The sequence below is a fragment of the Thermobia domestica genome, chromosome 6 (assembly GCF_964235325.1).
Source record: "Thermobia domestica chromosome 6, izTheDome1.hap1.1, whole genome shotgun sequence".
NCBI classification, from domain to species: domain Eukaryota; kingdom Metazoa; phylum Arthropoda; class Insecta; order Zygentoma; family Lepismatidae; genus Thermobia; species Thermobia domestica.
In genome coordinates this window covers 42,534,543-42,606,631 of record NC_137459.1, presented here as the reverse complement: position 1 = coordinate 42,606,631, position 72,089 = coordinate 42,534,543, and the positions used below count along the sequence as shown (strand labels likewise).

The window sequence follows — 72,089 nt, the reverse complement described above, 5'->3', positions numbered from 1 at the left end:
TCCGTCTCTTATGGCGCTCAGTCACTCTAATTTTGCACATATACATATTTTCACATCCTCTATCAGGCTAACTAAGTCTCATCCCGCAGCTCGATTAATCCATTTAGACCCTTTACTTGTCAGGTATCTCATTTGCTTTCAATATTAATTGTATTTCAATATGCAGGTTTTGTTGCATTTGTATTTTTCTGGTATTTCAATATGCAGTTCTCATTAGTTTCGCATCGTACCACTTTCATTATATTGATTTTTAAACAAATCTGTACCTGTTGAAAATGTTTAGTAGACCTATTTTTTGTTGTTCTAAACAACATCTATAAAGATAAAAAATATGCATTCAAAATTCAAAATAATAATTAAAAATATTTTCCGGTGTTAGATTCTAATTATATTTATCTCTTCCACTTATCTTTGCGGCCTCCATGAAACCGCGGGGTCGCAATCTCCAGGTTGAGAAACCTTGCCTTACACAATGAGTATTTGCCCACAGAATTTCGTTCAGATTCTGCCAGTATTTACCGAGAAATAAAGTGCTATATGCAAGGCGAGTCAAGTTGAGCCTATCCGAGCCTGTCCCTTTCCGAGCCCGTTACCAAATATAGCATTTTTATTTGTTTGGCAATGGTCTACTTGTCCATCAAATTTGGTTCAGACCTGGCGAGTAGTTATCGACAAATAAAATACCACATACACATACAAGTGCACACACAAACATACACACACATATATATAAACACACACTTGAAGTAAAACTATAGGCTCCTGTATGCTTACGACTGGAGTTATTAATGAAAGTTCACAGGTTAATCAAAGTAATAAATTATGAAAGCTAATTAATTGTGATTTCGTTCTTCAGAATTAAGTATATGTTAAACATACCGGTACAATACATGGAAGCCACACTTCTAACAAAGTATGATTCAACTCCTAGTGCTAAGAGAAAACATTCCAAACATTAATTCATTTTGAAAGGAAAAAAAAATCTGACAACAAACATCACACATAGAATTATTCTCTTAATTAAACTAATGAATAATTGCTTAGTGTGGCCCCTCGTAGCGTAGTCGCTAACACTCTCGTCTTCGTTGCAAGTGGCCACGTGTTCGATTTCCGGTGGGGGCACTCAGTCAAAAAAGTGTAAAAAAAAAACTTTTCATTCCAGCTATCATGAATGAGGTTTTCCTGGGTTTTCCTCATTCACACCAGGCAAATGCTAGGGTGGTACCTAACTTATAGGTCCCAGGCCGCTTCCTTCCTTCCTTCCCTTTCCCCGGATAGTGTGCTCGCCAAGGGACGCCATCCCTCATACGTGTAACGGGCTAAATGGTCTTAGATGCCAAAAGCCCAAAAATCTAACTCCTAAATCCTAGTTGCTTAGTACAAGTTACACTTGAGCGGCTCAGGGGAACACAATGGTAATAAAATTCAATTATTAGGTGGAATGGGTTGGGATCAAACCACAGAATAGTATGTAGGTAGTTTTAGTTCGGAATTGTACCTGCAGATGGAAGAAGTTAGTTTGCTGTGTGTCACTGCATTGCATTGCATGAGAATGTTAAACTTTGTTTCCCAGTTTATTAGAAAGCTTTTTTTAAAATGTATGTTACCATTCATTGCCTTACTCTAAGTCCATCATCTATTTTAATTTGATTTCCTGTGTGCCCCAATAGTGTTTTTTTTTTAATATAGAAATACTTTAAGACAATGTAATTTTCATGTATAGGGTCGGACTGGCCACTAGATAGCCCTGTACATATTGACATGGTTACTAGTTGGCCACGCCGGCTGATATATTGTAGTGGCACCAAATTCTTAATCCACCCAGTCACCATTACCCCAACTGCCCACTGTTTTCTTACAATAAAAGCATACTGATATATTAGATAAATACACTATTCTTTAGTAGCCACACCATACATTATACCATAAAGGTTACAATATAAAATCAGGATATATATATGTTATGTAACAATATTTATGAGAATAACACAGACAGAATTATAATTTCAGCATTCTAGACAGGTCGGTGGAACTAGCTGCAATATCATCATCTATTGCCTTGTCATAATAGAAATGAAAATCTCTTAAATCGCCTTGATAGCATAAATCACGAAAGTGATTTCAGAGTGCTTTCTGTTGGGTTTCAAATTGTTATTTTCCTGAGCCAAGAAACTAAACTCTCAAGAATTGTATTGTCAGGCCACTATACTATCGGCTCCCTTTTTTTATTCCGCGATAGGAAGCATGTTGGATTTCACTATTTTTTATTTGCTTGCACCGACATGACTCTGAAGCTGGCATGGCAAATTCTTGCTTTGATTTTTGATTGATTTGATTTTAGTTTAACGTCCCGTTCAGCAGCGAGGCTATATGAGACGTGGAGCTACTGATTAACGTGTAATCCGAACAACATGAGCTCCCGCCGGGAATCGAACCCGGGTCTCCCACGCCAAAGGTGTGTACGCTAACCGCTTAGCCACGAGAGAGCTCGACACACATTCTTGTTTTGTAGGAGACGTGAGACGCAACAAAATTTTAATGAAACGCTCGAACAGCTTTATGTACGCTGATTCCCACCGTGACTGTTCACAATATTAGTTGTCGCACACGTTTTCCATATTTTTCTCTTCCTCTTTTTATTAAAATTTTCATTTAACTCCCTTTTCGATTTTTCCCCTGTCTAGGCGCCGATCGCCGCCTAGCTTGTCAGGGCCTGTTCATATAAATGTTTTATATTGTGAGGAAATCTCAAATACAAAGGAAATTATCGTAGACAATAGTCAATGCTAGAAAAGTTTACTAAGATAATACTTACAGGGTTAAAAATTAAAGAAAACGAGAAAATGAAATCTTTGAGTTTAACGTTTCATGGTTATGCCCTTTAGGCTAAGGGAGACGATGAATGATGATGGAAGAATTGGTGAAATGAGAGAGTGGGAGGAAACGAGAGTACTCCAATAAAACTCACGAACACGATGTTCTCCACCACAAACTTTCTTCGGCGGGAATTCAACGGGAACCCCACACAGCAGATGTAAACGCTCTACCACTGAGCTACCGTGCCTACTCAAAAAATTAGGAAAGTTGTAAAACATTTTGTGAGAAACTACACATGCAGAAGGCTAAGTAACTGTGTATATATACACTTGAATACAGCTTAAATTGTATGTAACAGAGCAAAAAGGAAGATGGTTCTACACAAGGATGTTATAAATAGAGGATCTACCCATCCTATTAAATCGGTGAAGCCACAAAGCCACCGAGCATCGGCATGTCTGATTGTCTACTCTCGTTTCTGCCATAGTCTGATTGGCTACTTTCGTTTCCGCCATGATTGTTGGCTCGAAACATTGCGATTCTATTGGGCGGAGTGGGCAGAGTAGGGGTGGCGAAACTGTGACGTATGGCTTCAAGGTTTTTGTTGTAAGTGCAGATCCTCTATTTTTATAAGATCCTTGGTTCTACACAACTCATCCCTCGCCTCCAAGACACCTCTTCCCTCTACAGATACACGCACAGAGAGATGAAGGGAAAAAAAGGGATCTAGATTTAAAGTTAAAATATAAACCAAAGTAACAAATAAACATACAAGAAAGTTATTAAAAATGCTCTAAAATTAACTTTAGTGAAACTAGCTTACCTCCCATGCTATTTCCGAAATGAAATTTCAAATTCTGCAACCGCTGCTGCGCTGCCGACTAGTGCTGTTACACTCCGACGCGCATGCGCATACACACAATCGGAAAAAGAAAAAAAAATGTACTGGAACGAATAATTATGTGTTAGCACTATACGGGAGCACTTCTGAAAGTAATCATTTCATGTGGAAGCTTCTTGTATAAACTCTATTGATGCCTTCGCGCATGCGCAAACGCAAGTAGCCCTACTTTCGTAGAAAGAAACAAATTTTATATAAAATATTATTTTGATACAAATTTTAGTAGTAAAATAATACAACATTCCAGTATTGAAAAAACAACACTAACTTCGTTGTTTTTTGGACCATATATTTACTTTTAATTTTAAAAGTAAAAAATAAACGTTGTGGAGGGAAAGAAGCGTAACATTTTCTATCACAAAAAAGTCGATATATCGACTTCTATATCGAATGATATGTATTCGACCATTTGTGAATCACTCAAATACACATGACAAAACTTATTCTTTTATTATTATTATTATTATTATTATTATTATTATTATTATTATTATTATTATTATTATTATTATTATTATTATTATTTTGTGCAACTGAATATTTTTTCTGTGGCCCCGCTTAGCGTAGTCAATAAAGCTCTCGCCTTCGATGTGAGCAGTCCCGCGTTCGATTCCCGGTGGGGACTCTCGGTCGAAAAAGTGTGAAAAGCTTTTTCAGTGCAACCACCCTGAACGTGGTTTTCGTGGGTTTCCTCACTCACACCAGGCAAATGCCAGTGTAGTACCTAACTTCTAGGTTCCAGTTCACTTCCTTCCTCCCCAATCCTTTCTTCATTTCCTTTCCCCGAATAATGTGCTCGCCGAGTGACGTCATCCCTCATACGTGACGGGCTAAATGGCCTTAGATGCCGAAAGCCCAGAAATCTAAATCCTAAATCCTAAAATATTACTTATGACGTTAAATATTTGGCGAATAGCTAACATCTTCCTATACTTTGGTAATGAAGATTTGGGAACTTGAAATATTTCCATCACTGCTTAAAGATTCTATCATCACCCATTTTCGATAAACTTTCTATTTTCCCTCTAACACTTTTTGAGTTTGAGTTTAATGTCCCGTTCAGCAGCGAGGCTATATGAGACGTAGACCTACTTATTAACGTGGAATCCGAACCACATGAGCTCTCGCCGGGAGTTGAACCTGGCTCTCCTACGCCAAAGGCGCGTTCTCTGACTGCTTAGCCACGGAGTAGCTCTCTAATCTTTTCTTCATACGTTATTTCATATTTCCTTGGTCCGATTGGTTTACGGTATCTAGAACTGCATCATGAAGTAAAAAACTGTTATTAGACAGATGCTTCATACTCTTCAAGTTGCAATCGAAATTCAATTTATAACCCACCTGATGAGGTGGAGCATAAATTAATTATCAAAAAATAATTTAAAAATATAATAAAACAAAAATCTGTGTATATATAAAATTAAAAATCACTATGTTTGTGACTCTAAATCTCCTGAAGCGCCCGACCGATCTTGATCAAATTTGTAACATGGATGAGGTTCGAAGCTGGGCTAGTTTTAGGCTATTTACTTTGATGGTAGAACTGAGGGATGAGGGGTCAGGGGAGGAGTATTAAAATAAATAAAACTTAATAATTCCTGAACCACTCGACCGATCTTGATCAAATTTTCAACATAGATGAGGTTCAAACCTGGGATCGTTTTTTATAATTTAAATTTGACCTAGCAACGTAGGAGTTGAGAAGGAGGGGGAGATATATAAAAATCAATTTATATAAGATTGAAAGTGACTATTTTTGTAACTTAATAACTCTTGAACTATCTGACCGATCTCAATCAAATTTTCAAGATACATCAGGTTCGGATCTGGAAAAATTTTTGTAATTTGACTTTAACGGTAGATCCTAGGGTTGGGGGAGGGGAGGGGGACGTATAAATAAAAACTAACAAAACCTAATAACTTTTGAATCACCGAACCAATCTCGATCAAATTTTCAACATATATGAGGGTCGAGCCTTTGGTGTTTTTTATTGTTTCACTTTGATGACCCAACCTAGGTGAGGAGAGGGGGAGATAGATATGTAAAAAAATTAAAATTAAAATGACTGTTTTTGTGACTTCATCATTCTTGAACCACCCGACCGATCTCAATCAAATTTTTAACATACGTGAGTTTAGGCTATCCACTTTGCCGATGGAACGTAGCAGAGGGGGAGGAGGAGAGAAATTTAAAACTGATCACAAATGACTGATATTAGTGTTGAATTCATAGTTTTCGGGGAAGATGAGAGACACAGTGACACTTCTAATGTTGTTTCAATCCAAATCCAGGGAGAGGGGGAGGGAACAACGTAGGCGAGTGTGAGAAACATTCAAAAATGGTCGAAAAAGACTAATATTAGTCTCGAATCCATAGTTTTAGGAGTAGCTGAGATTAACAGTGACAATTCTGATGCTGTGTACAGCAGCACGGAGGAGGGGGAGAGGAAAATAAAAAATGACCAATATTAGTTTCTAATCCATAGTTTTCGGGGTCATTCAGATGGACAGTGACATTTTTGACCCGGTTTAAATCCAAAATCTAAATCTAAATCCTAAGTCTAAATCGTATTCTAAGGAGAAAGGGGGTCTAATATTTTTTATACACCTATTCTGCCCGTGCGGAAAACTGGCAACTCACCTTCCGTCATGAAAATTAAAAATATAAATCTTTAATTCCTGCTCCATGTCGTGATAAATCCGAGAGGATGACCCGGCGGTACGCGTAAGGCTCAACGCTTTGTCTATGTAGGATTGCACCCGATTCTTTTTGGCTACCTACAGAGGAGGAATATCTTTCTGACAGGTTGGGTTCCTAATGAATTCCTGGAAGTAGGTAACATTACTTTCATATATCTCTGTGCCGTACTTACATCCATCATCACCTCGTAGCTGTACCCAACCACAATCATGATTTAGTGCAGAAATTTTATTTGCACAAGCGGTAAAACTCTGTACGCCTTGTACCAGTATCATGGTATGCAATTTCCTGAAAGTTACCATTATGTGTGAGATAAATTTTATCCAGTGTGACTACCGTCTTACATTTTAACTCAGCCAAGTGTACTTTGTACAGTTTTCAGCACTTACATGACGTGGGAGAGGTATGAAACTGATTTGTATGTACCCATTGTAGGCCTAGACAATGACGAATAATATGGCTGACAGTGTAATGCGCCAGATTTAATTTCTAGGCTACGCCACCCCGTGATATTGATTCTCCTGGCCTAGCAACCAACGAATTCCACGTAACACCCTAGGTGACATTCTCGCCAGTAACCTCGATCTGGCTCCTTTTGTCGGCGAATGATTCTAAATGGTCCCTATTTGAGTTTTGCAGGCCACTATATCTTCAGCCTTCGAAATGTGGCTGTGGAGAAGAATGGAAAAAATTAGTTGGGTCGAGCGGAAAACGAATGAGAGAGTGTTAGAAATGGTGGGTGAGAAAAGAACACTTTTAGATATAATTAGGAAGAGGAAGAGAAACTGGTTGGGACATTGCCTAAGAAGAGATTGTATCATGAGGGACGTCCTAGAGGGTATGGTGGCGGTAAAGAGAGGGAGGGGGCGAAGGAGACTACAATTAATGGATGATATTAAAACAGAAAGATCATAAGCGAAGACGAAAAGGTTAGCGGAGGACCGTGGAGCATGGAAGCTTCTCAGCTGCGGCAAGTGACCTGCCAATAAAGGCAGAATACCTATGATGATGATGATATATCTTCAGCTGCCTGTCTGTCTCTCTAATGGTTAAAAAATTTTCTCAATACTCTCATATTATTCGGTTTTACAAAAATATATATAAGAGCGATAATGCACCTTCCCAATGACGGTTCACTTCCTGTGGGATTTCATTACTACTGAGTCTTTGCTTCAGTACCTGCAAGCTGAGAAACCACAATGGTAACGACGCAAGATTCGAGGTTCTGGCGAAACTACATAAACGAAAAATCGTTTCTAAATCGGTCAGGCACAAACCGGGAAATCTTATGTATTTTTCAATCTCTTCCTGTGTATGTGTATTTATCTTTTCAAAGTTTATTTAAGTTATATATACTTTCTACTTTCATTTCTAGCTCCCGATGTAAGCATACGAAAGCTTATAGTTTCACACATACACACACTCTCTCTTTCTTTCTTTTTAAACAGAAACATGGTGCAAGTGATACCTCATTTGATAGATTTTTAAAAACTAAAAAGCGTTGTGGCAAAATATGTTGCATATCGGTAACCGTATTCAAAATGGCCGCCAAGACGCGTTACCTATATCAGATAAAACGTCTAGTTCCATTAATATGAAAACGGTTGGAGATAAATGAACAGTGAAACAGGAAATTGGCATGAGGTACGTCGAATGATGTTGTTGCGGTGCTCCCAGGGCCACCTTTCATTGGAGCCCAGGGCCAAACTTAAAAATTTTAAATGTGTGTGTGTATGTGTGTTTATATTGTACTTTATTTCTCGGCAACTACTGGATGGATCAGAGCTAAATGTGGTGAGCAAATAGCCATGGCTAAATGAATAAAAAAAATACTATATTTAGTGGCCAGGCTCGGTGAAGTACAGAATCATCTCGACTAGACTTGCATATGGTACTATATTCCTCAGTTACTGGACAGATCTGAACGAAATTCGGTATACATGTAGCCCATCATCTAAGAATAATCAAAGCTCTATTTGTGGCCGGGCTCATCCAGGGACAGGCTCGGCTTGACAAAGCTGTGTCTCTCAGCTTTGTACGCTGGGATCTTCCGAATTTGGTTCACGTTAGCTTGTAATAATTTAGTGTTTAATTTTGATAACTATTAGTTTTCGTGCTTTACGGCCTTATGCAATATCTAGGTTATATAGGACAATGCCTACTTTTAACGTGAGCTCCGAATCTATAACTAAGTCTCTTGGAGGTGGGATTGAGTGGTGGAGAACGACTATTGGTCTGAGGGTTGATCTTGTATAATGGTATGTGCACCCGCCAACTGTACTGGGTGAAATTTCCGGTTGTAGCTCAGAGTACACGTTAATAGTAGGCCCTGTCTTCTTTGCCCTCTATGCTGCACAAGGAATTAAAACATAAAAAATCAAACTTTGTACGATGAAGCGGATTAACATTTAAGGGTCCAATAAAATGAAATAATACTCAGACTTTAACTTCGTCAAAGGTAACAATATTTCGAATTTGGGAACTTTATTTGAGAAGGGGAGAGTAAATATTTTACTTAATGGTTCTATGGGTGTGAGCAAATATATCAATTTCGAGTCCCAGGACTAGACTAGATCTTGGCGAAAATGTCATACAGAAAGAGTTTACACAACTCTAGTGAATTCGTACTTGAGCTAACGATTATTCTGCAACAATAAATTTGCATACTTTTTAAATACATTCCATTAATTCCATCTTTTCTTGTGCAAAAGTCAAACATCTTTGCTAGTATGTGTGCGAATGTATGTTTTAGTCGTACTTCTAAAGTACTAAAAAAAAGTTCACTGAGGCTATCTAATGAAATGTATATATTCGGAATCTAAACAGTATCATTATACCAATCTTATTAAAGATCAAAACATGAGAAAGAATTGTTCATTGAGAGGCAACATCCTCTCAGTCACGTACAGATAATAAAGGACTAACACCTGAAACTTAATGAGTGGGGCTTCTGCTTAATGTCGGAATAATTATGAAAGGAATCGGCGAAGTATTTTGAAAGTTCAAATATGTACCTTCAAATTTTGCGCATGGTGTGTCGCATAACTACAGGCGAACCAGGATATTTCATAAACTGCAAACTAATCGATAAAATATCCCTTATCTATTTAAATATCCATGCTTAGTAAGCAAATTCACTAATGTGGATTTTAAACTATGATTAAAGTATTCCATCTAATTAATTATTTTTAATATCAAAGCCTCTGAAGCTTCAGCATATTTCAAGTCATAATCGAAAGAACGATATCTCTAGAAAAGGTAATTCGAAGGAAAAATGATGTGCAAACGAAGTACTTAAGAAAATAATTGTTTAAGGAAACTTTCTGGAGAAAAGTCTCGAAAAACTTACTATGGAGTAATAGAAATATAATGTTATGTATATTATTCTTCAGAATACAATCAAATGTTTTAACAAGTATTTTATTACTAATACATTTCATACAACACAAATTTTAAAGAAGAATGTCAGATAGGTATTTGTAGGCAAATTTAATAAATTTCTTATATGACATGTTCATGATTTTAGAATTTGCAATAGTATTCCTAAGCAAAAAAATGCCACTAATACTGTGATGTATGCTGTACAAAAAAAAAGTGTTTTATTTATTTTGAAGGTAACAATAATATATAAATTGTACATTAAAATGTAGCTAAAAGTTTATACTAAAAGTTTATATTTTAAAATATTCGCTATTAACTTAAATAATATTTTAATGCACTCAATAACAATTTCATTCTAACTTTCCTGTAGTAATGTCAAACTGCTTAAATTTCTCGAAGAGATTTAGCCTAGCACTTTCTATATTTTTAAGATTTAACTAGCCGAACCTGCGCTATTTACACAGCACACTGTTCTAATATGAGTTTGAATCTCCTTCCTACTTCTCACTATATCTGTGCGAGTCTCTTTATGAACACAAGTAAAGAACATGAAGACTCTCAAAGGGAGTGAATTACTATAAACAAACATATAAATGTATAAAATGTTGGGGGAGATTGTGACAAACTTAAGTAATAGAATGTAACAAATGCAATTTTTTTTTTCTTATAATTCCATAACCGAGTACATCTCATTGTGGGTCCACAAGCCTTCGAAATTACCAGCTATCGATAGGTTTTGTCATTCAGATTAAAGCAAAGCGCCTGAAATGTCCATCAACCCGCTATACGTAGCTCCTCTGCTGGTTGCCTTTCACAAGGCTTATCAACCTAGTTGCAATATAAAACCAATAGGGCCAAAACGACGCCTAAAATGTGGAATAGAAAAATAAAGACAAACATTTTGAAATTTTGAATGAGAAATGGCAAATATACGCAAAATTTGGAATCGACCAGTGAAAACGGCACGTTTCTAGGACTTGTGATTTTCGAGATCTCATTGTCGAAAAGATTGGCCACAAACATATCGCCGTATGAAAACCAGAGGAACATAACTCCATTTTGGTAGGTTTACAGGAGAGAGGAATAAAAGTTTTTTTTTTAAACAAATGTTGTTTTAATAAGAGAGTAAACACATTATTGCATAGCAGACAAGTCAATGACAAAATCAACTTCAATAGCACTCTAATAACACCAAGTGGGGCCTTCAGAATTATGCTCATAATCAAAGTAAATAAAACGACGATATAAACTTTTCTATCATTTTAAGATAAAGACTAGCTGAACCTCCGCTCTCTACACAGCACATCATTCGCATATGAGCATAAATGTCCTCATTCCTCACAACATTTGTACATGTCCCTTTACAGACACAAGTGAAAGACGTCTTGATTTTAAAAAATCCGCTAGGTGTATCATAAAAGGGTGATTTTATCGATTATTTTTTTCTCAATATCTCGCACCATTTGCAAGATTTGAGCCTACTTCCGGTTTGAGTTTCTAATTCATGTATGACCAATGTTTTCTTTCTTCTTGCATGCAGTATGTAATAAGCAAATAAATTACATACACAATTAATTATAATGGCAGTTATATATGGTGTTCATTGAGCAAAACACTCCAAAAATAAAGATTCATCTTACACTGGAGAAATGTTATCCTTCCTTTTTCATTACTGTTTGGCTATGAAACAAAGCCTGAGACATATGCAAGCCTATATACAACAATGTGGTGTTGGAATGTATAATTCGTAAGATATGACACTATTTTTTTTAATTTCAACGCTTCCAGTGTACCTTAAAAATGTAATAATGAAATAATGACCATGTTTTTTTTTTAATATTCCATTAGAACTGGACAATCTATGCAAAATTTCCAATCGATCAGTCATCTTTCTAGAGCCTGTAGTTTCCGAGATCTCATTGTCGAAAAGATTGGCCACAAACATATCGTTGTATGAAAACCAGAGGAACATAACTCCATTTTGGTAGGTTTACAGGAGAGAGGAATAAAAGTTTTTTTTTTTAAACAAATGTTGTTTTAATAAGAGAGTAAACACATTATTGCATAGCAGACAAGTCAATGACAAAATCAACTTCAATAGCACTCTAATAACACCAAGTGGGGCCTTCAGAATTATGCTCATAATCAAAGTAAATAAAACGACGATATAAACTTTTCTATCATTTTAAGATAAAGACTAGCTGAACCTCCGCTCTCTACACAGCGCATCATTCGCATATGAGCATAAATGTCCTCATTCCTCACAACATTTGTACATGTCCCTTTACAGACACAAGTGAAAGACGTCTTGATTTTAAAAAATCCGCTAGGTGTATCATAAAAGGGTGATTTTATCGATTATTTTTTTCTCAATATCTCGCACCATTTGCAAGATTTGAGCCTACTTCCGGTTTGAGTTTCTAATTCATGTATGACCAATGTTTTCTTTCTTCTTGCATGCAGTATGTAATAAGCAAATAAATTACATACACAATTAATTATAATGGCAGTTATATATGGTGTTCATTGAGCAAAACACTCCAAAAATAAAGATTCATCTTACACTGGAGAAATGTTATCCTTCCTTTTTCATTATTGTTTGGCTATGAAACAAAGCCTGAGACATATGCAAGCCTATATACAACAATGTGGTGTTGGAATGTATAATTCGTAAGATATGACACTATTTTTTTTAATTTCAACGCTTCCAGTGTACCTTAAAAATGTAATAATGAAATAATGACCATGTTTTTTTTTTTTAAATATTCCATTAGAACTGGACAATCTACGCAAAATTTCCAATCGATCAGTCATCTTTCTAAAGCCTGTAGTTTCCGAGATCTCATTGTCGAAAGGATTGACCGCAAACATATAAACGTCCACAACATATAATTTAAAAGAACTCGGAAGATGGAAGCACAATTCGCTTGCATTGATTTTTAGAGAAGTCTTATTCAAATACAAAGGCTTTGAACAATAATTTTAAAACATAAACTTTATGAAAGAGATCTATTTAAATAACTTATTTAAAATACACATACTCAAAATGTTTGTGTCTGTTAAACGTGAAATCACACATAACCGTAAATGATAGAATTGGAAGCCAAAGTTATAGATTGGAGCTCAGTCGCTTTTAATTGCTATTGTAGCATTTTAATAGATAGATATTTTCGATTTCTGAGTGTAGTTTTCGTTTTTCAGTCACCGTCAAAATTCAGTAACTTCTACTCCCGAAAGAAAGGAGAAACACAATTTATCTTTCTTCAATAATACTTTCAGAGTTGCATATATAAAAAAAAAAGTATTGATTATTTCTTTGTGAGTAGTAACATGACAGTATGTAATGACGTAATTGTCTACTCATTATATTGAACTTCATTTCTTAAACGAGACAGCTAAAACATTAAGACGTTGCTTTGATAAGTATGTTTGGAATGTATAAAATGAACTTTCGTTCAATAACGTTGCGAGAAAGTGTAAACTGACACATGAGCCCATTGTTTGGGAATGGTATTGAAGGATCTACATACCAACAAAAGAATACCAAGTGGTCAATAGTAAAAAGAGTAACATAACTAAAGAACATCCTGTTTGTGTCATGTAGAAGCTTCTAGAACATTTCTATAAAACTGCAAGACAATGGCTGAATACTTATACTGGAATATGATAGTATGAGTCTTATCATATATACGGAATAATGTTTATCCAAATTTTAGTCATAATCAATTGTTCAACATTGCGATTCATTGCGTACACACTGTGTGTCACGTATACACTATTAGGGCTAAACATACATACACACACACACACACACACACACACACATATATATATATATATATATATATATATATATATATATATATATATATATATATATGTACAGGGGTGGATCCAGGATTCTGTGAGGGGATGCACCAATAACTACCAAGAGATAACCAATCACACTGAAACTCTTCAAAATAACATGTGACAATACTCTTTACCCTTGACAACAAAGCTAATACATAGAACGGGGAGGGGGAAGTATTTTAAAGGAGGTCGCAAGTGATATGCAGGAAAAAAAAATGTTCTTTTCTCCTCCTGGCTTCTGTTTTCTTCCCTACTTGGCAAATGCTATATTGTTTTGCTTGGTTAAACCTTTTTCCTTCAACCTTCAGAAAATCGACTTAAACTATTGTTTAGCAAAGGTCTGCTTTCTCTTAAGCCCCAAACGGAAAAGTTTCGGAATATATATATATATATATATATATATATATATATATATATAAGCAGAATACCCGTACTGCTAATATAATTAGCATATTAGCATTCACTCATCACCAATTACATATTATTTTCATATGTAATTGGTGATGACCAATCATAATAACTGCATCTCTCATCACCAATTACATAAGACGGAATCCAAATGAAAAATAAAAACACGCTTCCTGTCCATTTGGATACACAGAGACACTAATACTCTTCGTAATACCTAGCTTTCCTCTCTCTCTCTCTCTCTCTCTCTCTCTCTATATATATATATATATATATATATATATATATATATATATATATATATATATATATATATATATATAAGTACCGAAGACACGTACGACTCTGAAGTATGTGTAGTTTGATAGAGCGTGTACTAGTATCTACATAATAGTATTTAATCTGCTTCTGGGTACCGTGGTGCTTCAGTGGTAGATAAATCATTTCTGGTGAGTGGGATCCCTCATACGATCCCAGCTCGTGACAAGTGAATTTTGTAATGAACAAACATCGTGTTTGTTTGTTTTCTCAGGATTCTTGTGTTTCCTCCCACTTTGTTCATTCCATCATTTCATCCATTACCATCATCTTCATTTTCCTTAGCCTTGGAGTAGTCGTAGGATATTAAACAAATAATTACATTTCATTTTATTTTCAATTGAATCTATAAATAAAGAACCTGAAACTATTTTCTATAGTTTTAAGATATTAAATAAGAGATAGTTAAACGTTTTTTGTCTATATTTGAATCATCTAATTATTTAACGCGAAACAACATGATTATTTCCTTGAATTAGTGTATGTTGCACGCGAAATTTCATTAATCACTTGACTTTCGCGAAGTTATAAACAGAAAGACAGTTTTAAAAAATACTGGTTAAGACAAACGATAGAAGCTTGTTCATTATCGCTTCAGTAAATTTTACTGATGAGCATATTTGTACTCTATATCGAGGACATTATATTTGTTCTTTTTCTTAAAAAAAATCGAATACCAATTTTTCTGCTAATACCTCCATATCGTTATTTCTAGCTAGAATTTTAGCCAACATTGTTGTTTTTTTTCTGTGTTTTGCCTATTTTCCTTTCCAAAGAAATCTACAAAAGCAATAAAATGTAATGAATAGAATGTATAGTTTCAAAATAAACGTAGGTTTGTTCTTTTGAATGTGACTATACATGAATGATTACATTACTTCCCATATTACTGAACGGTTTTTACGAGTGCCAAACTTAATTTCTTTTTGGATCAAAAGATGTAATATATTTCAATCAAATGTTTTCTTGTAGGCCTTATATCTGGAGAACTACATATAGTGTAGCCATTTATATATTTTTTCTAAGGTAATGGTTTCTTCGATTGTTCATATTTAGTGTCAGGGAAATACATTTTTTAATTCTTTGAACGGGATCTGATTTTATAGGTTTCCAAATGCATTGCTTGGAGTAATTACTGCAATGTATACAAAAATTATATAAAACAATTTTGTTAGCTTAATCACCAAAGAACAACTTAAAGCTGCAAATCGCCAGCAGACACTACTACTACTACTACTACTACTACTACTACTACTACTACTACTACTACTACTACTACTAATAATAATAATAATAATAATAATAATAATAATAATAATAATAATAATTTCATATGAGAGTTCAGCATAGTTTCGATTCTGTAAAAAAAGAAAGAAAGAAAGAAAAGAAAGAAAGAAAGAAAGAAAGAAAGAAAGAAAGAAAGAAAGAAAGAAAGAAAGAAAGAAAGAAAGAAAGAAAGAAAAGAAAAGAAAAGAAAATAAAAGAAAAAAATGAACTGCAAACGAGTGAATATAAGGCTCATTCATACACACACAAACCTAAATACAGCATGCACAGAAATTTGCATGTAATTATAAATAACCAACAACATCAATAAGAATGGGAAATTCAGTGGAAGAAAATTGAACAGGGCCTCCAGTCATAGGTGCCGTTCCGGTGTTCTTCTGGTAGTTCAGAGGAAAGCCTTGGAAAGTCCTCATCAGAATGGCCGGCGAACCAAGGACCTCATGTCGCGAAGGAACAACGTTAACCACTACACTACACCCTCCACAATTACAATGGAGATACATGTTTTGAAATTTAGTCCACCTGCATGTGTAATGTAATATCGTACATTCGTAACACAAGCAAGTAGTTACAATGAACCGAGTACGTAAGTGTGTCTGGAGGATATGCAACCCAAACGACAGCTTTGCTGGATTGTATAAGAACCAGGATAGGTTCCGTTAAGCTAAAGCCTTTTGTAACATTTTGCTTAGACCAAGTTCTGGTCGGCAGGATCCTGCATAGTACGGTTCAGTTCGGTTATTGAAATTCGTTTCCTTAAAAATTTAAAAAAAAAACACTGAATTGTAATACAATCGTATCAACCCACATAAAATGAGATCCATTATATAAATATCTATCGGTGAAAATGATTGGTTTTGACGACTTGTGAATACTCAACTGGTTAATGTAATACGTCGAAGCCAGGATGAAGAGAGGAGGAAGCAAGCAGGAAAAATTCTTGAGAACTCTTGATAGTCATAGACATTGATCTGTATATATATGAGTGGTGTAATTGCAAATTCATTTTTACTTCCCCTTCGATGTCTTTATTCGCTTGCGAACCCTAACTTGTCTACATAGCGTTGCTATCAACTTCAAAAGGGAGGAGATTCTTAATTCATCCTTTATATACATTTATTGTGTTTATATTCACCCACAAATTCAATATAGATACATTGATATTGATTATTCGTTCTTTTTTTCTTTCTTTTTGGAAGAGCACTATTTCTTTATAATCCCACGTGAACATGATAAGGATTTATAGTACGGAAGATATAACCAGAGATGGAGTGGGTCGGTGGGTCAGTGGGTCAAGTGGGTCAAGTTTTCTGATTGGGTCAGTGGATCGTGGGTAAACAGCATGTGACCCACTGTGACCCAACACCCACCGTGACCCACTGCGACCCACCACCCACCATCACCCACTGTGACCCACCACCCACCATGACCCACTGCGACCCACCACCCACCATGACCCACTGTGACCCACCACCCACCGTGACCCACTGTGACCCACCACCCACCATGATCCACTGCGACCCACCACCCACCGTGACTCACTGCGACCCACTGACTCAGTATGATCTACCGACCCTCTCTGCTCACTGCATTGTAGACAGTATCTTCTGAAGACTGATAAATTTGTCTTCGTTTTACTTTCAAGACCTTTATTTCCCTTCCTTTTCCATTTGTTTCTGTCTACTTACATGAGGTGATTATATCTAACCAAGTGAAAAAAGAACTTCAGGCACTTTTGGATATTGATATTTTTAATAGTAATAATAGCAATAGGACTTACACTACTACTTGGCTTTCGAGACCTGTGAGTTTTTAGAGCTAACTACTGGAAAAAATACATTTTTGAATCACTGTAATATATAAATTATTATATTAAAAAATTGAATGTAACTATGTGTGCCTGATCATCACGGTGAAATTGCAAAGTCAAATGAAATTATTTTTGGTATATAGTTAGGCCTTAATCCAAATTGGGATGTTATATTGCTTTTATTTTAATGCATATTATCCTAAGGAGGTAGTGAGGATCCGAATTTTTGCGGAAAAAAAATAAGTATCTCGCAAGCCGTTAAACTTACGGCGATGAAATTCAGTGTATCAACTCTTTATTGAAAATAAACAGTGTGTGTCCTAGCATTTTTAAAAATTCTCCTTTATGTGGGGGGGGGGACTTTCTATATATGGAAAATTGGTAGTGAGTTGGTTGGTAAAAATGATCGAAAACGATCGATGTTATTTAAGAAAAAAAATTAGAAACAATACAGTGCTTGGTTTCATATACTCATTGCTTTCTGCTATAATAATTGCTGAAGCTTATGTTTATTATTTGGAGCGCTTACAGCACAGGGCAATCAACCCATAAAGTTGTGCGAAAAATAGGCATAAAATTTGTACTGTAAGCTTAATTACACGGAAATTTGAAGTTTGGATTGTACGCGTAATTGTATGGAAAATTTTACACTTTTTCTCCCTTTACGTTGGTCTACTTACTTTGATTTGGAACTTTGAAATTTCATCTTTTTTTTCCACTGAAAAGTATTGATAATTCAACAAGGAAATAATTATACTATGATAATTTAATTGAAATTCATGACAAATTCATGATAATTTGGCACATGACAAAGAGCAGTGTGGTAATTGAACGGGAAGAAGGAGGGAAATTATCATTCAACTCTGAACACTTTCCAGGAAACTCGTTCCCTTTCGCTTTCTAGACGGGGGAGGGAACTTGGTAATGGTATCAAACCTTCATGTGTAATTACAAAAATTAAATTTATAAACAAACTAGCAGCGTTCACCCCGCTTCGCTGCGGTCACCCCGGAACGCAATAAACTTTGTTACTTAGATAATTTTTACTTTTTCGCTTTCAAGTGATATGATAAAAACCATAGAAGATTGCAGTAAATGTTAACATTATATCGCCTGTCATTTATGTTAACCCGCCCCGCTTCGCTGCGGTCACCCCGGAACGCAATAAACTTTGTTACTTAGATAATTTTTACTTTTTCGCTTTCAAGTGATATGATAAAAACCATAGTAGATTGCAGTAAATGTTAACATTATATCGCCTGTCATTTATGTTAACCCGCCGAGTGACACGGTCATGCGGGTTGCATATAAATACGTTTATTTTTACCTATGATGAACTAACAAAGGATTTGTACGTTATGGACACTTGAATGGTCAATTATCTCAAGACACTGGTAATTAAAAATTAAAGTGATATGATAAAAACCATCTAGGGTCCAAATCCTAATAACCCCCCAAAAATGAAAGAAATTGGTTCAGCCGTATTAGCGTGATGAGGGAACAAAGGATTTGTGCGTTCTCTTTTATATATAAGATAAGAAATCATCAGTTTATCAGGCTTTAATTGATAATTTATTCACAAGATTCCCTATCAAAGGTGTGGTAGATGAAGTTTCTGTTCTACATGGGTCGACATTACCAACTGACATGGTCGATATGGAAAAGATGTTGTATGGTGATAGAGAGATGATACTTCTTGCTGAGTATTTCAAACCTAACCAAGAAAAATCGTTATCAGACTTACTTAAGTCTAACAAGTACATTGTCGATGAGAAGTTGCAGAAATCGGGTAGAAATATTATCAATTTCCACGACAGAGTGCGAACGGGAATTTCCCCTTATGAATTTACAGATGACTAATATTAGAAATACACTAAGTGCTCAAACATTGTCTAGCTTGTTGCTCATCAATGTTAATGGCCCACCGCTAGACAAGCTCAAAGTAGACGAGCTAGTTATTTCTTGGCTGAAGGATGTACATCATTTCACTGCGGATGATTTACCGCCAAAAAGTTACCAACAGGAAATAAATCCGATTTCAGATTTGTTTTAAGATGGAAAATTACGTGTTACGGAAAATGTATACTTGTACTAATGGCTTATTTGTGTTATTCAACTTTGTACCTACTTTTTAGTAACTCTCTTCTTTGCTTTAGGTAAACTACTTTGAATAAATATTCATAATAATTGCAATTATGCATATTTGTAACTTAAATTTAACATGGTGTTTTAGTGATTACACAAATTACAATTATGAGCATACTTAATGGAGATGCTCTCACAGAGGGTAACCGAGCACCTTTATACACTATGAAAAACTGATTTTTCAAGTCTTTTGTGAGAAAAATATTGTGAACTGAAAAACCATAACCTTTTCAATATTGTACAGGGGTATTTTCCTGCGAATAGAAGTTTCTTGTAGAATTCGTTCAGAAATTAACACTTGAAAGAATACTCTCTTAGTACAAGTATATTTTAGGCACACACTAATTTCCCCCCACCTCGAACTGTTTCAATTTCCTCACTGACAAACACTTTACCATTTTATACCTTAGGTCAGATCCACTGTTATTGTAACAGAGTCGTGCTTGAGCGATTGACTAGAAATTCAAACTCCAATTAGTGACAATTTCACAATCTTGTTTTATTACAAGTGTAAACTCTTCAGTCAGTTTAGAAGAGGCCGTGAATCGTGTTCAGAGTTGATGACGATGGATTTTGGTGAGTAAGAGTAGGTCAAAGTGGATAAGAGTGGTTCATGGTGGGTGGTAGGTCAGAGTGGGTCACCGTGGGTGGTGGGTCAGAGTGGGTCACCGTAGGTGGTGGGTCATGGTGGGTGGTGGGTCACAGTGGGTCACGGTGGGTGGTGGGTCAGAGTTGGTCGTGGGTCACGGTGGGTGGTGGGTCAGAGTTGGTCGTGGGTCAGAGTGGGTCATGGTGGGTGGTGGGTCAGTGGGTCGTGTGTCACGGTGGGTGGTGGTCAGTGGGTCGTGGGTCAAGTTTTCATTGACCCACGCCAACTCTGGATATAACGTCGTTGGCTTCCCGCGAAAAGTTATAGTGACGTTTATGCGGAGTTGCCAGCTTGGTTACTAGTGGCTCGTTGAGCGCAGTAGACAGTTGAGGTTGAGTGACCTGAGTGCAATGAGTAAGTTAGGCAAACTTGAAGGGTGGTGATTGGCTATCCTCTTAACACTCCCCCAGTGACATCAGGTCTAAGCGCGGGAAGCCCCTGACGTTATACCTTCTGGGCTATAACAATGGTCTTTGGAGCTGAGTGACAGTAACAGTGTTCATAGTATGATTGTATGTATGATCGTATGTATGTATAAAATCGACAAACGTGCATCGATATTGATGAGTCTTTTTTTTAAAAAAAATGTTATTTCCATGTAGTCCTATGTTAACTTCATTAGGTCCTAGCTATAATCTTCAGAGTTAGACTATGATTAATCGCCATCATTGGGTGTATGTTCACACATAACTTCAACATAGACGTACTGATTTTGAGTTTTTTTTTAAACTTTTTTCCTCAGGTTCAAAAACAAATATCAGGATCTGATTACAGTCTTTGGAAATGAAATGAAATCTTTCAATTTAACGTTCCGTAATTATGCCCTTTAGGTGAAAAAAATGATTTTGGAATAATTGGTAGAATGAGAATGTAGAAGGAAACAGGATTACTCTGATAATACCTACGAACACGATGTTGTCCACCACAAACTAACTTAGATGGTAATCCAACCACGGACCCCACTCACCAGAGGTAAATGCTCTACCACTAAGCCCCGTGTCCCCTTACAGCCTTTGGAGCTGGACCATGAAATTTTTCAACAGGTGATAGTGTGAATACCGTGTGTGTGTTCAAGTATGATTTTGCAATGCGTAGAAAGATTAATTTTTGTATATGGATGTATGTTCCAGCATAACTCTGGATCGCCTGGAGCAATTTTAACTGAACTTCGTACACATATTACTTACAATCTGGAGATCATTACTGCGGTAGTAAGATCTCCTAGGCACATCTAGGTGGGAATGTGACATGAAATCTTTCAGTTTTACGTCGCACGGTTACACCAGGTAGGCTAAAGAAGACGGCGATGGTGAGAAGTGAATGAAATGGTGAAATAAGGAAGCAGGAGGAAACGGGAGAACACCGAGAAAACCCACGCACACGATACTTGTCCACCATAAAACCCATTTGGCGTGAGCTGCGATCGAACCAAGAATCCCATGCACCAGAGGTGCACGTTTTACCACTGAGCCACCGCGGCATCTCACACCTGGGTGGAGAATGGAAGGAAGTGATATATAAAAACAATCAAAAACGACCGATATTACTGTCGAATCCGTAGTTTTGAGGGTCGCTGAGATGAATGATGACATTTTCTATGTCATTCAAGTCAAGTTCAGCCCCCATCAGCATTCCGGAAGGGGGAGGAATAGTGACATGTAAAAATAATTTTAAAAAGTAGTCGATATTAGTGTCGAATCCAAAGTTTTCGGAGTTGATTGGTGATAGCTCTGATGCCCTTTAAGTCAAACTTGAGCCTCCAGTAAAGGTGAGATCCCATAGAATACCTAGCGGAGTCGGAGGTGCAATATAATGATCGAAAATGATCGATATTACTTTCGTTCCCATAGGTTTTGTTGTCGCTGAGATGAATAGTGAAGACTCCCGATGTCATTTACGTGTTGAAATACAGGTTATTATCACCCCTGGAGGGAATGGAGACATATTCTAAAATGACCACTATTCTGAAAATATTCTAAAATGACCAATATTAATGCCGAATCCATAGCTTTCCGGATTCCTAAACAGGTTAGTAACAGATTGAACGCCCTTTCAGGCAAAGTTCAGTCCCCAGTTCGAGTATGACACCTAGCATTCCTACGAGGGCACAGGGAGTAAACAGCGTATGAAAACAGTAATATTAAAAATTATATTAGTATTTAATCCATAGTTTTTGTTGTCCCTGAGACAAATAGTGGCACTTCCGATGAATTAGTTGGTGTGTAGCCCCTATTGGCACTCTTAGGAGAAGGAAGAGAGTGAAATGAAAAAATAATAGAAAATGGCCGATATTACTGTCGAATCCATACTTTTCGATGTCAGTGAAACAAATAGTCATACTCCTGATTGCATTAAACTCCTAGTTCAGTCTTCCACCAATGAGATTGAGAAAGAGTAAAAATACAATCTCAAATACTCCAGATTAGTGTGCAGTTCATAACTTTCGGAGTCGCTGAAATGAATAGTGAGACTTCCAATTCAGTTTAAGTCTCTAACTTCAGCCCCATCTTCAGAGAGAGAGGGGAGAAGGTGAGAAAAATATAATGTGAAAAATGGCTGAGGTTAGTGTCTAATTCAGGGTTCGGAAAACGGCTCACCGATTTGAAATGACTTTTGGAACACAATTAGTGCCCAACTCAAGTTGTTTTTTAATCATATCAATTTGATTACAGAGCGCGTTCTGTGGAGGTAGGGTGTTTCAAAATACTTTGAAATCTTCTGTGTTTTTTAATTACACTTTCATTAAAACACGTATCCTAAGGGGGAAGGGGACTCATATAGTTTCCATAAGCCTATTCCTCTGGTACAAAGAACGCGCTTCTCAGCTAGTCTTCATATATAACCAGTTGAGAATGCTCCAAGAACATTGCCAGATCGAAGTTAAAAAGAAATAATCTTTTCGAAATTTATATGAAATTGTTTATTACATTTATTTGATTAGATTCAATAGATAATACTCTTACATATTTGAAACCTGCATATCAGGGGATCTATTGAATTAGCTATATTGAGTTGTCACTTTTTTTATCACCGTATACAGGCCCGACGAGAGGGTGGGGGAGCCCGTACTGTTGAGGGGCCGGCAAATACAGAAAGTGAAATGAAATGAAATGAAATTTTCAAGTTTCACGTCCCACGGTTATGAAATTAAGCTAAAGGAGACGGTGATGATGAGAGATGAGTGAAATGGTGGAATGAAGAAAGTGGGAGGAAACGGGAAAACCCCGAGAAAATCCATGAGCACGGTATTTGTCCACCACAACGTCCACACGGCGCGAGCTGGGATCGAATCAGGGACTCCAAGCACCGGAGGTGAACGCTCTACCACTGAGCCACCGCGCCCCCCAATACAAAAAGTGTTATAACCCTTGTGGTAAAGAGAAAATTGCTACAAATATTTTCCAAGCAAGTAAGAGAAATGTACTTTGGATGTGGAAGTTGACAATATCTCAAATTTGGTAGAAGATCTAATACTACTACGCAGTAAATGGGAAAACATTTTGAAAAACTGTAAGTTTGTGAGCAGAAATCTAGGAACGACTTCAGATTTTCCAGAAAAGCAAATAATTAAGAAACGTTTATCAGACGGAACTGTTGAAGAACAAGAAAGAAAGAACCCCCTCAAAATTTTCAGTCTTTTTTTTTTTATTCTGGATTGCGTTACAGTCAACCTTAAATGCCGCTATAAGGCTATACATGATCTAAACACGAAATCCGATTTCTTTTGGAAGTATCCAACATTAAGCAATGATGAACTCGAGGGAAAAGTAAGAATGTGATTAGAACAATACAGCGATGATGGGGCCGCGGTGGCTCAGTGGGACAACTGGAATGTGATTATTCAAAACATCAAAGTTACGTGCCACAACTGGAAAGATCGTAATTTCTGTTTAGAGGAAAGAGTTTGGATTTCTAATACATATATAGCTGCGAAAATTTGGTTCGTTGGCCAACTCTTCCCTTGCCATTACGTTGTAGTAGGCAAATTCAGACTGCACTTTATTGGTTTGTGTGGAAAGGGTCCATCTTTAAAACTCCTATGTATGTAGTAACACAACCCAAATCTAATGGAGGAATGAATTTAGTTGATGTTCACATTAAGTGTAAAGTTTTGTATTTCCTTAAATGGTTCTACATTCTTCATTCAGACAAATCGTTATTTGTGAAAGTATGGAGTTTATACTGGATCGAGAAAACAGGGACTGTAGCACCTCTTAACCTCACGGTGATTCCCTCCTGTGTCAGATACATTCAGGACAATATTTTTGAAAGTGGTTATAATGTTCTCGATCCAAGTGTACCAGTAAGATTTATTGTCAAAAATATGTATCAATGCTTACAACTCACACAGACAGTGATGTACAGAAGTCTCAAGTTTCATCCACATCACAATTGGAATCAGATTTGGGAAAATATAAATAATACAATTCTTAACGCCAAACAACGATCTCTTTGGTATAAAGTAGTGCATGATTTGGTACCAACAAAAAGCAGACTACACAAGATTAATCTCACTCAATCCCCAAATTGTCTGTCTTGCTCTCAACTTGATAACCTTCAACATAGACTAGGAACTTGCAGTCTAATTAGTCCCATCTGGCTCCTTCTCGGAACTATTTTACGAATTATATGTCGTTGCAGTATTGATACGTTTTCGCCCGACTTTATGTTATTTCCAGATTTTAAATACTTTCCATCACAAAAACACAATGCAGTGATTTGGCTTTGTGGAATTACGATACAATATCTTTTGACAAACCAGGAATATACAGTGGACAGTTACAAATATCATGTTTTCAAAGAAAAATGGAAATTTTCTCCCAGTGTACGGCAAAAGAACTTTGGCAATTTTCTTGTTGTTTTAAATGAACAATTAACACCATGATGTACTGGTCCATAGTTTTTTTGTTGTTTTTTTAATCTTATTCTATGAGGCCTCAAAAAAAAGTGGTAGAGCGCTCACCTTTGGTGCATTGGGTCCCGGGTTCAAATCCTGCTCCCGTCAAGTGAACTTTGTGGTGGACCGTGTGCGTGGGTTTACTCGGGGTTCTCCCGTTTCCTCCCACTTTCTTTATTCCACAATTTCATTCATTTCTCATTATCACCGTCTACTTTAGCCTAACCGGCATAACCGTGGGACGTAAAACTCAAAGATTTCATTTCATTTTTATATACAGCGATGATATGTCAGATGATATCATTAATGAAATGGTTTATCTACAAGCGACTCAATCTGCCAACTTCAGTGCTGATCTGACGCCATTTCAGTTACTCAACACAATTCTTGACCAAAAACTAGTCAACATTTTTCCGAATGTTATTATTACTCTTCGTATTTTTTGTACTCTATCAGTGTCGGTGGCGGAGGCTGAAAGATCGTTTAGTGCACTTGCAAGAGTAAAGAATATCCTTTGGTCATCGATGACTCAACAAAGATTATCCGACTTGGGAACTTTTATAATGGAGTCAACTTTAGCCCGTCAGCTAAGCTAACAGGAAAGCAAGAAAGGCTGTTTTGTAAATTACGAAGTGTAACTATAGTAATGTAATTAGTATATGATTTTGCATTTAATGTAATTAGTATAATGTAACTAGTACATATATGAGATATAGTTTGTCAGTTTTTATACCGAGACCGATTATAACTCAACCCCGGGGCCCGAGTTGGCTCTCAACGGGCCTGACCGTATATATACTAAATATGCAGATATAACCAGTGGCCACTGGTTACTATTTGGTACCAAAATGTTCAGCATCTTCTTAGGTATTGATCAATATCAATTCATTTCTTTATGACTTACCGTTTCCGAGATATGACTCACTAAATCTCCCGAAATCGGAACATTTTAGCCAATATCTCAGGAACGGCAAGAGTGACGCGAAAAATTGCATCGTTTCTTTAGGTAGTTTTTGATGCTCTCTCGAATGGAGGGCCCAAAATTGAAAAACTCGCAAAAAACAGAGACGAGAGAGAGAGAGAAAGAGAGAGAGAGAGAGAATTTAGTAAAGAACTTTTTAAGTTCGTTGAAAATGTATATATACATATATAGGGTGTCCAATATAAAATGCAACCAGGAGTTTCGGATAGTAGAACTTTTGAACCTGAAGCGATACACAAATAACAGTTATACCAAAATGTAGCTTTGTTCATGCATATATTTTTAAACTAGGAAGCAACGATTGAAGTACACTAGGAACTGCACAGTGTTGCCCGATGTAACCGAAGGTGTATTTTTTTTTATTTTTTTGCAAAACGTAAATATACTCATAACTCATAAGTATGGATGTTCTATCGTTAATTTTCAGTTTGTTTAGCTGAAATAGCTTGTAAACTATGGAGCAGAAGAAATAATTTTTAATTTCTACCGATAACTAATCGTATGCAGCCTCTGTAAGGAAAATATAGGGAAATCGTAGTTTTTATAAGTTAACACTCTGAATTGGCAACCCTGCTAATGTTTCAGTGCATCAAATGGTGTGTTAAGGATCTGTGTACATTATGCAATTCCTGAAAACAACGAAAAACAAACTTTGAAATTATCATGATAAAACATTTACTTACATGCACCCGGCAACACTGCTATTATCAGAAATGAGTTACCAGCTCTACAGCGATGCTGCGAGTGCCACCTGTTTTGATTCGAACACTGGTTCACACGTTTCATCATATTGGTAGCAACTTTACGAAGAGTAGAAGTGTTAATGTACTCAATGGCATTGCGAATGTTCATTTCCAGGTCTTGAATAGTTCGAGAATTGTTCTTGTATACCTCTTGCTTTAAGTAGCCCCATAGAAATGAACAGCAGTGAATAGAAATGATAAAATGCACAAGAACAAGACAGGAAGGGGCAAACGTATGGTTAAATGGAGAGAAAATCAAAGACGTTAAGACGTTCCCTTATTTAGGAAGTCTAATATCCTCAGACAGAAGAAGGGAAAAAGATGTTATGTTTCAGAATAGAGCAGGCTCAACAGGCATTCAATAGGAAAAGAGGTCCGCTAACATCAAGAAATGTGTCGTTGGACGTTCGTAAACAATTTATTAAGACCCTAGTATGAAGCGTGGCGCTTTACGGATCAGAGACGTGGATATTGAGAAAATCTGAAATATCCAAGCTGGAACCATTTGAAATGTGGTGTTGGCACAGAATGCTGCGCAAATCATGGACCGAAAGGAAAAGGAATGAAGACATACTAAAGGAAGCTAATGAAGGACGACAGATCATGTAGATAATAGGAAAACGAAGAAACAGAATGCTTGGCCATCTTATTTGGCACTCTGATTGGATCGCCATGTTAATAGAGGGAAAGGCAGAAGGAAAATCAGAACATAAATTCATGAAAAGAGAGACAAAGAAGAGTGTCTTACTCTGCAGACTTATCTAACAGGAAGATCTCAAGGATAGCGTCAGTAAGTCAAGAATCGATGCCATCAAATAAAATGAGTTGATTAGCTCCAAGGATGTTATAAAATAGAGGATCTACCCATACGTATCTTCATCATATGAACTCAATGAAGCCAAAAAACAACCGAGCATCGTCTGAGTCGACATGTCTGATTGGCTACTCTCGTTTCCGCCATGATTGTTGGCTCGAAACATTTCGATCTTATTGGCGCTGAGTGGGCAGAGTAGGTGTGGCGAAGCTGTGACGTGTGGCTTCACGATTTTGTTATAGGGACAGATCCTCTATTTTATAACATCCTTGATTAGCACGAACAAAGAGGAGAATAGCTATAATCGTGTTATCGAAAACCATCGTTCAGTGATGTAATCCAGCAATTTTAGCACTAAATGGGAAAATCTGTTTTTCTATTGTACTCAGTCGTTTTTGGAACTTTTATTGTAACTTGTGAATCAATTTACACTCTAGAAATCAAAACTCACGGACACTTGTGCCAGAAGGACTAAATTTCCGCACTAAAATGAAGAAATTCGCATCCTCAAGAATGGAAACAACAGCTTGACACGAATATCGACTGGAGCTCCTTCGTGGCTGAGCGGTAAACGTACGCGCCTTTGGCGTGGGAGACCCGGAGCTCATGTGGTTCGGATTCCACGTTAATCCGAATTGATTGATGATTGTTTAATGATTGAATAGCGGGGTGTTCATCGCGCCCAATTTCACAATTAAAAAGACCCGAGCTCGATCTCGAAGAAGCTAGTCTAAATAGAACCGAATCTTTCCTCTTCATTCGCCGACTGGATTATCTCGTGATCGTCGCTTGAAACATGGAAAATGTCATAGTGAAGCGTAGTCTTTATTATTATTATTATTATTATTATTATTATTATTATTATTATTATTATTATTATTATTATTATTATTTAATTAATCAATTAATTAATTTTAGGTTTGGGCTCTGGAAATGTTTCTTCTAGTTTCCACAATTTTCAGCTTCCTCTTTTAACTCCCAATATTTTCTTCTACTTTTCAAATCATCGATCAGTTGTGTTCTTCCTGTTCCTCGTTTTCTTTCCATCTTTCCTTCTATGGCGGTATGAAGAAGACAATTTCTTCAGAAGATGTATCCAATCCAATTTTCCTTCCTATGAAGAACGCTGGCTAAAGGTGTCCTCTTTTATCTTCGTTTGTTATTATCTCTGTCCATTTGTTTCCTCCATCTTCTTCGAACATCACATTTCGAAGTTTCTCTAACTATTTCTTGTCGAACTTCCATAATGTCCAATACCAAAATATAACATTGAATTCAGACCATCTGGATGAACACATCTGTGAGTAAATGCATTTTTTTGTACGCAATATCTGAGCCATTTTGTCTTAACTTCCCGGCTGCTTCTTGCGAGTAAATTTTTGCAAGTAAATTTGTTCGACTTGAACTTGAACTAAATTTGACATTCGTATATTTTACTTCTGTTTAGAGATAATTGTACTTTTACGTATTCAAAACGACGCGTTTAGTTTTATTCTAAAATAGATGTGTTTAAACCTCGAGTTTTCCCAAATTTCTCACGTACAACCTTTCACTTTATCTTTAACGTCAAACAAGAAGAAGAATTTTCGTCTAACTTCTTACCGAACAGCAGGAATCCTCTTGAGACTTGTTCAGTGACGTGATTTTAGGAACCATCTTCACTCACTATACACCCCTTAAGAAAGCTAACCATATTATCAAAAACTTTTAAATAAATATTTCAGGAGTGAATAATGTATACCTGTATCATTAATCAAAGAATGGTCTTGTCTTCTAATAAAGGCGTTGTTGCATTTTCGTAATGACACTTTCTCAGTGTGTGTTTCCGTGTAATGAGGACAACAATTTTGAAGTCACTATGTAAGAAAGGGGTAAAGTTGAATTCGAAGATTGTTGTCTATTATTTGTATTCTCCAAATTACTTGAGAAATTCCTGTACAATTGTTTATTTCTGTAAATAAATATAATTCAGTAAGTTCTTATCAGTATAGTTTTAGAAAAGGAAAGTAGAATTTTTATTTTATTTCTTTTATATCGAAAGTCCAAAATCCTGAAGCATGCTATCCCCGTACAAGGGTTACGCCCTTTTCTCGGGAAGAGAAAGAATAGCTGTATGGGAAGAAGGTATCAGAGATGGTCTAAGTGATTTAATAAACCATATAAACCTTATTGATCATAAATTACATAGCATAGAAATACCATAGCAGACATTATGGCCTTTAGCCATAATCATTAGGACGGGTGATGAGATAGAGATGTGGGTGAGGTGCACTGAACGCCACAACACAGTAAAGGGAAGGGTTAGTTAGTCGAATGCATGTTATCTTCCAATCCTGGGGCTGCTCAGGATCATGATGAGAGACACAATGAGCCCTGTTAGGAGAGATGGTTTACTGTGCGTATGATGGAAAGGTGTAATTCGAGTCTGAATGAATTTCAAAGACTGATGCGATGTCTTCATCAGAATGATTTGATGGAAGTGAATAACGGTATAGAGTAAAAAGTAGAGGGAGTACGGGGTGGCGGACAGGATGCTGTGAAGCGTAGTCTATATCACGGTGGAGAATATCAAGGAAAAGGGGATGCTTTTGAGCCAGTCTGTTGATGATGTAGGAAAGTCGAAGTTTTTCGATGTATATTATAAAACAGTGATTGCCAAACCGTCGATCGTGAGCTACTAAATGCTCTCGGGGACATTTTCGGTGGATCGCATTAACGCTTCGGTTGGCTGGCTAACCTTGATTCCTCCACTGAGCTGACGCTAACGACAGGAGGCGCTGACAACAACAACAATTGCTTGTTTCTCCCGCGCAATTGCTATTATCAGCCTCATCTCACAGTTGATTGTATACGCGTGAGGTTGCGCACGTTGTTTTTCGTGTGTATATTAGACATTTGCTAACTTGGATAGTTTGAGTTCATATTTACTAGATATATAAGTAATGAACAAATGTAAGATTAAAAAAAAATGTTGGTAGTTCTTTTGATTGGTAGTTCACAGTAGGATTTTAAAACGGTACGGTTTGACGACTACTGTTATAGAAAATACTTTTTTGAGTTTTTCTTAGTATATTTGGTTTAAAGGAAAATAATGAGAATCACTCATATAGAAAACTTTAGACTTCTATTGACACTACACACAAAGTCTACTGATTTTGCTGGGTTCTTTATATATAGATACTCTTTTTGTAAGTATCAAGTTGCTGTATTCTCGACTTTCTCGGATCACATATGGACGTATATGACACACTCTGTGCTTCTTGACCTTCGGTTGGTTGGAAAATGCATCCTAGCAGTCTTGCGAGTCATAATAAAATTCCAGAGCTAATTTTTAACTCTTATGTTGCCCTATAACTCTACGACGATTGGTATAAGATTTCATCAGTTCTGCCACTGAATTCAGAAACAGACTTCTTTGGTCTTTGGATATTGCACTCCTAAATGGGTTGATGTTAGTGCAAACCATATATGCTGCTACACCAGAATCATAAATAAAGTTCATAAAAAAAAACAAGGGGCCTCTGTATCTATCTCTAGCATTTGTAGTTGTGAATCATCAGATTTAGAATAACAAAATTGTATTCGTCAGTTAAACGACACAAATACCATGAGACATCGTTTGAATTCGATAACATGTGGAGATTGAGAAAAGTGATTTTCAATAAACGAACTTTTAGACATCGTACAAAATAAAATTACTTACATATCACTGCGAAAATTGGAGAGCAAGTAATCCTATATTTATAAAGGACGTGTTTTTTAAAGGTAGCAAATAAATCTTTATCTTGCTTATTCTTTTCCAGTTAAGCAGCTGATTAAGCCATAAGATATCGCGTTCCAATACCCGTATACCAAAATGCCTCATCCTTATTAGCCAATAAGAAATACAATGACTTATCAAGCTATCATTTCAAGAGTTATCAGTGTATTGAGTTCTCTCACACCAGACCAATTGAGCTACTTATCACTCAGGGAACACCGGCTGTGTTCTGCCCGTCTTCCTGTTCCTTAACAATTACTAAAACACTAAAAAAGTCAGAAGAGGTCAACCACACCAAGCGGGTCCTCACTGTGTGATGATGTCTTTAGGAATCAACTCAAGACGCTAGTGCCAAGATTCGGGAGTTTACAGCCATTTGACGGTCTATTGGCTGGTTAGATAAGAATATGTATAAGAAATACCCATTCTAATCTATCTATACGACACCACCTTCTACCATGCATTATTGCTTTAAATATAGTAATCAGCTGAAAGTATTAGTAATTAAATATTGTGTATCTTTCCTAGCTATTTATTGGATGATAAAACAAGAATATACCTGAAAATCATATGCTTTACAAAGTAAGATTTTTTTTTTACAATTATTTCTAGTTAGTAGACTACCCCATGTGTGCACGTTCCGAGGACACCTCGCACGAACATAAAAATACGCAATTCAACCCGTATAAATGTCCAAAACACTCGACGATTTAATCTATATTGTTCAGCGTACACTTATGACGTTCATGTTTATCTTCTGTAACTTTTCTTCCAACCAGGAAACTTTGTTCTTTGTTTCTTGCGAAACATTCATATATGTGTCTGTATCCTGACATGGCCAAAACTCCAATACCGCGCAAATTGAGAATAATCTCGTAGTATAATATTCACTTCGTTGAGTTCTACAAAGCCCGTCAGAAGTTGACAATAATTCTTTTTTGTCGTTTTTGTAAAATTAACATTTTGTATATTGATCGTGATTAGTTTATTTTGTGTCAAGTTCAATTTACTTTATGCACTTGTTATAGAGACAATCTTTTATAATCAACGATTGATAAAATAAATGACTTAAATTTTATATATCACGCCACACTGCACCACACAAGTGTACACTTTTCATCAGAATGACATTACTCTATACTTTTTCTTTTTAGTTCGATTTTTCCTCACCAGGTGGTAGCGTTATAGCAAAACAGAACACTACTAAAAAGCAACACATCCAAAGACTTCATGGAAGTTAGATAAAGATCACTGAATGTTCACTCTGGTGTACGAAATAAAATTTTGCTTAAAATTGAATTAGTTACACTGGTGTTCGACGAGATGAATTGGAACTATGTAATAAAAGTAAACATTCAAGAACCTTGTACCATGGTTGAGTTCCATGTATAAGATTACCATTCCATTCCAAAGATATACACCATATATATAAATAAGTTAAAGTATTTTGAGAACTTTCGCCAGGCAATTGCTTCATCAGGCAAGGAGTCCTTCCATCTGACGACGACAAAAAATAAAAGGTTGGGTACTATCGACAACAAAACGAAAAACGAGGGACTTTTTATGTGTAAAATCATTTCTTCATTTTCAGATCATTTTTCACTGACTTCTATTTAAACTTTTACAAAATACTTTTAATAAAACAAACAACATAATATGTATGGATCTTTTATATATCTTTCTCATGATATGCTATTTCAATAAAATTTTACTTCCAATATTGTTTACTATTCATGCTATTCAATAAAAGGACTTCTAATATTGTTTACTATTCCCTTTTCTAAAAGTATCAATAACACATTTTACTACGGCAAATCATAGAAAATAAAACATTTGTTTATTCATTAGCTCAGAACACCTTGTCTGGTAAAACAAAGTATTCTTTCAAATATATTTAAAAACAAAAACACAAACGTTTGAAATTACACATAAAATATACTGCAGATTGTTGAGTGTAACGTCCCTGTCCACTGACGTTTCTGACTATTTTTATCATATTAATGGACATTTCCACTGATTTTTTTGTTATTCTACAAAGCTTCAGAGTCATCTGATTACGGAGAACACTTCGTTTCGCTCATGCGATGATCCTAACTAGTCGAAATTTACGACTGAATTCCAGTCTGCTACTCGTGCGATTAAAACAATGACCACCATGTTTGTACGTCACATGTCGGTACAGGAAGAAATAGCTGCGCCGCGCACTAGGGAAACGGCTTATCGAAAGATACGATGCATGTTTTTCAAATGTGTACGAAGTTATTAATAACACAAAGAATAATAAAAGTAACAGAATTTAACGCTTCTTTAAAGGGAAATAATATCAATCTATATGAAAGTATAAGAAAAGAATTAAACATCCCTGGTGTCAGTGTTTGAGGTGGAATTTGAAGTAATAGTGTTACAGGACCATTCTTTTTTAAAGGGACTGTTAGCAGTGACATATACATTCAGATGTTGGAAGAAGTTGTCGTTCAAGAACTTTAAAATAACCCTCCTCACGAAAAAAAAAAAATAAGTTGACGTTGCAACACGATGGCGCACTGCCTCACTTTGGTATTGTTATAAATTTCTTGGATCAACGTTTCGATGAATGGGTTGGTCGTCGCGGTACGACAGATTAGCCACTCCGTTCATGTGACCTCACGCCATGCGACTTCTCCATGTGAGGTATTGTTAAAGACTGCGGGTATCCGCATGATTTGGATAACTTGAACTACTCGAACAATCATTCGAGGGATTGAATTCCAATCTTTGGTTGTGTCATGGTATTTGCAAATCAGTGTTGAAGAAATTTATCTTGTGCATTCAACATAACGAAAGACAGTTTGGATTGTACTTGTAAGCACAATAAAGATTGTCAAGTCATCTAGCTTCTTTTATTTTATTTCTTCACATATTGGGGAAAAAAACTTTGTGTCCACTTTATATATTGTTTAACAACTTGTTGGTTTACTACAGTAAAAAACCAATCATTTCACCAGAGTAAGATTTCAAAATGAAAATTAAGTGAAATCTTACAGTTTTACTTCCCAAGCTTATGCTTGCTAATCTAAAGGAGATAGTGATTATGAGAAATGAATGAGATGGTGAAAATAAAAGAAATGGGATGAAACGGGAGAACCCCGAGAAAACCAACACACGTGGTGTTTGTCCACCATAAAGTTCACTTGGCGCGAGCTGAGATTGAATTAGGAACACCAAGCACCAGAGGTGAACGCTCTACCACGGAGCCACCGCGGCCCCGAGTAAGATTCCACTACCTTAACTTCAGTCCAATAAGCTTGCTTGTTTAAATGACCTAATTACGTATGCCATCCCCCACTGGTCTAAAGAGTAGTGTATGTACCTTTGGTGCACTTGGTCCCGGTTGAGATTCCCGGTGGGAGAGCGCAAAAAATAAAATAAAATAAAATAAAATAATTTCACAGTCATTCACTTTCATTTATATATCTAGATTAATCTGTATATATTAAATGTTACATAGCTCATGAACATTTATATCTACTGGGATAAGTAGACAACTATTTTACAGCTGTTGAGATAGAAAGGAAAATATGAAGACTTTGTTAGAAAAACGACCTATGCCTTGTCGCCCCTGACAAAAAGTGCCCGAGCGAAGCATTTAAAATATCAGAAAGAAAATCAAATGGAAAGAACATTATGTGGGTGAGTACTCTATTAATTAAATATATATATATATATATATATATATATATATATATATATATATATATATATTTCATTTGTAATTATAAATGTATCTACGTATGTTAATTGGATTTTTCATCAACCTTACTTAGTTCAATTGGTGATATCAATAAAACGGAGAAGTTACTCTTTATTACCAATTTTGGAGTAGTTAACTCGCATTGGCATCAATGAAAGGAGAATTCAGCACTTATCGTCTCGGCTGACCTCGGAGAAGCCCCCCCTTCCCTTTAGAGAAATCACCTCTATTCTCGAGATGAGTAACTACTCCGCGTTTGATACCAATAAAATTCAGAGACTGCTCTGTGGTGCGAGTAACTTCTCCAAATTTGTGGAACAAGCTCAGTAGGTGACTCCTTAAGAAACATGGCCGAGTACATGATTGTTTTGCAGTGTATAAAAACTTATAAACTGCAAACGGTGATTACAAAAAAAAAAAAAAAAAAAAAAAAAAAAACTTTATAGGTTCAAGAAAGAAAATGTACAGTGGTTAGCACAACATTTTTTAGGAGAATCATCCGAAACTCGAGATGGCGCAATAAGTAGTGACGAAAAGATGCTTTTTTTTTTTTTTTTTCGTTACGTGAGTGATCCGGGATTCCAGGTCGGAATGTCAGAAGATTATGGTGTGGCTCAAAGTACTGTTGAGTTGATTTTGAGTTTAACGTCCCTTTCAGCAGCGAGGCTATATGACACGGGACCTACTGATTAACGTTAATCCGATCCACATGAGATCCCGCAGCGAATCAAACCCGGGTCTCCCACACCAAAGGCGCGTACGCTAACTCAAAGTACTGTGTCTATGACTATTATAAGTGTAATAAATGCGATTATTACGAAATCTGAAAGCTCGATTAAGTTTCCGGCGAATGTGCGTAATATGCAAGCAGCAAGGGCAGAGTAGAAGAGAACAATATACATTTCCGGATGCTATCGGAGCACTTGACTGTACACACGTGGCACTGAAGAAACCTAGTATCTTTTGGAGACTAATACGTTAATAGGAAGGGGGTATACATGTGTATGTATTTTGTTTATGTCAAGGGAGAAGGGAACACGTGTGGTGTGTAAAACATATTCAGCTGGACGTACTTTATGACGTAACTGGCTGGACTTTTTTCTTTTTTAAAAGAAACAAAGAGGCCAAGTGTCTGATTTCATTCTTAAAGCCAAACAATCTACGAAGACCTTGGACAACACGTGATATGCGCTTGTCGTCTTAATCTTGATATTGCTGGATTCGAATCAGCATCCATCAGCTTCAATAGGTTAGTTCCCATGGTTTCAGCATTACTTTCTTGTTTCCCGTTTTTTTCAAATCAGTTTTTTCTTTCTTTCTTTCTTTTTTCTTTTTTTTATTTGTTTTATTCTCGCTCGAATATTAAAAACATTCTTTTGGATTTGTGTCTCAGTCGTTGGTGTATTAGATATTTCGTTGCATTTCACTGTAATTGCTTTCAAAGCTTCGGCTTTCCTTCGTTTACTTTCTGGTGGCTGTGACTTCGAAAGTACCACTGAAAACTCTTTTATAATAGCCACAAATGCACTTTAATTGAAACTACCGTTGCTACTTGCCCCTTACATGGCGTTTAGGATACTGCGCCATAGGTTAACCACAACGAAATGACTACGCGACGGATGGGAGAAATGAGTAATCACTCCTTTTATTGACACGACTCACTGCTACACGCAGAGGAAACGCGAGGAAACGTTCATAAATCTGGAGCAGTCTCGACCTGGCTTGTTTTATTGATACGAAATTGAGGGAGGAGATTACTGCAGGTGTAGTTACTCCGATTCTTGAGCACGACTTCTCAGGAGTAGTTACTCATTTTTATTGATATCACCCAATATCACTTGATCTTACCACGATTAAATGGGGCTAATTTTCTGCTTTAAAAATTTCAGTATAAGACATTTTATGCTTGATATTTCTCTTTATTGTATGACTTTAGGACGTATATTTATATTAGCAAGAATAATGCCAATAGCAACCAATTTAAACAGACAGGATAAGTTCTTCCCTAAAAATAATAATAAAAAAAAAAAAAAAAACTGAATATTCCAAGCGATTTATTTCGGATGTTATTTCCTATCCATTGTTAGAACAAAGGCAATAGGGTTTTAAAAATAGGTTTAGAAGTATTAATAAAGAAAACAAAAGGAAAGCTATAAATAGTAAATTTAAAATAAATTAATAAATTAAAAGTGGAATATCTGCAAATCACTTAAATGCTCACTGTTACGATCAATTTGTTTAACATCCTCTAAAATTAGGCATTCTTAGGTATTATTTTGATTCGGTTTCGTATGTTGAAGAATATTTCACATTGCACGAAAAAAAGTAGCTTTCATATCCTTACCAAAATCAATAAGCCTGGTATAACTGACCTATTTGCAGGATGGCAAAGCACAATATGTCATTTCGCCATTTTCTGCTTTTCGCTCCGGTAGTTCGTCATAGCGAGATGTATATGGTAAAAAAAATAAATAAATAAATAAATAAAAAAAAATAAAAATAAAAAATAAAAAAATAATGGCACAATTTTAAAAAAAATCTCTATTTAATAGTAAATATATATTTCGTTTTCACCAGTGAACTGAAATTATTTTAAACTTAATTCATAATGTTGAAATTTGCTTGTCTGTACAGATGTACATACGTTTTACCATTTTCGTACAGATATATCTTACAGTTTACATTTGAATATCAGATCCTTTATAGGTGCGAATTGTATAACACACAAAGGGTGAAAATGTGACTATCTGGATCGGGACTCCAACTCGGGACCTCCGGCATACTGTGCCGATGCGTTAATCACTACACGTAGTGGTTAACGCATCGGCACGGTATGCCGGAGGTCTCGGGTTCGAATTCCGATCCAGTCAGCCACCTTTTCACTCTGTGCGGTAACGATATCTTAGCTTATGATTCTTATATTGTCACTTAAACCGAAAGAGAGATATAATTAATTAAAGTCAATAATCATAGAAGAAATGGTAGGATAAGAATATAGGAGGAAATCTAAGAACCTCGAGAAAACCAACGGAAACATTATTAACCACACTGGAAACTCACATGACCTGGAATCGAACCATTGATCTCTTACATCCAAGATGAACACTGCAATACTAAACCACCTTGCCTTTTGTACCAAAATTAGTTGAAGAAATGAGTCTCAAAGTATGCATATGAAATCAATTACATACAACAAAATAGTAAAACATCACACATATTAAAAAAAAAAAAAAATTCCTTGTAAGTGCTTTCGCCAAATAATTTATCAGACAGGAAAGGCAAGAAGTGTTAGAGAAAAGAAAAAAAATTACAGAAGAGAGAAGTACCTGTGAAGCATTCAGGTTGGTTCCGTATTGGAATACAGAGTCATGTGATAGTAATATCAGGCTGAAAATAGGAAGAGGTTAATGGAAGAGGGTAAATCTAATAAGACAAGTGGGTTGGCAAGAGTGCAAGTGAGCACAGGAATGATAATATAAATGAGAAAAAAATTATGTACATACAATATAAGGAAAGCAATTTCAGCATATACAGCCAGATTGTAAATGGCTTACCTGGTTTTAAAGTAAAATATGTCGAAAACTATTAACGCAATACCTTTGTGCTAATGATGAAACAATGGAACACATTTGACAGTTTAATTTCTCGTATTCCTAGTTTTTGCATCTGACGACAGATGTCACCACAATTCTAGTTTTCTTCAAAATGGCGTCTATCCAGGAGAAGGCATTTTATGTTTTGAAATAGAAGAAGTGTTTTTCCGTTTGTTACCGTACATCGCGTACTCCGTAGACAGTTTTCAACTCTACCGCCAAGTTGCCAAAGTATCCTGAGATGGTGTAGGCAGCTTATGTACATTGGCTGCATGTGAAAAGTAAAAGCACAGAACCTCCAAGCATTTCTGATAAAATAGTGGAGCGAGTTAGGGCGAGTATCATACGTAGCTCACAGAAGTCAACATGACGCACCAGTCTCGAATTTGATATTCCACAACCAATTGACTGGAAGATTTTGCGAACCCAGTTACGACTGAAACCGTGAAACCTTATCGCACACAGTTTTTGTACATGTCACAACGAGACGATCTTGTGAAACGATATGGATTTTGTAATTCTATACAGAACGTTATCGAGGACGATGGTTTTCTTGATTTTCTGCCTATAAGTGACGAGGAGGCATTCCATTGGAGTGGAAGATTAATTGCCATAATGTTGGTATTTGGGATATTGAATAACATCAACGAGATTCCTACTTGAACGAACAGTTCCTATGCTATTTTTTGCACGGTGCTCTGAAGATGAGTTAGCGCTTATCCCATAATCTCCTAGATCTTCCGATTTCATAGTTTGTGATTTTTTTTCTTTCTTTCTTTGGGAGCATGTGAAAGACACACTGGATGTGCCTCCACTACCAACAATTTTAGTTGAGTATCGGGTTAGAATTACAGCTGCATTTATGATCATTAGTAAGGTTATCAAAAGGGACTGTGGGCGAACTATACCTTGCATAGATGGGTGTCGTCTGACGAAATGAAAGTACATCAAACATTTGTAGCAGTATGTATAAAACTTGGACAGTACCTGTATATTTTGATTCGATATTGTGCGTGTTATTTTTTTTAATTTTATTATATATATATATATATATATATATATATATATATATATATATATATATATATATATATATATATATATATTGTAGTACAAACCTTTAATCCGATGAATAATATAAAATCACTCTGTACAGTACATTATACACCAATAATATTACGCTTACGGTCTCAGCGCCCTTTAAGAGTTCTTAAACACAGGTCCCGAACCTTAAAAATACACAATACAATTTCCAATCCAACTTGCCCAGTTTGTCCTAACCATAGACAATTTCAAATTTAAAAATAACCACTATCTTTATATATATATATATATATATATATATAGAAAAGGGTATATGTGTACGTGTGTGTGTACGTTTCAGTAACTCCGGAATGTATGGAGCAATTTTAAACAAACTTGATAAACATACGACTTTCAATCTGGATAAAAGTACTGTGGGAGTAAGACACCCCAAGAGGTGGGAGTTGTAAGGAGTGACATGAAAAAATAATGCAGAACGACTGAAATCAGTGTGCAATCCATACTTTTCGCGGTCACTGAAATAAATAGTGACGCTACCAATGCCGTTTGAGTGCAAGTTCGTCCGCATCGGCAGAGGGTGGGGTGGGTGTGAGAAACAACATGTCAAAAAGATTAAGATTTGTGTCGAATACATAGTTTCTGGGATCGGGAGAACATTTGACCCGTTTGAAATGACTTTTGTAAGATAGTTAGTACCCACTTCAACATGGGCCTTTTAATTATATCGATTTGATTAAACCTGTATTCGGTGGCGATAGGGCGTTTCAATATTTGTGCTAAAAATAAAGTATCTTCTGTATTTTTATCGTTACACTTTCGTTAAAATAAATATTCTGAGGAGAAGATGATTCAAATATTTACCATAAATCTATTCATCCCGTGCGAATAACGGGCATTTCGGCTTGTCTTCAAATAAAAGGCACTGCCATGGCATCTTCTTGTGGATATCTTCGAGAAACAGAAACTTCACTCATCACATTTTACTCACCATGTCTTGTAACTCCGACTTATAGACATTTTCGTAACACTGAATATTTTCTTAATTATTCAGACGCCTCTTCATTATTTATTTCTCTCATTCTTTATTTTGAAACTTTGCATAAACCTCATTCTCCCCATGTGAGTCAGGCGGCATAAGAAGTGACATGAGTTACCGTTCGTTATTTATTTAACTTACAACGTGTTTCAAAAAGAATCACCTGATTTTGGACGGTAATAATTACGGAACATGGGATGTGACGGCAACGAAATGAGTGTTATTTGAATGGGAGTGGCCTAGAGTTTCAAAAAATTGCCGTTAGATGTCAGTCAATGAATCTTCTCGCTTTGCAGTCAATCAGAAGTAAGATGACATGCGCTCAACAGAGGGCGTTTTGTGTGCTGCAATTTACAAAAACTGAGTCAGTGATTTCGGTCCAGCGTGCTTTTCGTCGGCGTTTTGGCATTGATCCGTAGTGTATTCATCCGATCTTTAACTCCTGACATAGAAGAAGTGAACAACAGAATAACAGCCGCCATAACTGCTGTAAACGCAAATACATTGTGTAAAGTTTATGGTGAATTTAACTATCATCTACATGTTGTTCCTGCTGCTTGTAATGAACATATAGAGCATTTGTAATAGCGTAGCTAAAACTTGAAGATTTTGTGAGTATTTTGCAATTTATTCCATTTTTGTAGTATGCTTTAATCAATATATAGACTTTTAAAATCATGTCATTCTTTTTGAAACACCCTGTATTTCCTTACCTTGACATTGCACATACCTTATTCTTCTTGTGCATGTCAGCAGGCCTACAAATTGATAGGTGCAGGAACGCCCAACCCGCTGCTCTTCGTCAGCTATTTTACTGATTCCTCTATTTTCAATGAAGGCGTGGGGAGGGGAACGTCGGCGGCATGGAGAGTGAGGTATAGGGTTGGAATGAGGATGACATTACGGATTTTTATCATTGCACTTTCGTTGAAATGCGTATGCTGAGGAAGGAGTGCATAAACTTTCCATAAACCAATTTTCTCGCTGCGAGGATGGAACACTTCAGCTAGTAATATAAATACATTCATACCTAAATAAAATGTTAATTACTTCCTTCTAGACCAGCGTTTCCCAACCTTTTTTAACTTGCAGCACACTTATTATTTGTAAATATAAAACACAGTGGCATTTTTTCTGTGATTATTGATCTCCTTCTCACAGAGAAGAAAGCTCTAACACTGTTCTTTCCCCGTGGCAAATCATTATGCTTATTTTTCATTCTAATTTAAAACAGTTGCAATGAAAAATTGGACTCAGGTTTTTAAAAATACGCTTTCTTTTTAAAAACTGTATCCAACCTTTTACTAAAAAGGAAGATCACTAAATAACGAACGAACGAACAAATCTCTCTTACTTTTAAAACACAAACGTAGGTAATTTGTCGAAAGGATTGAATGATATTTTAAATTTTCAAGTTACGAAATAGTCTGCAACAATAAAGAAGCCATAATAGTCATAACAATGACGACAAGTACTTTTTTCAACATTAAAAATGTACAGAAAAGTAACACGGTATGAAACTTAAAATTGTAGATTCACAGTAGAGGTTCATAGTAATGTGAAATACAAATATACATTTTTCCCTAGGTTTTGCAATTTGATTGCTATAAAATTAATAATTTTGTTTCGATTCCTCGCAGCACACCAGCGGCTCATTCACGGCACACCGGTTGAGAAACGCTGTTCTAGACAAACAGGTTCCTGTTACTTGGATATTTGCAAATGTTAAACTCCCATGTCATATGCACTTGCAAGTACATAATAAATTTCCGAAATTTCCTTAACTTAAATACAAAAAAGAAACTGATTTGACAAAATTTGCTGCTTCCCGAAACTTGCCGCCCCAGGCCATGGCCCATGTGTGAATACAGACCTAACTGTACGTATAGAAAGTTTCCAGCATGCAAGATGTGAAACCATCGATAAAAAGTCCTCAGCTGGCGAAAAATCAGGTGAACGCACTAGATAAGAAAGCAGTGGAACATTGTATCCATCCAGGAAGTGCAGGACGGTTTCTGCTACAAGTAGTCGCCTGTTATCCGTTTGGAGAGTGTGAGGCTTCATGTAGGACCTGCAAAAAAATTACCATACCATTGCCGTATCCAATACCTCGTACGAAGCAATGTTGGATGGCCAACGATCTGTTAATGAATAATAGTTGCGGGAAGGCGTGAAATCCTGTAACGACTCATGCCATAGCACTTATTGCTGGACTGATGTAGCGATGAAGAATACAGGTGTCGCTTAACTGTTGGTATGCATGCTACCGTTAGATATTGATGTGGCCATCACGACGTTCAGACAGTAACGAAATTCATCATAAAAGAGAATGGAATGTCATTCGACTTTCTATGGCTCACGTTAGTGCCACCATTGTAGTTGAGAAAATTTACGAATGTAATTTCTTTAGCTAATTATTACTATTATTTTAAGTTACATTATAAAATCTTAGAATCGATATTTGTGGTTAAAAAAAAAAAAAAAAACTATTAATTTAAGCTATTTTGTACAAAATCGTATTTCTAGGTGAACTATATAACGCATATAAAGCTTTTGCATTTTAGAACTTTCATTGTCGCCTTGGTGGTTTTGACACTTTTCGTAATACGTGCAGTTAAGAACAAAAACCTTATTGTTCTAAAGTTACTGCGAGACTTTGTTCTCATCTGAAGCTTCATGAGAATGAACTGTAACCATTGTTCAGTTTTTTAAAACAACATCGTGTTTTGTGCAACGCAGCCAATCAGAAAGAAGGACACTTCCCAAGCGAGCCTCGCGCAAACCCCGCTGTTTTCGTGGGCTTATATACCCCCTATGGTTTATGCCTACAAAAAAGCCCTGTAGTGATTATTATATACCAGGCATTAAACACAAGATTTTTTTTTTTTTTTAAGGAGCAGTACCTTAGTACTCCTGGGCCAAGTTTTGTTAGGAGTGGATTGGACCACTTGTGTCAGTCTTCCATTTTGGCAGAGGTATCTTCCTGGCAATAGTACGTTTCAGAGTACCTCGCACGCGTGCGATAACAAAGCACGAACTATTACAAACACTAAATATTCAGCTACCTGACACTTGTCATAAAATCAGTGATCTCAAATATCTCTACAAACCCACACATATCCAGTTCAGATCTGAAACGTTGCTTTCAGAATTGTATTTCCGAATTCCATTCAGATAAACACACATCTTTTTCATATAGTACGACCTAGACTGTCAATAGCTCAACGCTTTCTGTTCTACAGGCTTCCTAAGTTATAATATATATCACATAGACCCGTAGATTTATTTAATTCTGAAACAGCATATAACTCCGCACTACAACGTCATTTTAAGGGATAAATTCTAGTCAGTTATTGTCAATCTTTCTTGTTATTTCTTGATGTTGTTATTTATTATTATTATTATTATTATTATTATTATTATTATTATTATGTTATCATCTCTTCGTTTTGTAAGATATTCCAGTATAAACTGGAGTTCAGCTGTATCTAGAATTCTATTTGTAAATAAACAAATAAAAGCATACTACTAACGGACACACACACACACACACACACACACACACACACACACAAAAAATCAACTCAAGAATGAAATGTTGGATCTATGTTGGTAAGAAGACAGTGGTTCTGGTGTAAAAGCGGCGCAAGAGTTAGGTAACCAAGTCAAACAAGTTCACTGTCACAAGCCTATCGATGGCTCTGAGCAAATCGAGTAAACCGCGAGAAATGAAGTTCTGGAATGAAATATTCTGGGAAATAAAGAACAACGAAAATATCCTTGTGCTCACTCCCATTCACTCATACTCTCATACAATTCAAAATAGAAAGGGCATAATTGATTATTTTTAATAATAAACACTAGGTCTAAGTAACAGAAATATTACTGTAATATTTTATTTATTACACATGATTAACTAATTTGAATACAATTGGTTAGACTTGAAATGTTTTAATGAATACATAAAAAATCTTGGAACAACAGATGGCAGTAAACAAATTTATTTTGGAATCACTGGTTTACGGAGATAATTGCTTCTCATTTACAAAGCCAGTTAACAAGATCACAAACATAGTTAACATAAAATATATACAAAACTGCAACAGACATAAAAAGATGATTTTACATATAACTGTTATATGGTGGTTTGACATACACTACTTGTAAATAAGATTTACGCACAAATATCTATAATTTCTATTTACAATACAAAACACAACTTAATTACAATATAGCTTTTGATTTCTTATCTGTCATAAAATAGTTCATGTTGCAAAATCTTCGCAGGGCTGTGTTATCTACAAACGTACGTGTACGTTCGTTTATAGGTTTTTTACTTTTGCCATAATAATATGCTTAAGAAAATGACATGATCAACGTTTTATCAGCTCTTTTGAAAACCTAAAAAACAAAACTGCATTTGGGAGATTACTTATTTATAGGGTGTTCCTAGCTCTTGAAACATAGGAATGAGTCTATCCTTACGCCCCCACAGGAGCGTATCGTTGAAGCGTGTTCAGAAATCACATCATAGACCATTCGATGTGTTCTCACGCAGTGAGTGACTAGACTAGGCTAATGTGTACAACAGAGAGGCCAACATATCGAGCACATTTCGAAGAAACTCCCTATGTTTTCAAACTTCTGGGACGCTCTGTAGATTCACAGTGTGTTGTTTTTTTTCTGTCTGTCTGTCTGTTTCAGAATGATACCTTATGAAATATGAAATGAAAAACTCCAAAATAATTTTCGATTTAACTGCTTCACTATATTGACAGCTCTCATTATGTTGGTGTTACAACCACCATGTGAAAATTATATGTTCCACTGCCAGATCACAAAGATGGTTAACATAAAATAAATACAAGATTTTAGCGTACATGAAAACAACAACAACAACAACAACAAAAAAAAAAAAAAAAAAAAAAACGGATTTTACTTAAAACTGTTATATGATTGTTTCGCACACAGTACTTGTAAATAAGATTTATGCATACATATTTATAATTTCCATACCCAGACAGAACAAAATAGTTAATTTAAATATTACAAAATAAACAAAACAAAACACATTTATTACAATACTGCTTTTGATTTCTTTAAAAATATGATAAACGAAACATAGATTTATCATTGTAGTTGTTCAGTTATTTATCTACAGCAGAAGACATTTGTACTGAAATAAGTCAAATATCGCTCTTGTCTAATAGTTTGGAATGCAGTTATCACAATTCAATTTGAAATAAAGGCTTTAATACGTAATTAGTTATATATAAATATATATAACAACTCTACATACAAAAAGTTTATCCTTTACAATCCCAAATCAGAAATCACATTATGTTTTTACTGTATCTCTGTCGCTAAGCACCTCAAATTATAAATTATCACTGACTTTTGTGTATTGTTACACTATTAGTACATGTTTCTTTCTGATACTAACATTGTACACCGTTATGTCTTATATTTCTAACACTCTTGATTTCAGAAGTGACAATTTATACAGTAGACTCCCGAGTATCCGGCCTAGTTTTCTTTTATCGTAATTAAATGAGGAAGGCAAGGCGTTCCATTAGCAACATTGTCAAGGCATTGGAAGCGGGTGTCTGCTACGACCCTCCTACATGTCGTGTGCAAAATACAAGTTGTGACAGAAAAAAAGGAACGTTCTGTTCCTTGTTCATTGTTTCGTCAGGGTGTAACGGACCTCAATACAGTAAGCTTGCTGCTGCTCCTAATTATAACTGTACAGTACTGTATTCGTAAATTGATCTTGGGGTATGCTTAATGTTCATAAAGAAATGAGTTAATAGAACTCCGACCTATCCGGCTTTTTTTTTTTTTTTTTATCCGGCCTGCCCTTACACTACATTAGACCGGATACTCGAGAGTCTACTGTATTTGCTACTTATGTTTAACAACTGACAGTCCTTGCTTTACTTTGCAATAACAAGCTACAAAAGAGAACTCACAAATACTCCCCCACAAAAAAAAAAAAAAAAAAAAAAAAAAAAATGCGGAATATTTACTTTAATTATAACGGGTACATGTAAAGTATTATGGCGTCAGATATGCCGTTATATACATGTAACTCTCCATAACTACAATCAAATATGTATATTAAATTTTACGATGCAAATATAAAATTTAATAATAAAGCAAGATTACAACGCAACGAATCATGATAGAGTAATGCAATCAACGTAAACGAATCTTATATTTACTCATAACAGATTTACCTTACCCCTTCCCTTTTTAAAATTAATCCAATAAGCAAGCCCTCAATGTCAAACTCAGCCACCTCCACCCCAACCCAATATCATTAACCTTTAGACTTAGAATGGTAGAATCATATCAATGCTTTACGAAATAAATATTTACACTCACACACAAAGACTAGCAAAATAACTAAACGATAAATATTAATACATAAACAAACACTACGTAAAGATGATATAACTAAATAAAATGTCATATTAGAAATAAAATGTATTTGACACTCGAACTATTTTTGCCTTAACTCTAAGAATGGGAAGGCATTTTGAGCGAAAATGAATACTGTGTAATAATAATATGGGGAGGTATGTGATGTATTAAAATCTATAACATAATTTTAAATCTTTCATATTAAGACTACAGACGATAATATCCCAATAAACTTTTAATCACATCACGGATCACTTCCGGATGTATTTGTTATCAAAATAGTATTAGCAAGGACGTGAACTTAACACCAAAGAGTTGAGAAAACAAAATAAATCTTACCGACAATGTTTAGGAAGGTTAATGAATTAGGTTCATGATGTTTCGAAAACGCTAAGTGACGCATCTTTGGTCAGTTGCTCCACTGCATGAATTTCGTATAGCACAACAGCAAAATAAACGAGACGTTCACGTCTCTTATCATCATTATTCGGATATTCGAGAATTTTGAGAGTCCCTAGTCAAGACAAACCCAGACCGAATATAGAAAGTGTGTAAAACGGTTCAACACATCACCATCATAGATTTCACTCAACATTACTAAACAAAATTAAGCATGTGGCTACTTTTTATACATTCAGCATCATAACGAAAGTAAACAAAAATGAAATTTAGTTTCCTATTCTTACTTCGGTTACGTAGATATTTAACTAAAAATTATACGTCCAATAGATAATCTTAGTACTCTGCGATTTCAACGAGCTGTATGCATCACATCATTGTTTTCCTATTTATATTACGTACTACACTTACTTTCACATAATAGGTGAATTATATCAATTCAACCAATTAATACAGTCAGAATCAAGCATTTTACATAGAAATTAGTTTCTGAAGACAAGCCTATGTCAAAGTGGACAACTCATACTGATGCTTAAGGACAACCTCATAACTTCAGAAGCAAATCATATCTTTTGGATTAATATATAATTTCAATTCAATTAGTGCTTTAAGGAAAGCTCATTGCCTTTTGAACACATACATCAGGAGATTCAGAGAAGAAAATGAGAGAATAAATCATAATTAAAAAGACAAAGTTTGCATAGCACAAGGAGAACTTTGTAGTCTCGGAAGAAAATCATAACTCTTGGAACAACATATAGATCAGAAAGGAAATTAAAGATTTAAGAAAACATAGAGAATTAATCAAACCTGAAAAGATAAACTTTTAATCAGAACATGGATTCACTTCTGGATATGATTCGCTTTCAAAATTAAGGAAAGTCCGGTAAATTGGGTATAACCTACAGCTTAAAGATTACCTCATAACCTGAAGAGCAAATAGTATCCTTTGAAGCAATACATACATTAGAATCTCATTTAGTGCTTAAAAGAAAACTCAACTATTAAAATAAAATTTAAAGAAAAAGTCTGAAAATAAATTAGAGTTTTAAGGAGAACCCCATAACTTCAGGAGCAGATCATAACTTAGAAATAATTAGAGTTTTAAGAAATGCTCATAACTTTTGAAGCAACACATACATCATGTACTAATAAAGATTTCCATAAATATCATGGAACAACCTATACCTCAGCAGATAAATTTTAGCTTAAGAAAATTACAACAAACTGAGCAGAGTCTGTAGCTTAAACAGTAAAGATCATAACTTTTGAACCAACGCACATTCGAATATAAATTAGAGTTTCCACAAAAGTTACATAAGAAACGGTGCAATAACATAAGAAAAGTAAGAATAATTTGGGTACAACCTGTAGCTTGAGATGATATTCACAGTTTTAGGAGTAAATCGTAACTTTCGGAACAATAAATAACTCATAAGCTGAATCAGTGCTTTATGAAAAAGTTCACAACAAATACACCAGAGGGTAAATTACAACTTCTAGGCAAAATATGGAATAAATTTTACTTCAGGAGATCAATTTTATCTTGAGGATATTCCAGGAAATTAGGTACAAGCTGAAGTTTAAGGAGAAAATCATAACTTCTGGAACAACACCTACAGCACAAGGTATATTATGAACTTTACGAAAAGTAAGATTATGATCCGTTTCTCATAATTTTACCTAATTCCTTTCCTAAACGTTCCTTGTTCACTAAACAGAAACAACTATGTAATTTGTTTTTTAAAAAATTCTAATGTACACTACACAATAAATATTACATAACCAAAACGCTTAGTTCAAACTGAAAGATTCATAATGTCGCATGTGACTGTTCTTCCAGAATTAATTGTACCTAGGCACGTTCTGTAAAAAGATTTTAAAGTAAAAGCTGTAACACAAGGAAAATTTTGAGATTATAAAGTTTTGTACTGAATTAGGTATCAAATATGTACGCTTTCATTCCATTCATAAGTGTATATTCATTTTGAAAATAATCGTACATTACTGACAATTCTTTTCATATTTACACAATGAATTAGCGACTTCTTTCAGAGCCATATAGAAACCAGCTAATTTACAATGCTGTTGAGTTCGCTGTACAACTGAACTATCTATCAGTGGTTGTGGTGGTAATTCTTTACTCTAGTTATCTAAAAGGAAATCTGTTAGCATAAGATTCATAGTCCACAGTAAAGCTTTTTCATTAGCCACGATTTAATGGTCAATTTCAGTCTAAATTTTATAGAAGACATAGAAATGCATATACTGCATGCTGCTGTCATCAGCATTACTGGTACCAGGTTGAAGACTAATATCTCTGAAAGATATTTCCACTACTACCGAACGCACTTTCTCTTTATCTATCTCTTCTCCGTGAGATAATTTTTATTAGGTCCCTATGAGAAATAAAAACACTATACTACTGAAGTTTCGTATTAAATATCTATGCAATACACCAAACACTTCTCCCTTCATTCCGATCTGGGTTCGAATACATTTCGGAAAAGAAAAGTGTCAGACAATGTGCATCCAGACTAGCTACAATTCTGTCATGATTACGTGTGATGTATAAAAGAAGAATGAATAATTTCTCCGCAGTGTTTCTCGCACATTACCTGAAATTGAAGTCAAGTCAGATTCTAAAATTTATGTTGGTAACTAATGTGCTTAATCGACAATTATGTAAAATATTACGAAATTTGTGCGTTTCATACCCCCTATATAAGCTTCTGAAACCCATTTTTATCTTATGAATTTGGTTAATAATTTTAGATGTACAAGTTCATAAATTTACTGATAAATGGAGGCCAAAAATATTTCACTTTCGACAAAACATTTGATTTCCTAGAACATTTTTTTTTTATTATTTTTCTGTTAACATTAACCACAGATAACATAAAATGTATAAAATTCAACGTACCTTTCCACTGGTTGTAGCAAAAGTTCTGTTTCGATTAACTGAACTAACACAACATTTGCAGTATTATTTTTCTATTTCTGACTGACTTCAATTCAGATTACTATGAAATCGTGATACAAATGTATGTCACAATGGCAAGAGAAAGCTTTGCAGACAAGTGCAACACAACAGTTAACATCGAATGTGAAGGGAAAAAATGATAATTGAGTATTATTTTACGGAGTCTGGCTGTAATCACAATCAAAACGTTGCATTATATAGTGATGTATGAAAATAAGAAAACACATTATAACAATGTGAAAATACATAAAAATTTTCATCGTTCTCACGAAAATTTGAATTTATTTCTTATTTTATTATTATTATTATTATTATGTTATGGCAAGATCTTGAATCGTCAAAGACAGTGTACGTCGGATTTTGGTATTTCAAGCAACTTACAACAAGTACTATTTCTTGCCAATATTTACAGTGGTCTTCCCACAATGGAAGAACATGTTTAAAAAGGAATTTCAATAAGCACCATTAGTAAAATTTAATTAAAAAAAAGAGAGAAAAACTGCCACCAATAAAATATCACATAGCATAACAACTTACCATTAAGAATAAAATAATAATCGTATATTCATACTTCAACGAACACAATATATATATACTAAATGGTCATGGAAGTTATGGAAGCTTCTATTACGCTTATAATATAAAATAAAGAACATTTTAATATGTCTCTTTCACTTCCACAAAGAAATATTAATCTGACATACACTCCTGTTAAATAAAATGATTAAGTACGTCTAATTAATAAAAAACGTAGAACCAATTTTTTACTTATGCAACTGCTACTTCTTGAAATAACACGGAAGACTACAACGAATTGCACATTTTTCTCTACAGCCATACCTGAGTCTGTAGTGACAACTAATACTACAGGTACAAAGAAAAGGAAAAAAAAAATCAAACAACAAAATCACATCTTGTGGCAACCAGAAGACATACACTAATACCAACAATTATCACATTAAAAATTCAACTGAATTTGGTACATGCAGTTACAATAGATTAGGTACAATACAAGTATTTAACCTTCGACGCTCATTCATTCATTTACGTTGACAGGTAAATAGAAAATTTTCCTTACCATCTACATATAAATACTTTTACTGCAAGTTTTCCTTAAGGCACATCATACTGTCGCCACTGAACTTTTTTTTTTCTGAGATTTACACTTTTATTGTCTGTCCACTTTGACTTTCCGGTGGTTTATGGCCGTATATAAAAATGGAACAAATAACTAATAATGCACCTAAAGCAAACTGAAATGATATCTGGAAATTAAACAAGAAAACTGAGACAACGCACGAAATAACAATAGCTAATGATGTAGCAAAACCTTTTACAATATTGTCTGCATATTTCACTACTACAGCAACAATAAGTCCACCTGCTGCCTGTAAAATTATCACATAAATAACAAAATAATCATATCCAAAGAAGAACCCTTTGTTTTTGATTGCTTCATGATCAGATACAAAGCAGGTAATTAACCCAAATGGTAAAGATAAGAAACTTAACTGGACATTTTGCATCCAAACCAAGATGTCTGAACCTTTCAAGATCATCTCAAAATATATTCCTGCAAATCCGGAAAGAACACACGCAGTCAGAGCGGCAGCAAAACCTAGAAAACGTTTCTGCTGAATTCCACTGGTTGTAACAGAAGGTTCTGTTTGGGCCAACTGAACTAACACAACACTAATTAGTAACACAACAAGGGCAACCCATTGGAGATTTCGTAAACTGCGTCGCAAATTCACAACGGTAAACATTGCTGTCGTTAGGATCTTTAGCTGATATGACACCTGAAAAACAAAGAAATAAATAAGAAAAGCATATGCAATTAATGAATCTACATCACAATAATGCAATATATATATATATATATATATATATATATATATATATATATATAGGGTATTAATGAACTATATCCACAAACTTTAAGAGGTGAATCCTCACATCAAAATAAAATAAAAAGTTCATATAGACCTATGGAAAAAAGTGCATAGTTTCAGAGCTAGGATTGTCCAAAATCGCGAAAAAGTCAAATTTCAATAGGCCCATATTTCGAATTCCAGAAACTGTGGGTAGTGGTCCTTATTAGCGTAAAGGAAGTTACGCATACGGAATCCAAAAATGTATATTTCATTAATTTTCAGTGGGTGTATAGAGTATTTCATACAGGGTGAAATTCCCAGACATGCTGTCAACCGAATTTTGAGATATGCTCTGAATTTATGATTGATCCAAAGTAGACAAACGATAAGTCTTCATAGCAGTGAACACATAATCCTTTGGCGTGATGTCGGAAGTGTTAAGGATCGTCAGCAGCACGATCTCTCGTACTCAGGAAAACGCATGCTGCAATGTTTTCGTTCATGCTTATAAGTGAAGAAAACGTGAAATATATTGTGACGAAATACATCGCATCACACATTATTCCGAACGCAAAAAACATGGAGGTGCCGGTTCCTAATACTTACGACTTCCCTCCGAAGCATTGCTCACTGTTGTCAAGGTTTACCTTCTGCCTACTTTGAACCCTCCTTGAAATCAGGGTATATCTGAAAACTGTATTGAGAGCATATCTGAGAAATACCTTGTATACCTATTGAAAATTGACGAAATATCCACTTTTGGGTTGTGTATGTGTGGCTTCCTTTACGCAGATAAGGACTACCATTCACAGTCTCTCGAATTCGAAATAGGGCCTCCTGAAAATTGACTTTTTCGCGATTTTGGACAGCCCTAGCTCCGAAACTATGCACTTTTCGCCATAGGTCTATATGAACTTTTTATTTTATTTTGATGTGGGAAATCACCTCTCACAGTTTGTCGGTATAGTTCATTAACACCCTGTATATATTATTATTATTATTATTATTATTATTATTATTATTATTATTATGATTATTATTAGCAATATGTTTTGATGTTTAAAGACTTACTTAGTCTATTGCATAAACAATAAGAAAATTTATTGCTACGAAATGAAAGCTCATCAATAAGTCCCAGTCTGTATCAAGCTAATCCAATCACAATTTTACAGGGTGTCCATAATTATGTATGTGATGTTTGACTAACTGTAATATTTGTAATCCTGGTCTAAATACTTTCTTTCAGTTTAACATACTACGATTATGCCCTTTAGGCTAAAGGAGACGGATCGTTAAGGAAAGTGACTGATGATGGAAGAATTTGTGAAATGAGAATGTGGAAGGAAACGGGAGTACCCTGAAAACACCTACGGACACAACGTCCACCACAAACTTACGTGGCTACTGATCGAACCATGTACCCCACGCACAAGAGGTAAGCGCTCTACTATTGAACCATTTCACCCTCTGAAGAATAGTATAGAGCAGGGGTTCTTAACCTTTTCCACAGGAGTATCAGCAAACTATATTTATTATTGATACCACCATCAGCCGTATGTACCACCAAAAGCGGATCACGTACCAGCAGTGGTACACGTACCACAGGTTGAGAAATCCTGGTTTAGAGCTTCATATTGAAATAAGTACGAATTACCGCAGCATTTTTTTTTTCAACTACAGTGAGATCAAAATCAACCCTTGAATAACAGTAATTCCTGCATATTACGATTTCCACAAAAGAAACAACATTTTTATCGTGAAAATGAATGACAAAACACTTAATCATTAATGGAGACATATTGGTAAAAACGATTTGGAAGGTTAAGTTCGTAACTGAAAAAATGCCCTCTCTCTTTTTTTTTTCTTTCTTATTCCGACGGTATAAAGTAGCTTCATTTAAACTACGAGCACTGCAAACTCAGATACGACATGTGCAGACGTGAGTCACAGAACGTGGTAGAATGCAAAACCATGGGAACACCAGCAGTGTGCAAGTAACAACGCGAGAATGGATGTGAATTATTGCAGTTGAGTGATGGATTGGGTCAGTACCCTACAGAATGATTTAGAGGAATATCTCCCGTGGAAAACAATGGGCAGAATGTAAGCAGACAGACAGAAGGGGAACTAGTTGAGGCAATTGTTGTATCTGACAATGTTACTTCCCGACTGTAGACATTCTTTCAATATGTAGAAGCTGTGAGACGGAACCCAGAACAAAGCCATCAACCTGCAACGATAGCCACGGAAGACTTATTTTAGTGTTAGCAGCTCGTCACAGCAGAGATAAATGTCTGACAATGACGGACATGCAACGTAAGCTTTCTCATGACAAGACACAGGATGAGGGACGGTAATCTTAGCCCTCGAAAAACTGTTAGCGTGTGCTTATTTAATCTCACATCATTGTCATTTTAGTAGACATTGGGTTAAGAAATAGCGATACAAGATATAAGAAGTGGCGTTCGTTTCTTTCTTGGATAAGTCAAACTTCAATCTTCACTCATACAATGTACACGTGCTGATACAGAGGGAACATGGTTCTTATCCAATATGAGACGGTGAAAATTATGGCGTGGGCACGAATTACTGATAATCGACGCCATTCAATCCAACACATGTCCCCCTCCTTAATACCACAACCTTATTAGCCCAACCATAAACTGAAAATGATAACAAACCTTTTTGCCTTTCATGTCATGGTGTATTAATAGTCCAGTGCTATAAGGAACTCATAACATGGCTATGGCTCAATTAGTTGGCGATTCGTTCATTTTATTGACGACAATGCTTACTGTATAATTACTGAACGTCTAGTGACAACATTTGCATGAGCTAAAACGATAGAGCTAATTTTGAGAAAATGATAATTTTAAATTATTTTCTTTAATCCCCCCCCCCTTTTTTTTTTTTTTTTTTTTTTGTAAGAAACAGATACTGTTGGTGAAGCTCAATATTTCTTGCGTGAGTGTTGTGTCCATTCTAGTCCCTTCACTTCGCGACCACTAAACCAATAGAACAAGAGTAGAGTAGACAATTTCTTTCCTCTGTTCTTGTAAGATTATTTGAAAACTGGGTGTTGGGGGAGCTAAAATTAAGGAACAGATATAGGATTATGATTAGGGGACACCACGTTTAAATTACTCAGATATTCACTTGCACACGCCAATTTGTATAATTCCGATAAAAGATATTCTATATAATTTCTTCTATCTAAGTTGAAAGGCAGTTTCTTCGAAGAGCCTACTTCAATACTAGGATAATTGGAGGGTTCAGTGCTACAGATACATAGGAAGTATCTATGTGTATACTACAATGTAGGAAATAAAGACTGTATGCAGTGTTTGAAGTGGAAAAAAAGCAGAGGCGGTATGTTTTATTACGATTAAAACTCGACATACCAGCTTTCTACATGTTGAAATACAATGAGGGTATGGTGTCTAAAAGATTGCATTTCTATTTACATAATGACTGAAAACCACTGGAGAGCTTCTCTTTAGTTACGGTGGGGGGGGGGGACATGGAGAGACTTTGATCCCTCGCCAACAACTTTCTGAAAAATAAACATATCCCTTATATTGTATTATAGAGAATTATACATGAAAATGCTCAAAAACCGAGTTTTTATATTAATTTCCTGGGGTAAATCTCCCGGACTCCCCACTCGACTGACAGGCATTCCAAATCCCCGAAAGAATAGCCCTCATAGTAGACAACCCTTAAATCCTCTCATGTTCAAAACAACAATTATACATACATGCACAAGGAAGAAACAATTCAATATGGCACATCAAAATATAAACTATCTGAACTTCTTTGAACTTCATTTTAAAAACAAAAGGTAGGAAAAAGATGTCGGTGTTGTCAACTTAGAAATTATTTCTACATAAGAAATACATTCTTTTTACGTGCAAAGCTATTCGTCAATTACTGTGTATAAAAATGGATTTATAAAAGGTATTTAACATCTACTCTCCAGTGACGGTATGTCTTGATCACTGAAAAATCAGAGGCGGTATGGCATACCACCGCGTACCGTCTCACTTCGACCACTGACTGCACGCGCAAAGAAGAAACATATTTTCCTTTACGACAGATCCTTCCACCATTAAACTACTGTTTCCCTATACAGAAACTAAGGAACTTATGTGACATCTTGCAATTTCGTGGTTCCAGTCTAAAAACCTTAGGACTCTGCCGTATAGTAAACTAGCTGCAATGTTCGTTATTTGCAGGGGCAGAGTAGGTTTATAGGAAATACAGGGTGAGTCAAAATTATGTGAACAATCTGAAGTTTATTTTGTTTTCTATTACAGGCTGACAGACTCACATTGGAGCACAGAAGAGTGGTGGAAACTTTAATGGAAGTTGTACAATCGGTAACAGAAGTACGTCGAAGGTTTGCAGAACGATTTCGAGATCTAAGTCCACCAATTGTTTAAAATGAAATGAAATAAAATATTTCAGTTTTACGTCCAACGGTTATGCCGGTTAGGCTAAAGGAGACGGTGATGATGAGGAATGAATGAAATGGTGGAATGAAGAAAGTGGGAAAAAACGGGAAAACCCCGAGAAAACACACGAGCACGGTATTTGTCCACCACAAAGTCCATACGTCGCGAGCTGGGATCGAACCACGGACCCCAAGCAACGGAGGTGAACGCTCTACCACTAAGTCACCGCGCCCCCAACTTGTTTAGCAATTTATCTCATTTACCAGAAGTTTGTACCAACTGGATCAGTAGTAGACAATTATCGCGGAAATGCGGGACAACCTAGAACTGGCAGAAGTGAATGAAACATTGTTACAATGCAGGAGGTTACACTATGGAGTGCAATGAAATCGACGAGATGTTGCATTCTGGAAACAGGGATTCCACAGAGAACAGTGAACCGAATTCAAGCTTTTACTGCTCGTTAGAAACAGGTATGAATAGAGTGCTGTGAGATTCTAGGTGAAACGTCACGGACGCAGCCGGGCATTGTTAGTCAAATGGTTTTCAGTGATGAAGCTACCTTTCATACCAGTGGTCATGCTAATAGTCATAACAGAATTTTCTGAGTTACTGAAAATCCACGTATCGTTCGTGAGCATGAACGTGCATCGCCGAAGGTAAATATGTGGTGTGCCGTGACCGCTACTGGTGTAATTGGCCCATTTTTCTTTACAACCCCAACGGTAACTGCTGGTGACTACTTGCAAATGCTGCAAGAGTTTGCCACTGTTAACATGCCCCTGCAAATTAGACGAGAAGGTTATTTTCAGCATGATGGTGCATAGCCTCATTTTGCTCGTCCTGTTCGCGCTTTCTTGATCAAACGTTTCCAAATCGTTGGGTTGGCTGCGGTAGACCGTTGGTATGGTCTCCCCAATCTCCGGATCTCTCACCCTGTGACTTCTGGTTATGGGGTATGATAAAGGAGCGCGTGTATAGTACAAAAGTGAGAGACACCGAAGAACTAATGGACAGAATAAAAGGTATGACATCCAACATTGCCCTGAAATGTGTGTTAGGGCACTAAATTGTACTGTTGAACGTTGGTTTATGTGCATTAGTCGTGCTGGTGGGAAGGTTGAGACTCTGTATAACGAAAACTCTGACTTAAATGCTTTCTCTCAAATAGTGTTCACATAATTTTGACTCATCCTGTACTTGAGGCCTCTTCCTACTAGCTTGAGGTGATACTATGTTCCAAAATAATTTCAAACTTTTCAGCCATTTTCCTATGATGTGATCACAAACAATAGGCAACGTACCTTTCGATGTGGCGAAAAAAGTATTGAAATTTTCTTCCTTCTCCCCCCCTTACTTAAAATCGGAACTTTCGCAAACGCTTGAACAAACGTCCGCTTGTTGCAATGAATGTGCATACCAAATTTCATTTTCCTAACTTCAAAAGGCTCATAAGATGCTTTACTTCTCGCATAAATTTTCAACTCTGCTTCTCCCTTATGATAAGTTTTAATCAAAGTGACATGATGCAAATTCAGTTCGAGATAGGTAATAACAATATTCCAAAATTCCTTTCAATCAGTTCAGACGTTTACCCGTGATTCTATTCCACACAAAATCACTTTTGCTTTTTGGATCAAGAGATCCAATATATTTTAGGCAAAAATTTTCTTGTAAGCCTTATATCTGCTGAGCTACATATAATGTTTCCAAACACAAACTATCATTTAACTCAGTATGATATGCTTATTCCGTACAAAAAAAAAAAAAAAAAAAAAAACTCGATTTAGGGGCCGTTCAAAAATTTTGTGGCCCCTGATCCAAAAACTAATTATTGGCCAAGATCGCAATCTTTTGATGCAGTTTTTTCTCATTCCTAAAATTCTTGGGCTAGATGGCAATATTTTTTGATCCAGTCTTTTGGATCATTCCTAAAATTCTTGTTTTATATTACATTTGAACCTTTTCTGATTAGTTTTAAACCAAATAATGTGTTTTATTGGATCTGAGGATATCGTGTAAATCAAAACAGAGTAGTTTATAGGTTTAAAAAGCACTAACGTTTTTAATGAACATAAACTAGATCATACCCTTAGTGTTTCTTGTCACCTTCTGTTGTTTCTTCCTCTGTGTCATAGTCATCTGAGTCCTGAAAGAAAATTAAGAGTTACAAACTTTCTATTCGTCTTGGTACTCATACATTCACATATAAACTTTTCAATAGTTCTACACTTTTTATACCAATTTTGAAACTAATATATCATTACCTACTTATATTATTAGAGATAATGTAGTAACTGTCTGATGAAGGCAATGCCACATGACCGAACTTTAACAAGATTAATAATAATAAGTGTTTGATTTTATCAGACTTATTTTTAATTAAAGAATCATAATAGATTAACTTTGTACAAGGTTGAATAGAGTGGAGAATGCTTGTTTCTTCGATGATGTACTTTGGGTTACCTAAAAGTATAGAGAAAATGCAACATCAAAGAGTATTGTCAAATTTTACAAGATATATAGCATTTGTTATCAGTTGACTAAGTTATTTTCCCTCGATGTAAATATTATTTTGATATTTGTCTAAATCCTTGATGAATGGTAGTTGTACATTTTATTACCTGAGTTAAAATGCAAAAATAATTATAATGCTTATAAGAATCTGAAGGCGTAGCGAGACATTCTTTAACGACCTAACATGACTTTAGATTGATTGATTGATTTTTTGAGTTTAACATCCCGTTCGGCAGTGAGATTATATGAGACGGACCTACTGATTGACGTGGAATCCGAACCACATGAGCTCCCGCCGGGAAACGAACCGGGTCTTCCACGCCAAAGGCTTATATGCTAACCGCTTAGCCACGAAGGAGCTCAACATGACTTTAGATGTCCAAGTTTGAAATTATTTCAAGTATTCCAGTTCCATTTAAGAAATGCACAAAGAACTAGACAGTGGCTATTCTGTTTTCATTTCACATCATTGTAAGGTCATTTGAAAATATAGAGAATTATAAATTTAGTATAAGATGTTTGATTGATTGGTGTCTATTTACGTTATATTTCAACACGAAGGTTATACAAGACGAACCCTACAATTTAAAGAGAGATCTGAACCAGTGCAGTGTCTTCGATGCTCTTCCAGCAGGAATCGAACACGAGACCTCTTGGATCAAACGCACATGTGCTAGCCACTAGATGACTGAAGATGACTCTGTGGTATTTTAATTAAGAGCCTGAAATACTAAAAATAATACAAAATTTACAATTTTTCTTTTGCTTGTTTCTCATAAGTGAACGGAGATAATGTAATGTAACTTACCACAATCATACATAATGTTATTATTAGAGACCGGATGTTTAGGCACTAAAAACCTGGAAAATAGGCAGGCAAATAGGCACTAAAATTTTAAAAAATAGGCAGCAAAATAGGCACTAAAATGTAACTCGAAATAATGAAGATAAATACTCAATATAATTAAAAAATAGATTCAAGTCATAGATAATGTTCAAAGAATATAGAAACATACTTCTTTGTTAATATCTTCTTTTATTGTATATATAAAAATGAAACTTGTTATGCATTCCATATATACTGGGAGAACCTGAAAGATATGCACATACGTCAAGAGGTGATTCATGACAACAAAACAAGACAAAAAGTCCTTTTGCATATTGTCGAATTCCACGTCGTGTAGGAGTGACAAGGGAGCGAACTTGGAATCCAAAATCAAACCCTGGCAATTGGAACGAGACATAAAGGTGTGCACATACTTCGGGAGGTGATTCGTGACATCCAAGAGGACTTTTTGTCTTCTTTTGATGTCACGAATCACCTCTCGAAGTATGCGCACATCTTTCGGTTTCGTTCCAATTGTCAGGATTCGATTTTCGATTCCACGTTGGCACTCTGTCACTTGTACATGACACGGAATTAGACAAAATATACGAGGACTGTTTTTGTCTTGTTTTGATATCACTAATCACTTCCCGAAGTATGTGCACATCTTTGAAGTTCACTCTGTATATATATTGCAACGTACCACGTGCTTGTGTTTACAAACACCTAATATACACATATATGTGTGTATTATTTACGTTATATAACTTACATTTTTCCCAATGAAGGCTTAATTTGAAGAAAATGCATAGAATAGGCAACATTAGGCACTAAAGCAATTATTTAGGCAGTAAAGGTCGAAATAGACAAAATAGGCAAAATAAAATTGGCTTAAATCGAAACTATAACCCCCCATATAAACTTTAAAATGATATTTTTAATCATATCTTTAATATTAAAGAATAGGCATTTTGCCTAACATCCGGTCTCTAGTTATTATACAACAGAAAATATGAACCTGAAGAATTTTCAGTACTGCCATCCATAGAAATTACAGTGTTGCCAGAATAACATTTAACCCAAAATCTAAGTTAAGGCAGCAACTAGAGGAACGAACTCAACTGCATTTGATTAAATATCATGTTGTTTTGGTTTCCTGCGAACCACTTTTTAAATAACATAATTATTTAATTTTAATAACTGCATGTTAAAACTATTTTGTTTATTGCAAACTAGATATAACTATTATTTGAAAAGTAGTTCACAGGAAACCAAAACAACATGATACGTAATCAAATACAGTTGAGTTCGTTCCTCTAGTTTGATGAAGGCAATGAAATATTACCGAAATACAACACAAATTAGCAGTAGTAAGTAATTGCTTTGGTTAGATTTTATTTGTATTTATGTAAAACCTCCTTAATCAACAAAAACAATCAGACTGGTCATCTCAACAAAGAAAAAAATATTACTTTTATATTTTCCATTGAACGAGCTTAGCTTTTAACAGACTTCAATCTAATTCAAACTACTCTTTGAGCAATTGTAAAAATTATTTTTTAACGTGTAACAGTTTCGCCAATTATCCACTTGGCTTCAGACACTAGCTACTTGGCTTTGTCAGATATCAGACAGAGTGTCTGATGAAGCCAAGTGGATAATTGGCGAAACTGTTACACCTTAATAATAATTTTATATTTTCCATTGAACAAGCTTAGCTTTTAACAGACTTCAATCTGATTCAAACTACTCGTTGAGCAAAACAATACGTTTATTGTAAAAATTATTATTAACGTGTAACAGTTTCGCCAATTATCCACTTGGCTTCATTAGACACTCTGTCTGTTATCTGACAAAGCCAAGTAGCTAGTGTCTGAAGCCAAGTGGATAATTGGCGAAACTGTTACACGTTAATAATAATTTTTACAATAAACGTATTGTTTTGCTCAGCGAGTAGTTTGAATCAGATTGAAGTCTGCTACAGCAAAGCTTGTACAATGGAAAATATTACAGTTGGTGTAGCTTCGATGCTGAAGAGGAGCATAAATAAATGGAAGAACAGGAGGAGATATCTAAGAGACAGCAAGTGTGGTTCCTGAGGAAGTGTTTAATGGAAAAGGTTTAAGAGTGGACAAAAAAGGAGTGAAGTGTGAATCGAGCAGATGTAAAAGACTTGACAAGATGGATAAAGAACCGATTTGGAATGAAATTATGGTTAGAGAACGTTTTTTAAGTTGGAGTGAGGAGAAAACGAACAAATTAAGAAATTGCATTAGTGATAGTTTGCTGGTGTTTGTTACGGACACAGTTACGGAAAGACTTAGGGTGTGGGAAGAGGATTTTAGTATGAAAGTGCACAAGAGATTGGAGGTGAAAGGATTGAGGTTAGAGCGGAAGAAAGAAAGTATGAAAGATATAGTCAAAAAAGTAGGAATAATAGGTGATGTGACGATGTTGGAAGACGAGGAGAAGCACACTCTTCAGTTTAGGTTACAAGTTTAAAGTAAGGAAAACAAAGTTGAATGCAGAGCAAGTCAATCACTCTGTAGAACAAGTTATAGCCCAAATACAGGACAAGAAGGTAAGGGAGAAAATAAGAAGAAGGGTCAAGGTGATAGTGAAGAGAAACATAATGAAGGAAGGGGGAACCTTTCAAAGAAAGAGTACAGGGTGTTACAGAACATGAGGAAGAGGAAAGACATATGTATGCAACAAGCAAACAAAGATAGTGCAATTATCGTTATGGAGAAACAAATGGTGCAAAGAGAGATTAAGTGAGCTATGTAATGAAACTGATGAGGTAATAGGTGAGAAGATTATCTGTGAAGATATTAAAGAAAAAGTGGTGGTGTCGTTCACAAAAGAAGGGTATAAAAAAGGTCCAAATGAAGAAAGAAAGATAGTGTCTGATGAAGCCAAAGTGCGTAGTTGAAGAAACCGTTACACGTTAATAATTTTTACAATAAAGGCATTGTTTTGTTCAGCGAGTAGCTTAAATCATATTTACTTTTCTATGTTTGTTCTGGCTAATAAACATTAAATACACCAAATAAAAATAGTAGTATGTACGCTATTTAATACCTCAATAGTTATTTCTTCTATGGGTGTTTCAGCTCTTGTATTCTCCACTTCCAATTCGTTTATTACGGATGGCTCTGTACATATCTGTTCTGCATCTATCAACAAAAGTATAAAATACTTAACGAAGGCAATCCAATATTTTACATCATATCCTATTTTACAGCATAATTTGATAGTAAGGATCATCACGTTCACCCCAAGTTGACAACAAATAGCGTCAAAAAGTGCTTTAACCCCTTACCATCTCCCAAAACTGACCTATAAATCTGTGACTCTCATTCTAAGACAATCGCTATTTTTTTCTTCTTCTTGTTCTTAATTACTGGTTACAATCGGAAGTAAGGTGACAACCAACACGTTAGGTGGAAATACTGCTAAGGAACACTGAAGATACAATTGAATTGGTGAGTAGAAAAAACAGTACAAGTCCAATTTCGCACTTCATGAATATTTCAATTAGAAAAATATGTCATGCTGTTCCACACATGAAAATCATTTTTACATTATCTAATTACTTTTGAAAAAACTGTTATATCAATCCATACAAACGTTCTAGATATTCAACAATTATTTTTGACGTTAAGTATAATGACTTATTTTGGACTTGTGCTGTTCTTGCACTCACAAATTTAATTACAAACAAATTAACTATAACCTATCAAACAGCAGGAGAATACATTGGAATTACTTTAAGGAAAAATATTACAACACCCTAAAAAAAAGTATGGCAAAATTTGCTCACAGTTATTAACGAGTCACTAAAAATCTACACATTGATATTTTCCAGATGTAACTGTTAGCATTTTTATATAAAACGAAAATAATAATAGTATGCCTCGGTGGAGAGAGACAAATGTAAATTACGTTATCAAGCATATCAACTGGAAAACAGCACAATATCTAAACAGCGTGAGATGTGCGGTAGGGAAATAACAATGGATTACTTACACAACTTCTGTGCTAAAATCTTAGAAGACAACTTATCATATTTATTTTGGTAATACCTCTCGAGTTTAGGAACCGCGAAAGAAACTTTAAAATAATAATGTAAAGGAAAGCAGTATAAATAATAAAGAAAAGGAAAGTTGCAAAAGACTGGTAAAGAAATTTGATCTCTACATTAACAAGAATATATAAATATTAAATCTAATAAAGTTAAACAAAAACTACAGTAGACTCCCGAGTATCTGGCCTAATGTGGCAGAAGGGTAGGCCAGATAACACAACAGCCGGATAGGCCGGAGTTCTATGAATTCATTTCTTTGCCCCATCAAAGCCAGAAGACAAAGTTTTTATACAAAAAAAACTCACTGTTATAATACAGTACGTATTTTCTCATCTCTTATGTGGCTCTGTGCTGGTAATTTATAAATGTTTATGTACTTGCACTGCATGTTTCAAGAATTTATCAGAGAAAAAGTAAGTTAAATAATACGTACAGTATATGTAAACTGTTCACATTTTAACATAAATTCTGTAATGCCTAACTTAAATGCAGGAAACATAAACAAAACATTAACGTAAATTGTAGGCCTAATTCTTAAGAAAATTGACTGAAACTGATTTTACAATACACAGATATGGAAAGGTAGCCATAAGATAAGAGTCAAAACTTACAGTTTTTAGTTTTTGAAAAACTACTGTACAGTTATAACCAGGAGCAGCGGTAAGCGTACTGTATTGAGATCCGTTACACTTACTGAGAAAACAATGAACGAGGAGCAGAACGCTGCTCTTTTCCTGTCACAACTTGCATTTTGCACACGACACGTAGGAGGATCGTAGCAGACGCCCGCTTCGAATGCCTTGGCAATGTTGCCAATGCAATACCTTGCCTTCCTCATTTAAGTACAGTAAAAGAAAACTAGGACGGATACTCGGAAGTCTAGTGTACGTTACAACTATTTGACAAACAAATAACTGCGTATTAGACAAGCAAATAACAGCTATTACCGTCATCAATAACAATAATCTCCTATAGAACAATTATTTCTGGTTCTTGGTCTTTTTTCTCTTCGGATGCACTGCGGTTTTCACTTTGCTCTGAGTCTTTAAAATGGCAGGATTTATTGTCATTACTGTTTGACATAGATGGTCGGGTTACAGTTTCATGGTCCTGAAAAAGATGAAATTAAGAAACAAAGAGAAAAAGAAAGAAAACGGAATTTTACAACATTTTTACTTGAAATTTATTCGATATTGGTTGTCACAATAAAATTTTAAAATATTAAGAGATTATGAAGAATATGATCTGCGATTAATGTGGACACCATAAACAGACTGGGATTTAAATCTGGTGCAGTTGAAAGAAGCATGAACCATTATGCAAGATTTATCCTTCCAGTATAGCCAGTTCCTCTGCACATTATGTCGCGTCGAAGAGACTAGTTGACAATAGACAAATAAAAATGTTTGATATTTAATACGTATTCCTCTCTTGTGATATTCATTACTGTTATCGAACTGGAAATAGGGTTCACAGAAGAGGAATTTTCGTGACAAGGTAGGGTTTATCCAATAGAAACAATTTCTCAAATAAGACATCATCACTTTCACTAGCCCTTTTCAAGACTGCAAAAGACTGCAAACAAATAACTGGGTATTAGACAAGCAAATAACAGCTATTACCGTCATCAATAACAATGACCTCCTCTACAAAAATTATGTCTGGTTCTTTGCAATCTTTGTTCTCATCGGAAGTACTGCGGCTTTTACTTTGATTTGAGTCTTTGCAATCGAAGGAATTTTTCTCAACACTGTTTGACGTAGATGATTTGGTTACAGTCTCAGGTCTGAAACTCGCTACTGGTTTGAAATTCGGTGTTGTTCGATGCTTGTGAACGCTTCTCGTCGAATTTTCTTGGTGCTGAGAAAGATGAAAGAAAATGGAATTTTACATGTTACTCGAAATTTAACCGGTATTAACTGTAACAATAACAGCTTTAAAGTACATAATTATTTCTGTAGTAAACTTCAGTGCTATATTTATGTTTTTATATCCTTATTCCAAACAGAAGTTATGGAAGATAGAATCTACGATTAACGTGGATACCATAACAAGACCGGGATTTAAATTTGGTGCAGTGGGAGGGTGTATGAACCATGCAAGACTTATCTTTATAGTATAGGCAGTTTCTCTCCACATTATGTTACGTCAAAGAGAGTAATACAATAGGCAAATAAAAAATGTTTGATATTTAATACTTACTCCTCTCTTGTGATAGTCATTACTGTCATTAAAATGGAAATACGGTTCCCAGAAGACGAATTTTCGTGACGAGATACGGCTTTCCTAATAGAAACAATTTCTCAAATAAGACATCATCACTTTCACTAGCCTTTTTCAAGACTGCAAAATTCTTGTCTCATAAAGATTAATAATAATAATGAATTTTGATATATATATATATATATATATATATATATATATATATATATATATATATATATATGTAAACGTTATATGTAGAGAGTTGGATAATGTACACATCCCTATCAGGATATAGCAAGAGAAAGAGGAGTACAAACGAATCGTTCGTTTCTCACGTTTTTTACCCTGAATTACAGCGTTACAAACCATTACAACTGCAGTGGCCTCACGAGGCGTAGTCGCTACCGGTCTCGCCTTTGGTGCGAGCGGTCCCGGGTTCTATTCCCAGTGGAGCCACTCGGTCGAAAAAGTGTAACAGCTTTTAAAGACCAGCCATCTTGAATGAGGTTCTTCCTGGGTTTCCCTCATTCCCACTACCTAACATAATGGTCCCAGGCCGCTTCCTTCCTTCCCTTTCCCCGGATTGTGTGCTCGCCGAGGTCATACGTGTGACGGGTTAAATGCCTTAGATGCCGACAGCCAAGAAATCTAAATCCTAGATCCGTTATAAATGCAAATTACAATTATGCCCAAAGCCCAGAATCACATCTAGAAACCTTCGAAGTCACCACCAAACACTGCCAACGATATGGATGACGGCGAATAGCCATAGCCTTACCATAAGCGAATTTTCTGATTTCACGGCTCACTGCTGTGCGAATGTCTTCGAGTGTTCGGAACTGTTCTACGCAGTGGCTCCTTCAGTTTTGGTATGAGGTAGAAATCGCAAGATGATAAGTCTGGCGTATATGGTGAATGCTCATCGAGAAGATTCTGCACAAACGTTCTGAGTGTAGTGTCATGATCCTGCCATTTAGTGCCTTCCTTGGGATACTACCTCGAACAACTGTAGATGCCTTCCGGGTTTTATGCATGATTGAAAGTGTACTTGTACTGGTTTGTAATAGTTTGCCTTGAGGTAAAACACGAATGAAATGATTTGTTGTACTCATTCTTCTCGTGCTATATCCTGATGGGAATATGTATGTTCATCCAACTTCCTACATGGAACGTTTGTATATGTATTAATCTTCCATTTGCATATTTTAGAATTTCCTGTTTCTTTCCCATTTCTTAGAGGAAAATATTTGACATGACTTTTGCGGTATCCTCGTATATACACGTGTCCAAATGAGCAAACGAATAAAGTAAATAACATTAATTATATAAGTGCCAATAATTATTGATATTGTTTTCAAAATCTTGCAATGCATTACGTCTCTATTGTAAAGTCATAATACTCCCGAAAAGAATAAAGGTTCATACAACTAACCATTTGGACAATTTACTTTTAAATCTATCTAAATATTCAATTCTTAATTCCACGAGACGATTTGATGGGAAATGAGGGGAATAAATATATTGAATGTTGTCAAATGCAATAATAATTCGAATGAGGGGACGTCAAAATATCACTGTCTCTAAAATTATAATTAGCTACTGACAAATTAACCTGGCTGGAAAGTAAACAAGTTTTATTACTTACCTGAAACCATGGGGAAGACAGATGTGAAGGTCCTGGCATTCCTTTCTTAAGGCCTTTTGTTAATTTACGATCACTTAGCTGTAATTAAAATAATATATATACAGAGAGAGAGAGAGAGAGAGAGCAAATAAATAAAAAAGTAAAGACATCTATTTATTAATTACACGGTGATGGCAATAGAGAGGAGATGATGCTTCTCACCACCTGTGGGCATGGAATGACTGGTAGCTAGTCGCAGACAGCATGCCTTTGTCTAGTCAAAGGGAACAACGAGGTTTCTTGTATTGACACTCCAATCAGCAATTGAGCCATTGGAACAACGCGTTGTAGTAGTCTTTCTGTTACTAGAGAGAGACAAATTAAAAAAAAATAATAATAATAAAAGAACGAATGTTGGATTACATTTCATGAATCAAGTTAATGTACATGAATCGAAATATAACTTTGAAACGTATAGAAAAAGTGTAACGGACGAAAATAAATCTGGTCGTCCATCAACATTGTCCACACGACAAGAGATTAAAAATGTATATGACTTGATTACAAGAAAAAGAAAGAAAAAAGCAGCACTTGTGGAGGCAATCATGGTTATCAGCTATGGATCTGCACAAGCTATAGTTAATGATGACTTGAGATACTGTAAAATTTACGCACACCAGGTGCCCTAACAGTTTATATATATATATCTCAACATAATCAGTAGGATAAAGATATGATTTGGCTTTTCCTAAGCTAGGAGGTGTATCCCAGTATCTTGGAACAAATTATAATATCGGCCAGACATATTCCAACATTATGAACCGAAGATCTTAGTGATAAGTAAGGATTGGAAGCACCCGCCCCCAACTGTTATTAAGAATGTACATAACAGTCATCCTTCATACATTTGACACTAATTTGCTTTTAGAATATAAAGCGAGCTACTCCGATAACGTTCCAGACACGAGGTTCTGGAACCTAGAGTTCGTTACAAACTGCACTATTGTCCAACGAAGTTCTACTACTCAATCAATATGAAAGGCCGTATGAAGCAATGACAACGGTAGAAATTATGCAATGATTTGGATTTAAAGTTTTACCGCATCAGGGTGTCTACTAAAATTCCAAAATGAAATTTCATGACTTTTTCGTGACCTTTTCTTTACTAAACCATAAAATTTCGTAACATTCTCAAGTGCGAATTTGGGTGCGAATAGGCCGAATTTTCATGCAATGCGATAGTAGCATGCTTTGCTTACGATTTGGTAGCATCTATAGTCGACCATAGACATTTTTGGTGGTGAATTTTTACGTTTTATAGAACAAAATTTTCCACTCTGTACTTATATTTTGTTCAGATAAAAAAAATCGTGACCCAAAAGCTAAATTTCGTGACTTCTTCATGATTTTCGTGACCGTTTTCTGATTTCGTGACTTCTTCATGATTTTCGTGACCGATAGACACCCTGCGCATCCACCTTTGAGCTCGTATGCTGCACAGTCCTATCTTTGCTTCCTTGACTACGGAGGATGAGATCCAGTAAGCGGTGCACACAAGGTTCCGAGAAGTTTCTTTTCAGAAGAGATGAAGAAACTTTTTAAATGATACCAGAATGGCATTATTGTGGAGTGTACCGTCAGAAAGTGACATGTACACCCACGTTCATTAAATCTTGGGCGTACATTGTAGTTCATTTTTTTTTTCGCGTTTATTACATCTTTTCTTCCGCCTTTGGTTAAAAGTTGGGTGGTAAGTCAGCGGAAATTATAGAAAGCATTCCTAGTATGAAAATATTCCTAAAATATATTTAAAATTAATAAAATTATGAGAAAAAAAATAAAAAAATAAAAAAAATAAAAAATAAAAAAAGTAAAAAATAAGTTCGATTGAGTGAATCCTGACAGTAGTAGTAGCAAAGTGAAATTCAGAGTCCCCATTAAAGGAGATGGGTAAGGGACGGAATGGAAGGGAGCAAAATGTTGAACATGAACATGTTGGTGTAAACCTAGTGTCTAGATTATCTGCTAACCTCATATTAGATTTTGTAATCAAGATTTCGTACGTAAATATAAAAACAAATATAAAAAAAAAAAAAAACTATCCTCTGGAGGCTCGAAGCGACGCCCTACGGCTAGAAAAGCTCAATGTGTAGTACAAGATAGTAAACTCTTTCAAGGAAGTCCCTGTGGATGACTGAATAGAGGGAAAGACTATAAAACCTGTACAGCATTTTGATACCAGAACCAATTTCATTCCCTTTATATATATATATATATATATTCATTTGGCTAGAATAGTAGGATATCTGTAAGATTTTCATATTTATAAGAACTGCAAGAATATAATAAAAAAAGTAACTCCTGTTAAGTTTTTCTTTTAACTTACGTATCTACTCAGAAACAGAATACTATCGGTAATAGTTTTTGTATACTTGCTCATCTCATTCCTTTCTCTTCGTTGCATAGCAAACAGATCCACTTTGAACTCGGGTAAACATAGAAAGAGATAAAGTAAGGCACAGATATGTTGCAGTTTTACCATTATGAATGAAATAGAGAATGTTGCTGTTATCAAACCAGCCGATCGCAAATTATTGTAACTGAGCTTTTGAACTTTCCAGTACATTAAAAAAATATGTATTCTTTGTGAGGGCGTACTAGGCAAGGAGTCCGATCATATTTACAAGTTTGGCTACGAAATGAAGGACGAAATTTTTAATAAATAAATAAATTCTATAAGTTTATGTGCTTCAAATACGGGTACTTCGAAAAAATATCATAGTATGAATCATAACCATACCATTCTTAAACAGACAAAACAGTGATTTCATTGAACTATTTGGGTTACGGATTATCAACTTATGCGTTATCAACTTTAAACATGTTTCTTAAAGTGTACTCCCATTCACAAGAATCCTAATCAAACAGAAACGAAAAATCCCGTGTGTATCTTCGTTACCAAGCGGCTAAAGCGCATGGCCCTGCATTCGATACGCTGTGGAACTAATGTATTTTAACTCCCCATTAAGGTTTAAATATCACGTCGACCCGAAAAAGACTGTTAAAAGAATCAAACTGACTACCAAATAAACAAAGCAGTGTTACGAGGATATATTATCAAAATACTATTGTTGCGATTGAAATGTCTTTATACATATGCCACTTTTAAAGGTGAAAGTATTGAAAAATACAACACCACGTTAGTCAGTAGTCTCAAGATATAAAATTTTGTAATTATATTGTAATTATATTATATTAATTTGAGATTATTATTGCGATCATTCCCTCTGTCATTCCCAGTCAAAATAAGCATAAACCTTTTCAGATTGGCCACACACACACACACACACACACACACACACACACATATATATATATATATATATATATATATATATATATATATATACAGGTTGGCCAATTTTAATCTTTCCACGGAAATATCTCGAAAACGGTTGAACATAAATGAACTGAGCTAAAACTCAAATAGGAAATACCATGGGGCAAATCGAATGGTGATGTCGCGGTGCCAATCAGGGACGCTCTTCAAGGGTTGAGTTGAGTTGATTTTAGTTTAGCGTCCCTTTCAGCAGCGAGGCTATATGAGACGTGGACATACTGTTTAACGTGGAATCCGAACCACATGAGCTCCCGCCGGGAATCGAATCAGGGTCTCCCACGCCAAAGGCGTGTACGCTAACCGCTTAGCCACGAAGGAGCTCTCCACTCTTTAAGGGGGCCCGGGCCCCAACTTTAAAATTTTAAATGGAAAGATGGGGCGAGTGACACCTCGTTCAATAGATCTTTAAAAACGATGTGGCAAAAG

The 72,089-nt window shown here is 35.6% G+C and overlaps 2 protein-coding genes across 2 annotated transcripts in view; both read right to left on the bottom strand.

Moving 5' to 3' along the window:
• LOC145687964 (uncharacterized) overlaps positions 1-3,790 on the bottom strand; it is a 14,522-nt gene extending 10,732 nt beyond the window's left edge. Inside the window, exon 1 of the mRNA XM_081761574.1 lies at positions 3,641-3,790. Within this exon, the coding sequence (XP_081617700.1) occupies positions 3,641-3,647 (7 nt within the window). The 5' untranslated portion in view covers positions 3,648-3,790. The remainder of the gene's footprint in view (positions 1-3,640) is intronic.
• Positions 3,791-44,778: 40,988 nt separating this feature from the next.
• LOC145687166 (UDP-N-acetylglucosamine transporter-like) lies at positions 44,779-68,323 on the bottom strand. The gene is made up of 4 exons (XM_081760627.1): positions 68,285-68,323; positions 66,057-66,294; positions 63,429-63,523; positions 44,779-52,475 (listed from the first exon to the last, which is right to left on the bottom strand). Exons 1-4 carry the CDS (start codon positions 68,321-68,323, stop codon positions 51,837-51,839), a joined length of 1,011 nt encoding a protein of 336 aa, XP_081616753.1. The 3' UTR covers positions 44,779-51,836.
• Positions 68,324-72,089: the final 3,766 nt, after the last annotated feature.

What these genes read in the sequence shown, in the direction of transcription:
- LOC145687166 (XM_081760627.1), bottom strand. Translation starts at nt 68,323, where the DNA reads ATGCCAGGACCTTCACATCTGTCTTCCCCATGGTTTCAG. An exon ending in TGTCTTCCCCATGGTTTCAG is followed by an intron (nt 66,295 to 68,284) that starts GTAAGTAATAAA and finishes CATCTTTCTCAG; the next exon opens with CACCAAGAAAATTCGACGAG. An exon ending in TAGAAGAAATAACTATTGAG is followed by an intron (nt 52,476 to 63,428) that starts GTATTAAATAGC and finishes TTTGTTTTTCAG; the next exon opens with GTGTCATATCAGCTAAAGAT.